This window comes from Salmo trutta, chromosome 7 (assembly GCF_901001165.1).
Source record: "Salmo trutta chromosome 7, fSalTru1.1, whole genome shotgun sequence".
In the NCBI taxonomy this organism is placed as follows: Eukaryota; Metazoa; Chordata; class Actinopteri; order Salmoniformes; family Salmonidae; genus Salmo; species Salmo trutta.
This window is the reverse complement of record NC_042963.1, coordinates 37,757,135-37,822,498: the sequence shown is the minus strand read 5'-3', so window position 1 is coordinate 37,822,498 and position 65,364 is coordinate 37,757,135. Positions and strand designations below refer to the sequence as shown.

The 65,364-nt window shown below is 43.2% G+C and overlaps 1 protein-coding gene across 6 annotated transcripts; it reads right to left on the bottom strand.

Moving 5' to 3' along the window:
* Positions 1-4,785: 4,785 nt before the first annotated feature.
* On the bottom strand, positions 4,786-33,067 carry LOC115197350 (ammonium transporter Rh type C 1). 6 transcript variants are annotated; one of them, XM_029758768.1, is made up of 11 exons: positions 32,776-33,066; positions 25,903-26,095; positions 23,443-23,593; positions 22,039-22,186; positions 21,780-21,946; positions 21,482-21,619; positions 21,149-21,285; positions 20,763-20,887; positions 20,389-20,462; positions 5,998-6,065; positions 4,786-4,932 (listed from the first exon to the last, which is right to left on the bottom strand). In XM_029758768.1, exons 1-11 carry the CDS (start codon positions 32,996-32,998, stop codon positions 4,884-4,886), a joined length of 1,473 nt encoding a protein of 490 aa, XP_029614628.1. In that variant the 5' UTR covers positions 32,999-33,066; the 3' UTR covers positions 4,786-4,883. The 6 variants fall into 6 exon arrangements, 3 of the variants coding, with proteins under 3 accessions (XP_029614628.1, XP_029614631.1, XP_029614630.1); XR_003879001.1 differs by lacking the exons at positions 4,786-4,932; positions 5,998-6,065 and adding exons at positions 18,563-19,199; positions 19,907-19,974 and having other exon boundaries at positions 20,741-20,887; XM_029758770.1 differs by lacking the exons at positions 4,786-4,932; positions 5,998-6,065 and adding exons at positions 18,563-19,199; positions 19,907-19,974 and having other exon boundaries at positions 32,776-33,061.
* Between the last annotated feature and the right edge of the window lie 32,297 nt (positions 33,068-65,364).

The window sequence follows — 65,364 nt, the reverse complement described above, 5'->3', positions numbered from 1 at the left end:
AAAGCTGTTTAGGAGTCTGTTGGTCTGAGCCTTGATGCACCGGTATCGTCTGCCGGTGGGAGCATGGAGAACAGTCCATGTCTCAGGTGGCTGGAGTCTTTGTCTGTTTTTGGGGCCTTTATCTCAGACACCGCCTGGCATGTACACTTGAAGTCTGAAGTTTACATACACTTAGGTTGGAGTCATTAAAACTCATTTTTCAACCACTCCACAAATGTCTTGTTAACAAGCTATAGTTTTGGCAAGTCGGTTAGGACATCTACTTTGTGCATGACACAAGTCATTTTTCCAACAATTTTTTACAGACAGATTATTTGACTTCCAGTGGGTCAGACGTTTACATACACTAAGTTGACTGTGCCTTTGAACAGCTTGGAAAATTCCAGAAAATGTCATAGCTTTAGACGGTTCTGATAGGCTAATTGTCATCATTCGAGTCAATTGGAGGTGTACCTGTGGATGTATTTCAAGGCCTACCTTCAAACTCAGTGCCTCTTTACTTGACATCATGGGAAAATCAAAAGAAATCAGCCAAGACCTCAGAAAAAAAATTGTAGACATCCACAAATCTGGTTCATCCTTGGGAACAATTTCCAAATGCCTGAAGGTACCACGTTCATCGGTACAAACAATAGTACGCAAGTATAAACACCATGGGACCACGCAGCTGTCATACTGCTCAGGAAGGAGACGCGTTCTGTCTCTTAGAGATGAACGTACTTTGGTGCGAAAAGTACAAATCAATCCCAGAACAACAGAAAAGGACCTCGTGAAGATGCTGGGGAATATCCACAGTAAAACGAGTCCTATATCGACATAACCTGAAAGGCCGCTCAGCAAGGAAGAAGCCACTGCTCCAAAATCGCCATAAAAAAGCCAGACTACGGTTTGCAACTGCACATGGGGACAAAGATCGTACTTTTTGGAGAAATGTCCTCTGGTCTGAGGAAACAAAAATAGAAGTGTTTGGCCATAATGACCATCGCTATGTTTGGAGGAAAAAGGGGGAGGCTTGCAAGCCGAAGAACACCATCCCAACAGGGAAGCACGGGGTGGCAGCATCATGTTGTGGGGTGCTTTGCTGCAGGAGGGACTGATGCACTTCACAAAATAGATGGCATCACAAGGGAGGAAAATTATGTGGATATATTGAAGCACCATCTCAAGACATCAGTCAGGAAGTTAAAGCTTGGTCGCAAATGGGTCTTCCAAATGGACAAGCATACTTCCAAAGTTGTGGCAAAATGGCTTAAGGACAACAAAGTCAAGGTATTGGAGTGGCCATCACAACGCCCTGACCTCAAACCTATAGAAAATTTGTGGGCAGAACTGAAAAAGAGTGTGCGAGCAAGGAGGCCTACAAACCTGACTCAGCTACACCAGCTCTGTCAGGAAGAATGGGCCACAATTCAGCCAATTTATTGTGGGAAGCATGTGGAAGGCTACCCAAAATGTTTGACCCAAGTTAAACAATTTAAAGGCAATGCTACCAAATACCAATTGAGTGTATGTAAACTTCTGATCCACTGGGAATGTGATGAAAAAAGTATAAAAGCTGAAAAAGACATAATTCTCTCAACTATTATTCAGACATTTCACATTCTTAAAATAAAGTGGTGATCCTAACTGACCTAAGACATGGAAGTTTTACTTGGATTAAATGTCAGGAATTGTGAAAAACTAAGTTGAAATGTATTTGGCTAAGGTGTATGTAAACGTCCAACTTCAACTATATGTCCTGGGTGGATGGGAGCTTGCCCCCAGTGATGTGCTGGGCCATCCGCACCACCCTCTGTAGGGCCTTCCGGTCGAGGGCGGTGCAGTTGCCATACCAGATGATGATACAACCAGTCAGGGCGCTCTCGATGGTACATCTGAGGGGCCATGCCAAATCGTTTCAGCCTTCTGAGGGAGAAGAGGTGCTGTCGTGCCTTGTTCACGACTGTGCTGGTGTGAGAGGACCATGTTAAAGTCCTCAGTGATGTGGACACAGAGGAACTTGACGCTCTTGACCCTTTCCACTGTGTGCGTGGCCACAGAGTCGTGAGAAAACCGGGAGTACGGGGGGCTAATCACACACCCCTGTGTTGAGGGTCAGCATGACAGAGTTGTTGTTGCCTACAGGTCCGGGACAAGGACCTGTAGGTCCGGGACAAGCAGGTCCGGGACAAGGTAGCACGTCCGGTGAACAGGTCAGCGTTCCATAGCCGCAGGCAGAACATTTGAAACTGGAGCAGCAGCAGGTGGACTGGGGACAGCAAGGAGTCATCAGGCCAGGTAGTCCTGAGGCATGGTCCTAGGGCTCAGATCCTCCGAGAGAAGAGAAGGAAAGAGAGAGAGAGAGTTAGAGGGAGCATACTTAAATTCACACAGGACACCGGATAAGACAGGAGAAGTACTCCAGATATAACAGACTGACCCTATCCCCCCGACACATAAACTATTGCAGCATAAATAATGGAGGCTGAGACAGGAGGGGTCGGGAGACACTGTGGCCCCATCCAATGATACCCCCGGACAGGGACAAACAGGAAGGATATAACCCCACCCACTTTGCCAAAGCACAGCCCCCACACCACTAGAGGGATATCTTCAACCAGCCTTTCAAAGCACTTCATGGTTATATATGTGAGTGCTACAGGTTGGTAGGGGAACCATTTTAGGATCTCTGAAGTACCCTAAATGGGATGTTTTTTTTAAGAACCATACAAAAATCCAAAACCTGAAATAGCTCAGCCCTCCAGGAGTGGAATTGAACAGCCCTGCTGTATGGCTTTAAACCTTATTTGTATATTTCCCAGGGTGCCTTTTGAGTGAATTTTAGAGTTACCAGTACCACCCATGAATGTGTTTGCTATTGACAGTGATGCGTTTGTTTTCGTTTTGTATTCAGTCCTGTGGCTTTTATTTGGTGAGATTTTAAGTGACTATGTTGCCATTGAAATTGTGTTCTTTAAGAAAATAGTTTTTAGTGATGGGGAAACTAATCTTCCTTAATCGTTGAGGCTTTCTAGCCAATTGTGTCGAAAATAGGTTGATTATTCAAGGCTTTGATAAAGAAATTGTAAACTAGTGGCACCTGCTGGTCAAAAGAACGTAGAACAGCCAAAATTATTTTTTGATGAGGTCAGGATTAGATTTTTGTCTTCTTGTGAATCCATTGCCAAACCAATCAGGTGGTTGTTTGACAAAACATAGCTTGGACGTCATTGATCACGTGCTTCTGATAAAATGATACAGGCATCGGTGCACTGCTTTGAAGTAAACTGCTCCGGTATGAAATTTAACATCACTACTAGTTTAACCCAAATACACTTGCCTCAAACGCATAGTTTACAGACCACATCAGGCTTGCAAGTCACATTATGCCTGTTTGCAAAGTAATTCTTCGTGGAATCCAGCCAGAGTAGGGATATTCAACATTTGCTATTTTCATTCACCTGCAACTTGCATTCAGAATGACTGATAGGGTTGTGAAGACAAAGATATGAGATTAATACATGTAATCTGGTAACAACCATTTCAGTAAAGGGTGCAATAAATCCAAGTAACAGATTGGAATAGTTTAGAAAAATGTATGTTATTTAAATTTGAGTAGCATAAGATGAATTAGTCAATCAATGTACATGCAAAAACATAGATACTGAAACAAACAATTCAAAAAATCAACCCTTAATAGAGCATGTTGGGAAATATGATAATGATGGGCGTGGTTTTGGCTCAACTCTGGTTAATAACCCTAACACTAGGGTTATTTTACACCACTGAGTGTTAATTTATCTCGTTACAGTGTTAATTTAACCCCTGGGTCAACACTAGAAATATTACACTGAAAAATCAACACTAGTTAATGCTGGCCAATTTGCTGTGTGCTATGAAACAGCTTCCATACATTTCAATAACATTTTAAGAATTCTCAAGAACCGTAGATTCACATCAAGAACCCCACACTTAAGTCAAAGGTTCCTTATCGGGCAAGAGTTCTCCAAGGAACCTTAAGAGCTAAGAAAAAAATATTTAACAACATTCTTTTTTTTCAGTGTAGGGTCAAAGCCATCTATTTAGAGCTAAATGATGAGGACAAACCAGAACATCCGGGGCATTTGAGTGGTGATTTTCATATGTGAAATAAATGATGACATATTGGGGTGAGGGGGTAGAAGTAACGTATTTTGTGTCTTGGATGAGGTGAAGTCCAAACGCTTGGTAATGAGTTGAGTTTGAGTTGAGGGAGATAGGGAGATACATCTACTGCAAAGTGTTATTATTTGTTCAAATGTCACATATTCTGTTGAATGCAATATATCATCATTAATAGAGCAGCTATTCCATTTTCAACATATTAAAAAGGCACTTGATTACAGCAGTTACAATAAGAGTACCAATACCCACATTTGTGGTATATAACTTAAATTGTGTTCTTTAAACATATGGATCATCATTCATGATTGACATTATATATTGCCTTCACATTCTCAATGTAAAATGTTGAATTGTTTTCAACAAAGCAGCAGACATGCAAAATGAAATCATAGATAGAATAACTTTATTTTTCCTGTGAGGGAACTTCTTGTTTGGAGTGGTAGGCCTACTAGACTACAAAAATAGTCTCATCAAACACTTTAGTGACCAGGTTGCACAAATGGATAGATTTAATAAAATGCTTTATAACGTAGAGATTAGAATGAACCAGAAATAACATATTTAGAACAAACAGGTTACATGTGGTTACAATGTGATTTCATTAAATTAAGTAGTTAAAATGTACTATAAATTCCATGAACAGAACAGTGTACGGTGATGAGGAAGAGAGAACTGGTTTCTGTCCAGCAGATGTCAGTGTAGGATAGGATCATCAGTTGAAAGTGTAGGGGGAGATGACATCAGGCTCTAGCGTCAGCTCTGACTGTTCCACTGAGGAATTTGATTGTTCTGTGAAAGACAAAGGTTACATTAAGGTTACAACTTTTATGTGTGAAACTGATACAGCCCCTAAAAACATATTTAAACGTCATCCATCGAATTCAAGTAAATATATTGGCTACACATCTTCTCCATTTTATTTTTATAATCAATCCTATCTTATGAAATCTTACATTTTACATTTACATTTTAGTCATTTAGCAGACGCTCTTATCCAGAGCGACTAACAGTAGTGAATGCATACATTTCATACATTTTTTTTCTTTTTTTCTTTTTTTTCGTACATGATTTCATCATATCAAGGCCTCAGCCAGACAGTTTATTAATTAATATATTCTGACCAGTACACGCTTTCTATTTTCAAATTGATTCACTTAAATGGAATTGAAAGTTGGTTCCTGTTCTTTTTCTATATTGTTTTACATCAAATAGACAGATTCCTCCTAAATAGACAAAATCCTCCTCTCACACACATCAAATGCATTTTCTATAACTTCAAGGTCACTTTCAGAAAGCACCTGTCCAGAGCTATGGAACACCCCTATCAACACAGAACAGATTAACTTAAAGACAGAAAGACAGAGCACGTAGCCTATCCAACACACACACACATTTGGCGTACCACCCTAAAAGATAGTATATGAGCACGTCGTAAGCCATAGCAACATGTGTAGAATTGCAGGAAATTTGCTAAAAAATGCAACCTTACCTCTCTGTCCCATGGCAAAATGTGTAGAATTGCAGGAAATTTGCTGTTCTCCTAAAATTTGCTCTTTACATACACACTTTTCCAATTCAGCATTTAAAAAACTCAGAAAGAACAAGGTAAGGGTGATGGTGCCATGCTGTCTCCACAATATTCACAGTATTGTGTGGGCCCAAACATGGATTGTTTGAACTAGTGGAGGTACATACACTGTATGTAGCAGTGGTCTGCTGCCATCTTGATGATATTTGACATAACACATCTTATGAGAACCAAAGCCGTTCTCATGCTGTACCACGAGGTGTAAGAAACAAAAACCTTACAATCGAACCTCCATAATCATACAGTTGCATAAATCTGCTACTTACACGGCCTTGTTCCGCATGTGGTTATTGTACTCCACGGTAGGTGGATTGTTCTCTTCATCCTCAGGTAACTGGGGGCAGAAATCATCATCATCATCATCATAGGAACATTTTTATTAGAACTTCCAATATCATGTAAAAGAAGAGGTAAACATAGTTTCCACTGCCATTTCCTTCCTCAGCCTCTTCAAACCAAAGACCATTTAGACATAACAGTAAGCAACCCTTATTGGACTGGAGACAAGCTAATAGCTAAATACTGGTATTGACCATTCCATGTAGGACGTGACAGTATGAGGGAAACACTATTGTTTAGGTGACAGGGGTGACACACTTCCCTTTAACAATGACATAAATCAGTTAAAACAAAAGGTGTACAATTATTTTTATTTAAATTCTCTCAACTAAAAAAAGCTAAGAAATTACCTTCAGAAAGATAGTTCCAAAATGGCTTTGCAGTCTTCATGATATTAATGCATTTAGTCTTTAATGGTTTAGTACAGTATCACATCCCAGTAGATCTCATCATCAAAGCAGATGCCATCAAGACCATTCCCTCAGATAGGAAACAAGTCGGTTCTGTAACAGTTCGTTTTGGTTGTGAATCTTTAGTTTGGGCATGCCTGTTTGTAGTTTCCTTTTTGTATACAGTATACAGTATTTGTTTCCTTCACCATATGAACGTAATAATCCGCTTGTAGGCTAAAATAAGGTTACTGTCTCCCTGGGCACATGAACATTCAACAACTGGTTGCTTACACTTACTTCTCACATTTATTCACAAATTCATTCAGGTTACAGAACCATTAGGCAAGCCTAGAACCCCTAGACTTAGAATGTAAAGTGTTAACAGTAGGCTGTCTAGTCAGTTCCGTAACAGTACAAATATCCATATTTGTGGTATATAACTTACATTGTTTAAAACTAATCTCAGTTTTTTAAACATAAGAATCATTCAAATACACAACTGAGTGACATACAGTTGTCTTTACATTCTCAGTATAAAAGTTCTCATTGTTTTCAACAAAGCAGCAGACATGCAAAATGAAATCATAGATAGAATAACTTTATTTTTCCTGTGAGGGAACTTCTTGTTTGGAGTGGTTTAAAAATAACGTAGTAGGCTACACAGTAGACCTACTAGACTACAAAAATAGTCTCATCAAACACTTTAGTGATGAAGTTGTTGAAATGGGTAGATTTAATGAAATGCTTTATAACGTTCATATTAGAACGAACCAGAAATAAAATGTGATTTCATTAAACAAAGATAACAAGTGTCAGTGTTTCTTAGGAAGTTCTTGTTGTGATTCCATCTAAAGTAGTACAAATTAACTATAAATTCCATGAGCAGAACAGCATAAAGAGTGGTGAAGAGGAGATGACTGGTTTCTGTCCAGCAGATGTCAGTGTAGGATAGGTCAATTAGTTGAAAGTGTTGGGGGAGATGACATCAGGCTCTAGCGTCAGTTCTGACTGTTCCACAGAGAAATTTGATTCCGTTCTGTGAAAGACAAAGGTTACATTAAGGTTACAACTTTTATGTATGAAACTGATACACACTGATACCTGAAACCCCTAAACACATATTTAAACGTCAACCATCGAATTCAAGTAAATATATTGGCTACACATCTTCTCCAACGTGATTTCATCATATCAAGGCCTCAGTCAGACAGTTTATTAATTAATATATTCTGACCAGTACACTCTTTCTATTTTTAAAATTGTTTCACTTAAATGGAATTGAAAGTTGGTTTCTGTTCTTTTTCTATATTGTTAAACATCAATAGACAAATACCTCCTAAATAGACAAAATCCCCCTCTCACAAATGGCAAATGCTTTTTACCTCCCAGACACTGTCATGAAAATCCCCTATTCTAAAAGCAGTATCATAGTCATTTTCAACTTCAAGGTCACTGTCAGAAAGCATCCATCCAGAACTATGGAACACCCCTATCAACACAGGACAGATGAACTTTCCAATTCAACTTTCCAACACACGTGCCTTTCCAATTCAGCATTTCAACAACTCTGAAAGAACAAGGTAAGAGGCGATGGTGCCATGCTATTTCCACTTATTTGAGGCAATATTCACAGTATTGTGTGGACCCAAACATGGATTGTTTGCACAAGCGGTGGGCATGCACTGCAGTGGTTTGCTGCCATCAGAATATTTGACATCTTTTGAGGACAAAGGCATTTCTTACGCTACACCAGGCCCACTAAGGCCTGCCCATAATGCTGGCCCTGCTTAAGCCTCATAAGACGTGTTATGTAAAATATCCTAAGATGGCAGCAGACCACTGTGATATACGCAGTGTATGCCTACCATACCTCCTTACCCTTCCAAAATAAAATATTGAAATATTGATCATTTATTTGACCAAGACAGGCACCAACAGAAAGACGCATTTGAGTGTGCGAAATAGCGCCCCTCTGTCTCAGTATGTGTAGACCATATATCTGATTCTGTCTGGAAAAAAAAGAGTATAGCATGTCATACTATTTCTTTTTAGACATCATTAGATAAATGGGCTACATCTAGTAAGACAGAGGGGCGCTGTTTCGCTCGCTAGTTTCAGCAGAGAGGAAGAGACAAATGAGAGGGTTCACTCTCGCCAAAAATCACATTTTCAGGGCGGAGACATGAGCATCTTGTCATGATATACAGATCTCTGGTTTCAGCCCCTCACGAATTGGAAAAGAACGTTGGCGGGTGCACGGTGCTCTGTTCGGATGCTGGCATCCCCAAAAGTAAATTGATGTTTTGCCAAAATGATATAATTACTAAATAAAATCATGCAAAATACTTCACCAGAGAGCATGACTTAGCCTCAAAGGATCATTAGCTTATTTTTCCATTTTTTTTAATAGCTGTGGATTGTTTAAAACACAAGTGGGTAGGCCTATGCCTATTTGGTAAGTCTGCAATTTGGGCAGCCCGCATGGCAATAGGCCTAGCTGATTATTGAGTTGCGGCTGCTAGTGAAAAGCATCTAAAATAAACTGCTCAAAAAAATAAAGGGAACACTTAAACAACACAATGTAACTCCAAGTCAATCACACTTCTGTGAAATCAAACTGTCCACTTAGGAAACAACACTGATTGACAATAAATTTCACATGCTGTTGTGCAAATGGAATAGACAACAGGTGGAAATTATAGGCAATTAGCAAGACACCCCCAATAAAGGAGTGGTTCTGCAGGTGGTAACCACAGACCACTTCTCAGTTCCTATGCTTCCTGGCTGATGTTTTGGTCACTTTTGAATGCTGGCGGTGCTTTCACTCTAGTGGTAGCATGAGACGGAGTTTACAACCCACACAAGTGGCTCAGGTAGTGCAGCTCATCCAGGATGACACATCAATGCGAGCTGTGGCAAGAAGGTTTGCTGTGTCTGTCAGCGTAGTGTCCAGAGCATGGAGGCGCTACCAGGAGACAGGCCAGTACATCAGGAGACGTGGAGGAGGCCGTAGGAGGGCAACAACCCAGCAGCAGGACCGCTACCTCCGCCTTTGTGCAAGGAGGAGCAGGAGAAGCACTGCCAGAGCCCTGCAAAATGACCTCCAGCAGTGTCTGCTCAAACGGTCAGAAACAGACTCCATGAGGGTGGTATGAGGGCCCGACATCCACAGGTGGGGGTTGTGCTTACAGCCCAACACCGTGCAGGACGTTTGGCATTTGCCAGAGAACACCAAGATTGGCAAATTCGCCAGTGGCACCCTGTGCTCTTCACAGACGAAAGCTTGTTCACACTGAGCACATGTGACAGACGTGACAGTCTGGAGACGCCGTGGAGAACGTTCTGCTGCCTGCAACATCCTCCAGCATGACCGGTTTGGCAGTGGGTCAGTCATGGTGTGGGGTGGCATTTCTTTGGGGGGCCGCACAGCCCTCCATGTGCTCGCCAGAGGTAGCCTGACTGCCATTAGGTACCGAGATGAGATCCTCAGACCCCTTGTGAGACCATATGCTGGTGCAGTTGGCCCTGGGTTCCTCCTAATGCAAGACAATGCTAGACTTCATGTGGCTGGAGTGTGTCAGCAGTTCCTGCAAGAGGAAGGCATTGATGCTATGGACTGGCCCGCCCGTTCCCCAGACCTGAATCCAATTGAGCACATCTGGGACATCATGTCTTGCTCCATCCACCAACGCCACGTTGCACCACAGACTGTCCAGGAGTTGGCGGATGCTTTAGTCCAGGTCTGGGAGGAGATCCCTCAGGAGACCATCCGCCACCTCATCAGGAGCATGCCCAGGCGTTGTAGGGAGGTCATACAGGCACGTGGAGGCCACACACACTACTGAGCCTCATTTTGACTTGTTTTAAGGACATTACATCAAAGTTGGATCAGCCTGTAGTGTGGTTTTCCACTTTAATTTTGAGTGTGACTCCAAATCCAGACCTCCATGGGTTGATAAATTGGATTTCCATTGATTATTTTTGTGTGATTTTGTTGTCAGCACATTCAACTATGTAAAGAAAAAAGTATTTAATAAGATTATTTCATTCATTCAGATCTAGGATGTGTTATTTTAGTGTTCCCTTTATTTTTTGAGCAGTGTATGTGCGATAATTTGTCTTGAATATCATTTAAAATGTTGAGAAGAAGGGGAGGGGTGTATGGCGACGGTATGGGGTGTCTCTCTCCAGTTTCATGTCAGAATTAGACGTTCATCTATGTTTCTCCAACGTCAAATTTCGAAGTTACTCCAAAAGTCAAATTTTGAAGTGTTTAAGGTTAAGTTTAGGTATTAACTCCAAAATCTTAAGGTTAGGTATTAACTCTGAGTGGTTAAAGTAAGGGTTAAGGTTTGAGATAGGCTTAAAACAAAAATCTAAAAAATAATTTTCTATTGCTGGATTCAAACATGAAACTTTTTGTGTCAGAGGCAGATACTTATGTCCATCCACCATCCCCATCAACAATGCCCTAGCAAAACTGAAACCTACTTGATGGAAAAAGTGCCCACTGTTGCCCCTAGTGGCCGGTTTCCACATCATCTCCCAACATCCTCAGACATGGATGGACGTCTAATACTGACTTGTATCACGGGTGACCTGGCTGGGCACTCAGCTGTCCAGAAAGCACTCAGATGTCTCCCTCCAATTCTTGCACATTCAATGTTTCATTGTGTGAATTGGTTGCCCAGGCTATTATTTTTTTATTGGATAAATTCCCTGTTATATGGCCTATGTCACCATCATGCCTAATGAATATACCGTTGATCCTCGTCACTTGGCTACATTAATTTCTGTTAATTCATGTATTAATTAGTCATTTAACATTCTCATTCTCGGAGTGGAAACGTTGTTTGCAGAGTTCACAACCTGCTACACTTGTGAGAAACAAGCTTGGGTTCATTTCATAACCATCATTCAAATCAAATTAAATCAAATTGTATTTGTCACATGCGCCGAATACAACAGGTGTAGACATTACAGTGAAATGCTTACTTACAAGCGCTTAACCAACAGTGCAGTTTTAAGAAAAATACAATTAAAAAATAAATAAAAGTAACAAATAATTAAGGAGCAGCAGTAAAATAACAATAGCGAGGCTATATACAGGGGGGTACCGGTACAGAGTCAATGTGTGGGGGCACCGGTTAGTCGAGGTAATTGAGGTAATAGGTGCATGTAGGTAGAGTTATTAAGGTGACAATGCATAGATAATAACAGAGAGTAGCAGCAGCGTAAAAGGGGGGTGGAATGCAAATAGTCCAGGTAGCCATTTGATTAGATGTTCAGGAGTCTTATAGCTTGGGGGTCAAAGCTGTTTAGAAGCCTCTTGGACCTAGACTTGGAGCTCTGGTACCGCATGCTGTGCGGTAGCAGAGAGAACAGTCTATGACTACGGTGACTGGACTGGTCCTCAATTTTTAGGGCCTTCCTCTGACACCGCCTGGTATAGAGGTCCTGGATGGCAGGAAGCTTGGCCCCAGTGATGTACAGGGCCGCACGCACTACCCTCTAGTGCCTTTCGGTAGGAGGCCGAGCAGTTGCCATACCAGGCAGTGATGCAACCAGTCAGGATGCTCTCAATAGTGCAGCTGTAGAACATTTTGAGGATCTGAGGACACATGCCAAATCTTTTCAGTCTCCTGAGGTGGAATAGGCATTGTCATGCCCTCTTCACAACTGTCTTGGTATGTTTGGACCATGATAGTTTGTTGGTGATGTGGATACCAAGGAACTTGAAGCTCTCAGTCTGCTCCACTACAGCCCTGTCCATGAGAATGGGGGCATGCTCAGTCCTCCTTTTCCTGTAGTCCACAGTCATCTCTTTCTCTTGATCACATTGAGGGAGAGGTTGTTGTCCTGGCACCACACGGTCAGGTCTCTGACCTCCTCCCTATAGGCTGTCTCGTCATTGATGTCGGTGATTGTCGGCAAACATTTTACGTCATTTAGCAGACACTCTTATCCAGAGCGACTTACAGTAGTGAATGCATACATTTCATACATTTTTTTTCTTCTGTGCTGCCCCCCGTAGGAATCGAACCCACAACTCTGGTGTTGCAAACACCATGCTCTACCAACTGAGCTACAGGGAAGGCTATGAGATGATACTGAAAAATGGCGCCGATAGAGATGGCAGTTTCGCTTTTAGTCCTTAGGAAACCGTGCAGTATTTTGATTTTTATATATTATTTCTTACATTGTTAGCCCAGGAAACCTTAAGTGTTATTACATACAGCCAGGAAGAACTATTCGATATCAGAGCGACGTCAACTTACCAGCACAACCAGCACTACGGCCAGGAATATGACTTTCCCAAAGCGTATCCTTTGTTTGCACAATCCAGGGCATTTAACTGATTCCAGAGGCCGACCGAAAAACAACGACGCCGGAGGAGAGGGTGCCGGAGTGGTCTTCTAGTGAGGCTTTGGATGCGCGCACACCACCCACCGCTTCCGAGGATATTACTCGCTAATGTCCAGTCCCTTGTTAACAAAGTTGACGAAATCAGGGCAAGAGATGCTTTCGAAAGAGATATCCGGGATTGTAACATACTCGGTAACATACTTGGAAACATGGTTAGCTTGGGATATGCTGTCGAAGTCAGTACAGCCAATGGGATTTTCAGTGCATCGCGACGACAGGAAAAAACATCTCTCCGTTAAGAAGAAGGACAGAGGTGTATGTTTCATGATTAACGACTCATGGTGTAATTATAACAACATACAGGAACTTAAGTTCTTTTGTTCACCTGACCTAGAATTCCACAGAATCCAATGCCGATCTTATTATCTCCCAAGAGAACTCTCCTCCGTTATCGTCACAGCTGTGTATATACCCCCGCAAGTGGATACCAAGACGGCCATCAAGGAACTTCACTGGACTTTATGCAAACTGGAAACCATATATCCTGAGGCTGCATTTATTGTAGCTGGGGATTTTAACAAAGCTAATTTGAGAACAAGGCTACCTAAATTCTATCAGCATATCGATTGCAGTACACGAGCGAGTAACACGCTCAACCATTGCTACTCTAACTTCCGCGATGCATACAAGGCCCTCCCCTGCCCTCCTTTTGGCAAATCTGACCATGACTCCATCTTGTTGCTCCCCTCCTATAGGCAGAAACTAAAACAGGAAGCGCCCGTGCTTAGGTCTATCCAACACTGGTCTGACCAATCGGATTCCAGGCTTCAAGATTGCTTCGATCACGTGGACTGGGATATGTTCCGGGTAGCCTCAAAGAACATTGACATATACGCTGACTCGGTGAGTGAGTATACAAGGAAGTATATAGGAGATATTGTACCCACTGTGACTGTTAAAACCTTCCCTAACCAGAAACAGTGGATTGATGGCAGCATTCACACAAAACTGAAAGCATGTACCACCGCATTTAATCATTGCAAGGCAACTGGGAATATGCCCGAATACAAACAGTGTAGTTATTCCCTCCGTAAGGCAATCAAACAAGCAAAGTGTCAGCATAGAGACAAAGTGGAGTCACAATTCAACGGCTCAAACAAGAGACATATGTGGAAGGGTCTACCCCGCCCTGTGCAACTGGGTCCTGGACTTCCTAACGGGCCGCCCTCAGCTGGTGGAGGTAGGAAACAACATCTCCACTCCGCTGATCCTCAACACTGGGGCCCCACAAGGGTGTGTTCTCAGCCCCCTCCTGTGCTCCCTGTTCACCCACGACTGCGTGGCCATGCACGCCTCCAACTCAATCATCAAGTTTACAGATGACACAACAGTAGTGGGCTTGATTATCAACAATGACGAGACAGCCTACAGGGAGGAGGTGAGGGCCCTCAGAGTGTGGTGTCTGGAAAATAACCTCTTACTCAACGTCAACAAAACAAAGGAGATGATGGTGGACTTCAGGAAACAGCAGATCCACAACGACGGGACAGTAGCGGAGAAGGTGGAAAGTTTTAAGTTCCTCGGTGTACACATTACGGACAAACTGAAATGGTCCACCCACACAGAGACAGTGTGGTGAAGAAGGTGCAATAGCGCCTCTTCAGGGAGGAGAGGGCTTGTCACCGAAAACACTCACTAACTTTTACGGGTGCACAATCGAGAGCATCCTGTCGGGCTGTATCAACCCCTGGTACGGCAACTGCACCGCCCACAACCGTAGGGCTCTCCAGAGGGTGGTGCGGTCTGCACAACGCATCACGGGGGCAAACTACCTGCCCTCCAGGACATCTACAACACCTGATGTCACAGGAAGGCAAAACAGATCATCAAGGACAATAATCACCCGAGCCACTGTCTATTCACCCCGCTATCATCCAGAAGGCGAGGTCAGCACAGGTGCATCAAAGCTGGTACAGAGAGATTGAAAAACAGCTTCTATCTCAAGGCCATCAGATTGTTTAACAGCCATCACAAGCACAAAGAGGCGGGTGCCTATCTACAGACTTGATATCATTGGCAACTTTAATAAATGGAACACTAGTCACTTTAATAATGCCACTGTAATAATGTTAACATATCTCGCATGACTTATTTCATTTGTATATACTGTGTACTGTATCCTACACTATCTATTCTATACTATCTATTGCATCTTAGCCGCTCTGTCACAGCTCATCCATATATTTTATATTTATATATTCTTATCCCATTCCTTTACTAGATTGTGTGTATTAGGTTTTGGTGTGGAATTTGTTAGATATTACCTGTTAGATACTGCAGCACTGTCGGATCTAGAAGCATAAGCATTTCGCTACACTCACAATAACATCTGCTAACCATGTGTATGTGACCAATAAAATTTGATTTGATTTAATTTGGTGTTGGAGTTGTGCCTGGTCATGCAGTCATGAGTGAACAGGGAGTACAGGAGGGGAATAAGCACGCACCCCTGAGGGGCCCCCGTGTTGAGAATCAGCATGGCGGATGTGTTGTTACCTACCCTTACCACCTGGGGGCGGCCCATCGGGAAGTCCATGATCCAGTTGCAGAGGGAGGTGTTTATTCCCAGGGTCCTTAGCTTAGTGATGAGCTTTGACGGAACTATGATGTTGAACGCTGAGCTGTAGTCAATGAATTGCATTTTCACATAGGTGTACCTTTTGTCCATGTGTAAAAGGGCAGTGTGGAGTGCACAAGAGATTGCATCATCTGTGGATCTGTTGGGGCGGTATGCAAATTGGAGTGGGTCTGGGGTTTCTGGGATAATGGTGATGATGTGAACCATGACCAGCCTTTCAAAGCACTTCCTGGCTACAGATATGAGTGCACGGGTTGGTAGTCATTTAGGCAAGTTATTTTAGTGTTCTTGGGCACAGGGACTATGGTGGTATGCTTGAAACATGTTGGTATTACAGACTCAGACAGGGAGAGGTTGAAAATGTCAGTGAAGACACTTGCCAGTTGGTCAGCGCATGCTCGGAGTACATGTCCTGGTAATCCGTCTGGCCCTACGGCCTTGTGAATGTTGACCTGTTTAAAGGTCTTACTCACATCGGCTGCGGTGAGCGTGATCATACAGTCGTTCAAAGCGAACATAGAAATAATTTAGCTCGTCTGGTAGGCTCGTGTCACTGGGCAGCTCTCGGCTGTACTTTCCTTTGTAGTCTGTAATAGTTAGCAAGCCCTGCCACATCTGACGAGCGTCTGAGCTGGTGTAGTAGTCGATCTAAGTCCTGTATTGACGCTTTGCCTGTTTGTCGGAGGGCATAGCGGGATTTCTTATAAGCTTCCGGGTCAGAGTCCCACTCCTTGAAAACGGCAGCTCTACCCTTTAGCTCAGTGTGAATGTTGCCTGTAATCCATGGCTTCTGGTTGGGGTATGTACGTACAGACACTGTGTTGACGACGTCATCGATGCACTTATTGATGAAGCCAATGACTGATGTGGTGTACTCCTCAATGCCTTCGGAAGAATCCCAGAACATATTCCAGTCTGTGCAAGAAAACCAGTCCTGTAGCTTAGCATCTGCTTCATCTGACCACTTTTTTTATTGACTTAGTCACTGGTGCGTCCTGCTTTAATTTGTGCTTGTAAGCAGGAATCAGGAGGATAGAATTATGGTCAGATGTGCCAAATGGATGGCGACGGAGAGTTTTGTATGAGTCTCTGTGTGTGGAGTAAAAGATGGTTTAGAGTTTTTTTCCATCTGGTTGCGCATTTAACATGCTGGTAGAAATGAGGTAAAACGGATTTAAGTTTCCCTGCATTAAAGTCCCTGGCCAATAGGAGCGCCACCTCTGGATGAGCATTTTCCTGTTTGCTTATGGCCGTATACAGCTCATTGAGTGCGGTCTTAGTGCCAGCATCGGTTTGTGGTGGTAAATAGACAGCTATGAAGAATAAAGATGAAAACTCTCTAGGTAGATAGTGTGGTATGCAGCTTATTATGAGCTACTCTACCTCAGGCAAGCAAAACCTCAAGACGTCCCTAGATATGATGCACCAGCTGTTGTTTACAAATATACAAAGACCAACACCCCTTGTCTTACCAGAGGCTGCTGTTCTATCCTGCCGATATAGTGAATAACCTGCCAGCTGTATGTTATTCATGTCGTTGTTCAGCCAAGACTCGGTGAAACATAAGATTTGACAGTTTTTATTTTCCCGTTGGTATGATATACGTGCTTGTAGTTCATTGTCTTTTGTTTGGATTGCTCCATGTGAGCAATTAGCATGTGTATGTTCCATAAGCACAAAAAGCTTATTTCTTTCAAATGTAGTGCACAAATTTGTTTACATCCCTGTTAGTGAGCATTTCTCCTCTGCCAAGATAATCCATCCACCTAACAGGTGTGACATATCAAGAAGCTGATTAAACAGCATGATCATTACACAGGTGCACCTTTTGGTGGGGACAAAAAACGGCCACTCTAAAATGTGCAGTTTTGTCAAACAACACATTGCCACAGATTTGAGAAAGCATGCAATTGGCATGCTGACTGCAGGAATGTCCACTAGAGCTGTTGCCAGACTATTGAATGTTAATTTCTCTACCATAAGTCGTTTTAGAGAATTTGGCTGAATGTCCAACTGGCCTCAAAAACCGCAGACCACTTGTATGGCGTTGTGTGAGCAAGCGGTTTGCTGATGTCAACGTTGTGAACAGAGTGCCCCATGGGGCCGGTGGGGTTATGGTATGGGCAGACATAAGCTACGGACAACTAACACAATTGCATCGGCGTGTACAACAGCATGTTCCAATTCCCAGCAATATCCAGCAACTTCACACAGCCATTGAAGAGGAGTGGGACAAGATTCCACAGGCCACAGTCAACAGCCTGATCAACTCTATGCAAAGGAAATGTGTCGCACTGCATGAGACAAATGGTGGTCACACCAGATACTGACTGGTTTTCTGATCCATGTCCCTACCTTTTTTTAAGGTATCTGTGCTGCATATCCGTATTCCCAGTCATGTGAAATCCATATATACGGGCCTAATGCATTTTTTTTTTATTGACTGATTTCCTTATATATACTGTAAATCAGTAAAATATTTGAAATTGTAGCATGTTGCATTTATATTTTTGTTTAGTATAGTGTAATACTGTCATTCGCGGGAGGGCTTAGGACCATGTGGATGCCTTAGAGCGGGTTTGAAGGCTGTTTGCTTGACTGGCTGGCTTTAGGATTATGGAGAGCGGATCGAACAGCTGCAGTGAACAGTGCGACTTCTCTCTCATGGCCGTGATCCACAATACAATGATAATTCAAATAGCCACGCTAGCTTCGCCCTCATTTGTGTGCTAGCAAACATGCTAGGTAGTGCTAAAATCAACAGCCAATCCAGTAGTGGCTGGAAACTATACTGAGCTTTCATTGGTCTCGATATCGCTAAGTATTTGCATAAAGTTAAACTTTCCCCGACTTAGATCCCATCCTGTTCACCCTTGCCCATGCATGCTCGTATCGCCCAGCGGTCCATCTGCCCACTTTCTTTTCCTCCGTTGAAAATGAATGGGACTTTCGTTGTTTCATCACACCCATCGTGGATAGTGGATCCCAGCTGTCAGTGGAATGAAGTGCAGAGTTGGAAGGTTTAAGTTTTAAAAAATATATAATTATAAAGTAATTATCAGCAAAGTCAGTGATAGTAGAAAAAGACAAGTCAAGTTTTTTTGTGAATTATTGTTTTATTTAAATAGATTAGGGCAGACAAAAATTACCATTTGAAACAGTTATTCAATACATCATAGTTTAAGCCAATTTGCGGATTTCCCATTGCCACCCATGAACGGTTCTTGGCCCCCCTATGAAACACCCCAGCAACGGGACCTAAAAAAAACATAAACAAACAAACAAAACATGGCATACGGTATACCTGTCAAAAAAGACAGAATCTCCACAAATTCTGATAACTGCAATAATTATTTGAGCACCAGCATCACCGGAGGTGTGGGCTGTGTAAAGACATTGTGTACAGTCACATACAGTAGCCTATTTTACAGTTAATATGAATGATTAAGGGTCTGCTTGTGATTCGACATATGTCTGACTGGTGATAAAACATGACACCATCATTTTTATCTGGCCATTTTATTATTTTCCAATGTGATTTCATTAAAGATAATAAGTATCAGTGTTTCTATAAATTCCATGAACAGAACAGTATAAAGAGTGGTGAAGAGGAGATGACTGGTTTCTGTCCAGCAAGAGTCTGTAGGAAAGGACCATTAGTTGAAAGTGTAGGGGGGACATCAGGCTCTAGCATCAGTTCTGTCTCCGTTCCAAAGATAAATTTGATTCTGTTCTGTAAATGACAAGGTTACATTAAGGTTACAACCTTTGTGTGAAACTGATACAGCCCCTAAACACATATTTAAACATCAACCATCAAATTAAAGTAAATATATAGGCTGCACAGCTTCTCCAACGTGGCATCATCATGTCAAGGCCTCAGCCAGACAGTTCATTCATAAATTATGACCAGTACCCTTTCTATTTTCAAATTGCTTCACTTAAATGGAATCAAAAGTTGTTTCCTGTTCTTTTTCTATATTGTTTTACATGAAATAGACAAATACCTCCTAAAGAGAAAAAAAATCCCTTATTTTAAAAGCAGTATCATTGTCATTTTCAGGCCAAGCACAACAGCTACTGTATAACTTCAAGGTCACTTTCAGAGAGATCACTTTCAGAAAGCACCCGTGCAGAGCTATGGAACACCCCTATCTGGGTAGGCCACTGGACACACACCCACAGCATTTCAAAGGAGGTGATGGTGCCATGCTGTCTCCACAATATTCACAGTATTGTGTGGGCCCAAACATGGATTGTTTGAACTAGTGGAGGTACATACACTGTATGTAGCAGGGGTCTGCTGCCATCTTGATGATATTTGACATAACACATCTTATGAGAACCAAAGCAGTTCTCATGCTGTACCACGAGGTGTAAGAAACAAAAACCTTATAATCCAACCTCCATAATCATACTGTTGCACAAAATTCTACTTACACGGCCTTGTTCCGCATGTGGTTATTGTACTCCATGGTAGGTGGATTGTTCTCTTCATCCTCAGGTAACTGGGGGCAGAAATCATCATCATCATCATAGGAACATTTTTATTAGAACTTCCAATATCATGTAAAAGAAGAGGTAAACATAGTTTCCACTGCCATTTCCTTCCTCAGCCTCTTCAAACCAAAGACCATTTAGACATAACAGTAAGCAACCCTTATTGGACTGGAGACAAGCTAATAGCTAAATACTGGTATTGACCATTCCATGTAGGACGTGACAGTATGAGGGAAACACTGTTTTTTAGGTGACAGGGGTGACAGAAACATACAGTTCCCTTTAACAATGACATAAATCAGTTCAAATAAAACAGGTACAATATTACTGAAAAACTAAGAAATCACCTTCAGAAAAATAGCTCCAAAATGGCTTCACGGTCTTCGTGCTATTCAGACTAATGGTTTAGTTCAGTATCTCACCTCCCAATAGATCTCATCATCAAAGCAGCTGTTATCAGGAGCATCCCCCCAGATCGGTAACCTCAGGATACAGCCTGGGGACAAACACAACATCCTCATCTCACCAACATTGAGTACACGACTGAGTACTCAATGTAGAAATTATTCAAATACACCACCCCAGCCAAACAATACTACAATACCACAGTAACTTGGCAGCTATCTTGTAACCTGTTCTCATGAAAACACGCACACACGCACACACACACACACACACACACACACACACACACACACACACACACACACACACACACACACACACACACACACACACACACACAGACACACACAGACACACACACACACCAACCTAATCGGGACACCACTCTCACCAACAATGATTCCTCCCCCGATTCCAAAGCAGAGTGCAACACAGAGCCCTGCTGCCTGGTGTCCTCCCTGCCGGGTCGGCACCATCTCTTTCCATTCCCCCGTAAAGTCAAACGTGTTCATCAACCTATTTAAAAAACAACATTGTTACTCTATATCAGTAAGTCTAAGGAAAATATCAAATTTAGAAGCGGTAACAACTGAGCAGACATTCTTTTCATTGCCGCAGTATTCTTGTTGCCCATCTTCTGTGCCACTACTGCATGTGCATAATAATGACATCAGATGAGTTCATCACCTTAAAGCTGCCAATTAGGCCTAAAACTGGTGCAGACTGAAATAATAACAGGCTATTGGTTGGGCATACAGTTGTAACCTGGGAACTCACCCCTCCTTTCCATAGACGTCTTCACTGGCGGCTGCAGCAGTGATGGCGCCCACGATGCCCCCTATGACCCCAGGCATGGCGTGGAGGTTGTGGATGCCACACGTGTCATGGATCTTCAGATATTTCTCCATGAATGGCTGAGGGGATAAAGATAGCTAGCTACATGACCACTAATCAAATAGGAGTAGCCTAGTCATAAGCCACTAACTAGTCCCAATTATACTAGCGAATAGCCACTATACTCCTTCACTGCATTCAGTAAGCACATTTAGTGAAATGTTTCAGGCAGAAAACTCATGAATAAAACCGATATAACTCCATATTCTACGTTACCGTGATATAAATGTAGCCCAGGGTGGAGATGATGCCACAGCAGAACCCTACAATCAGAGACCCATAAGGCATTAGCATGAACTCCGCTGCCGTTCCCACGGCAACACCCCCGGCCAGTGTGGCGTTCTGGATGTGAACCTGGAACACAGGAACAAAGAGTTGGCCAATAGCTTGAGTGGAGATGCAGTACATGATAAAAAGTTAGTAGGTATGATCATAGGAGTTGGCAGGACAGCACAAACAGATCTGGGACCGGGCTAATGTATGTAATGCACACCATGTGGGTCCATTACATTACCATGTCCAGCTTGCCAGTCTTCTGGGAGAGACTGGAGATGGCTAAGGCGGTGAGGACAGTGGCGGCCAGGGACAGGTAGGTGTTGATGGCTGCTCGATGCTGCCCATCCCCGTGGTCCGAGATGGCCGAGTTAAAACTAGGCCAGAACATCCACAGGAACAGGGTTCCTATGGGGCAGGAATGGATACATTTTGATACAGTTTCACCAATACGAGTATGGCAAATGTGAAAATTGTCAACCATTATGGCTCAGCCTCACCGATCATGGCAAAGACGTCTGAATGATAGACAGAGCCAATCCGATGCTTGCTCTGGTCCAGGTTGGGCCGGTACAGCATCCACGAGATGGACAGACCATAATAAGCCCCGAATGTGTGGATCACCATGGAGCCACCAGCATCCCTGGCCTATAACGTAGAATGATATCCAGTAAACCAGCCACCTTATTCGTATGTACTCTGAACAAAAATATAAATGCAACATGTAAAGTGTTGGTCCTAGAAAATTGTAATGCGCACAAAAAGCTTATTTCTTTCAAATTTTGCATCCCTGTAAGTGAGCATTTGTCCTTTGCCAAGAAAATCCATCTACCTGACAGGTGTGGCATATCTAAAAGTTGATTCTACAGCATGATCATTACACAGGTGCAGCATTTCTTTAGTCAGCATGACTGCAGGAATGTCCACCAGTGCTGTTGCCAGACAATTGAATATTAACTTCTCTACCATAAACCGCCTCAGCATTGTTTTAGAGAATTTTGCAGTACATCCAACCGACCTCACAACCGCAGACCACGTGTATGGCACCGTGTTGGCGAGCGGTTTGCTGATGTCAGGGTTGTGAACAGAGTTCCCCATGATGACGGTGGGGTTATGGGCAGGCATAAGCTATGGACAGCAAACACAATTGCGTTTTATCGATAGCAATTTGAATGCACAGAGATACCGTGACGAGATCCTGAGGCCCATTGTCATGCCATTCATCCGCCGCCATCACCTCATGTTTCAGCATGATAATGCACAGATCTGTACACAATTCCTGGAAGCTTTAAAGGTCCCAGTTCTTCCATGGCCTGCATACTCACCAGACATGTCACCCATTGAGAACGTTTGGGATGCTCTGGATCGACGTGTATGACAGTGTGTTCCAGTTCCCGCCAATATCCAGCAACTTCGCACAGCCATTAAAAGAGGAGTGGGACAACATTCCACAGGCCGCAATCAACAGCCTGATCAACTCTATGCAAAGGAGATACATCACGCTGCATGATGCAAATGGTAGTCACACCAGATACTGACTGGTTTTCTGATCCACGCCCCTACTTTAATAAAAAAGTTATCACCAACAAATGCATATCTGTATTCACAGTCATGTGAAATCCATAGATTAGGGCCTAAATAATATATTTAATTTAACTGATTTCCTTATATGAACTGTAACTCAGTAAAATCTTTGAAATTGTTGCATGTTGCATTTATAGTTTTGTTCAGTATAGATATCTGCATCTATTCCATTAAGTTTTATTGTAAAGGTAAATGCATTCAATCAATCAAACAAGCACGTACCATGACACAGCATCACTGTGTGCCATTCTTGAGAACCATGTATGCAGGTTTTATGCAGGACTTAATATTAAAGCCTTTATTATTTACTAAAGACTTACATGTATGAGGCTGAGGATGATATACTCTTCCACAGCATACAGAGTGACTCCAAACAGCGTCATCACCATCAATTGGACTGGGCTCACCTTGCCTAGCACCGCCCCGTACGCTATCAGGCAGCTGGCTACACAGAAGTCTGCATTGATCATGCTGAGAAGGACAGAACCAGGGTAGGATTAGAATGTATAGTTGGGTCACTGTCAGCCTGGTACCAGATATGTTTATGCTGTCTTTTGTAATTTTGTCATTGACTACATTTACACGTGCACAGTGTTCAGGATAGTAGCTCATATCCCGCTTAACGGCTTATTTGGGATAAACTGTTTACATGCACCTTTGATATCCTGCTCACGAGTATCCCTGTCCCCAGAAATAAACAGAATATTCCTAATTGAAGTTCATATGGGTTAAATGGAATAGTAACTGAAATGTGGACACTGACTGTGGGCCTATGACCTCTCACATGTAAAATAATATAATATTAACTCCTGCAGAATTTCACCTGCAGTGAAATTATACAACAAATATACATTTTGTCTTGGGAACAGGAGTGGTGAGATATGATTTCGTTCTTTCAAGCATCTCTTGAGAAAATACGAATGCGCATGTAACGCGTTATCTTTGACACTGTTATGCAAGCAGACAGTATTTCAACCACATAAAATATGCACCCAGTCTTATCAGAAACGTGTTTATCATTTTCCCATCTTTTCATTTCCTTTAAACCGGTCAAACTGATGACATTTGGACATTCTGCATTGGAACAATCTTTCAAATCTTTCTCCCCAGTCCCTAAATGAAACATTCAACTTTAGCAGTGTTAATTAACTTGATTAATAATGCATTCATTCTATCGATGTATGAAATTATTCTCGTGAACACTATTTTATTTAGTCTTCTGGGGCAACAAGTTATGACAGAAGAGAAGCTGCATGTATCTAACTATAGTTAACAAACAAATGGCCTACCAAATGCCAGAAATTATAATATGGCCTACCAAATGTCAAAAATTTCAATATGGCCTACCAAATGTCAGAAATTATAAGCAGAAACATATATAAATTTGCGGTGAAAGTAGCCTTAACCAGTAGGCTATATGGTCCAGTAAGGAGTATCAGCAAAATATATTATTATGGGATTATTATGGTGGATGGAACGGTGCAGGTATAGCATATTTTTTATGTGATTGGTTTGACAATCAGATGAAAACATCATAACACAACACCCATGACATGCTAAACTGAGCCTCGCAGACCACGAAAAACAACAGTAAAGGGAATAAAGTGTTGACATGCCACAGTATCCCGTCTAAGATCAGCATATCCCAGGCATCTTATCCGGGTTTCTCATAACTGGGATACATACTTTTCATGGTTATTGTAAACGGGATATGATGTTTATGCATTAACTCAAAAACAGAATACTAAAGTATCCCAAATAATAACGGGATATTGGTGTCTATGTTTTAAAAGTGCAGCATGACCATATCATTGTCCCTTGAAAATGGTCACAGAAAAAAATGACAATGACTTCATCCTCAAAAGCCAATAGTTTAATAACAATTTAAGAACCTTGTTATTAAATTGCCAGTCCAACATTATGATACAGTATATTGACTTGGTCGATTTGTATCCTTCAGTAGTTTGTTACAAATTAAACCACACACAGAGCTGTACCCCCTCTACGCACAGTATTTCTATGATCTCAAATAACCCCCCTCCACACACACACACACACACACACACACACACACACACACACACACACACACACACACACACACGTTTGCTTACACGCACACACGTCACACAGACATGCACCCACACATAGAGTATTATCTGTTAATACAATACTTCAACAGTATCATAAATGCGTGATTACATGTAGTCTGTGTTTTTGTTTGCCCTCACATTATTGTGTCCACAGACAGAATATCTCATAAGCCAGGAGGATCAACAGTAACAGGTGATACATGAGGGATTTTCAAATGCAGACCGGTTCCTCCACCTCTCTGGCATCAGGGTAGGTTCTCTCTGGCACTCCCACCATGCACGCATACAGGATTCGTTTCCATCCACACATGTTGTTCTATAGATTGATTTCAATGATGTAGGCATATGTCCTGCATGACTGATTCATTCACATTGGACTCATTCCTAAGGTTATACATAATATGTAAAGTATCTGTCCAATTATATTCAGTGAATGGTCAGCCAGAAGGGCTCTATACATTGTTGGATGGGTTGAGTTTGTTTATGTTAGTTACAATACAATGTAAAGTGCTTTTTTATATAACTCCATACAATATTCACTTTCGTCTTTCCAGGTGACCACTGTGGTGACATCACTTCCACCTATCAAATACGACACCAGCATTCACTGATCTCATTAGTCACAAAAGACAGAAGATCCAAAGAAACAAGTTTAATGCTGTTATACCAAAACCGATGGACTCTAACCTCTCCACGCCGATCTTGATCTTGCCATCCATTGGGTCCAGAGAGTGGAACCATCCCTGCATCAGAAGTGCCCACTGAAGGCCGAAGCCGGCGATGAGGAAGTTGAAGCCAACGGCACCGAAGCTGTAGCGCTTCAGGAAGGTCATGAGGAAACCGAAGCCCACAAAGATCATCACATGGACATCCTGGAAACCTGGGGGAAAAAGAGGGCGAGGTGTGGTGGGTGGGGGAGAGGTAGGGAAGAGTAAAAGGTGCAGATCAACACTTAGGGAAAAGAGAGGGTCAGTTGTAGTCAGTTACATATTAATCCTAGTTCTACCAAGGCAAAGAATTAGACATGGAAACTAAACTCAGCAAAAGAAGAAACGTCCCTTTTCAGGACCCTGTCTTTCAAAGATAATTCGTAAAAATCCAAATAACTTCACAGATCTTCATTGTAAAGAGTTTATTAAACACTGTTTCCCATGCTTGTTCAATGAACCATAAACAATTAATTAACATGCACCTGTGGAACGGTTTACAGACGGTGGGCAATTAAGGTCACAGTTATGAAAACTTAGGACACTAAAGAGGCCTTTCTACTGACTCTGAAAAACACAAAACAAATTATCAGGGTCCCTGCTCATCTGCGTAAACGTGCCTTAGACATGCTGCAAGGAGGCATGAGGACTGCAGACAGCTGATCGTCCTCGCAGTGGCAGACCACATGTAACAGCATCTGCACAGGATGGCTACATCTGAACATCACACCTGTGGGACAGGTACAGGATGGCAACAACAACTGCCCGAGTTCCACAAGGAATGCACAATCCCTCCATCAGTGCTTAGACTGTCTGCAATAGGCTGAGAGAGGCTGGACTGAGGGCTTGTAGGCCTGTTGTAAGGCAGGTCCACATCAGACATCACCGGCAACAACGTTGCCTATGGGCACAAACCCGCCGTCAATGGACCAGACAGGACTGGCAAAAAGTGCTCTTCACTGACGAGTCACGGTTTTGTCTCACCAGGGGTGATGGTCGGATTTGCATTTATCGTCGAAGGAATAAGCGTTACACCGAGGCCTGTACTCTGGAGCGGGATTGATCAGAGGTGGAGGGTCCGTCATGGTCTGGGGCGGGGCTGTCACAGCATCATCGGACTGAGCTTGTTGTCATTGCAGGCAATCTCAATGCTGTGCGTTACAGGGAAGACATCCTCCTCCCTCATGTGGTACCCTTCCTGCAGGCTCATCCTGACATGACCCTCCAGCATGACAATGCCACCAGCCATACTGCTCGTTCTGTGCGTGATTTCCTGCAAGACAGGAACGTCAGTGTTCTGCCATGGCCAGTGAAGAGCCCGAGATCGCAATCCCATTGAGCACATCTGGGACCTGTTGAATCAGAGGGTGAGGGCTAGGGCCATTCCCCCCAGAAATGTCTGGGAACTTGCAGGTGCCTTGGTAGAAGAGTGGGGTAACATCTCACAGCAAGAACTGGCAAATCTGGTGCAGTCCATGAGGAGGAGATGCACTGCAGTACTTAATGCAGCTGGTGGCTTCACCAGATATTGACTGTTACTTTTGATTTTGACCCCCTCTTTGTTCAGGGACACATTATTCCAATTATGTTAGTCACATGTCTGTGGAACTTGTTCACTTTATGTCTCAGTTGTTGAATCTTGTTATGTTCATACAAATATTTACACATGTTAAGTTTGCTGAAAATCAACGCAGTTGACAGTGAGAGGGTTTCTTTTGTTGCGTTTTTTTGAGTTTATATATAGGCTATCCATCCTCTGTGGAAACTATGTAGTAAAATGTCTGATGAGTAAATTTACACTCTCATATGATTTCCCTTCATCTGCTGATTAAATATAGTGCAACAAGACCACTCATGGTCTGAAAAGTTCTCTATTTCTGAGAGATTTAAACATACATTATTGCAATCACCATGGTCACAACCGTAACCTGTCAAGTCCATCTCCCTTATATAGTAAGATAGAATAAGATTTTTGGTTCAAACATGTTCATTTTAAAAAGGTTTTACAGACATAAAGGATCATATTTCCTTAATAAATCTTGTTTTATGTTCTGAATCTAGAAAAACATGCCAAAGTACAACAAAACAAGAAGATGTTTGGAGATTTGTATTTCATATTTGAATAATCTAATGTTAGAATGAAACAATCAAGGCCTTTAAACACTTGTTGGACAATAAATGTAAAAACTAAATTCCTCTGATGGAGTTCACATAAATCCAGTTACAGTGGGAGTATTTTATGAAAAAATGTTTTAATTAGGAGGTTGTTCCTTTACATGGTGTGATAGCTGATACTTTGGTCTATATACCTTACCAGTCAAAAGTTTGGACACACCTACTACATTGTAGAATAATGAAATACTATGAAATAACACATATGGAATCATGTAGTAACCAAACATTAACTCTGCGGTCCAACTCATCCTAAACCATCTCAATTCGGTTGAGGTTGGGTGATTGTGGAGGCCAGGTCATCTGATGCAGCACTCCATCACTCTCCTTCTTGGTCAAATAGCCCTTACACAGGCTGGAGGTGTGTTGAGTCATTGTCCTGTTGAAAAACAATGGATAGTACCACTAAGCGCAAACCGGAGGTGATGGCGTTCCGCTACAGAATGCTGTGATAGCCATGCTGGTTAAGTGTGCCTTGAATTCTAAATAAATCACAGACAGTGTCACCAGCAAAGCACCCCCACACCATCACACCTCCTCCTCCATGCTTCATGGTGGGAACCACACATGCAGAGATAATTCATTAACCTACTCTGCGTCTCACAAAGACACAGCGGTTTGGACTCATCAGACGAAAGGACAATTTCCACCGGTCTAATGTCCATTGCTCATGTTTCTTGGCCCAAGCACGTTTCTTCTTATTGGTGTCCTTTAATAGTGGTTTCTTTGCAGCAATGCAACCATGAAGGCCTGATTCACGCAGTCTCATCTGAATAGTTGATGTTGACATGTGTCTGTAACTTGAAATCTGTGAAGCATTTATTTGGGCTGCAATCTGAGGTGGAGTTAACTCTAATGAGCTTATTCTCTGCAGCAGAGGTAACTCTGGGTCTTCCTTTCTTGTGGCGGTCCTCATGAGAGACAGTTTCATCATAGTGCTTGATGGATTTTTGCAACTGCACTTGAAGTTCTTGAAATTTTCAGCCTGACCTTTGTGTCTTAAAGTAATGATGGACTGTCATTTCTCTTTGCTCATTTGAGCTATTCTTGCCATAATATGGACTTGGTCTTTTACCAAATAAGGCTATCTTCTGTATACCACCCCTACCTTGTCACAACATAACTGATTGGCTCAAACGCATTAAGAAGGAAAGAAATTCCACAAATGTACTTTTAACTAAGCACTCCTGTTAATTGAAAGGCATTCCAGGTGACTACCTCATGAATCCGGTTGAGAGAATGCCAAGAGAGTGCAAAGCTGTCATCAAGGCAAAGGGTGGCTACTCAAATATAAAATATATTTTGATTTGTTTAACACTTTTTTGGTTACTACATGATTCCATATGTGTTATTTCATAGTTTTGATGTCTTCACTATTATTCTACAATGTAGAAAATAGTAAAAATAAAGAAAAACTCTTGAATGAGTTGATGTGTCCAAGCTTTTGACTGACACTGTATATATTTCTAATGCTGTTATTATTAAGAAAAATTAATTGTGATTGTCCCGTCTTTCAAAAAACCCTGTTTCACAACATGGCGTGTGAGAGAGTGAGGGTGACATGGGGGATATTTGAAAGGTCAAGAGTGAAAATGATGCAAACATGGTTCAAGGACATCTCTGTGTTACTAACTGTGTAGATACAGTATACACAAATAACCTCATAGATACCCATAGTACGAGTAGAAAGCTGTTGACATGGAAGTTTTGGTTTCTGTCCATACTGGAAGCCCCATATTTACAATGTGTACATCCCCCATGCAAAATCATTGAGGGCTCAACTAGAACGTACCATACCGAAACTCAAGATTAAGCTTCTTGGGATACTCACATTGCTGTTCTACAATGTTCAAAAGGAAAACATAAGCATTCTCAAGGGCATAGACACAATATACAAACGAAAACATAGAAGGTGATGTACGGAGGCCATACATAAACATATACAGTATGTATAAATAATGTACAGGTAAAAAGGGATGCAAAACATTACTGTAAACTTGGTAGACGCAAATACTTAATTTGACATTTTTTACAAGAAAACAAATTCAAATCAAATTATATTAGTCACATGCAACGAATACAACCTTACAGTGAAATGCCTACTTACGAGCCCCTAACCAACAATGCAGTTTCAAAAAATACAGATAAGAATAAGAGATAAAGGTAACAAGCAATTAAGAGCAGCAGTGAAATAACAATAGCGAGACTATACAGGGTGTACCGATATAGAGTCAATGTGCGGGGGCTCCGGTTATTTGAGGAAGTATGTACATGTAGGTAGAGTTATTAAAGTGACTTTGCATAGATGACAACAGAGAGTAGCAGTGGTATAAAGAGGGCGTGAGGGGGCAGTGCAAGTAGAGCAAAGAGAACAGTCTATGACTTGGGTGCCCTCTTCACGAGTTGGACCATGATAGTTTGTTGGTGATGTGGACACCAAGGAACTTGAAGCTCTCAACCTGCTCCACTGCAGCCCCGTCGATGAGAATGGGAAGGTGCTCTGTCCTCTTTTTCCTGTTGTCCAAAATCATCTCCTTTGTCTTGATCACGTTGAGGGAGAGGTTGTTGTCCTGGCACCACACTGCCAGGTCTTTGACCTCCTCCCTATAGGCTGTCTCATCGTTGTCGGTGATCACTGTTGTGTCATCGGCAAATTTAATGATGGTGTTGGAGTCGTGCCTGGCCATGCAGTCATGACTGAACAGAGAGTACAGGAGGGGACTGAGCACGCACACCCTGTCACTGACTTCGAAATTCATCATCCTTTGAAAGTCATCATCAAAGTGAATTTATTTATTTAACCTTTATTTAACTAGGCAAGTCAGTTAAGAACAAATTCTTATTTTCAATGACGGCCTAGGAACAGTGGGTTAACTGCCTTGTTCAGGAGCAGAACGACAGATTTTTACCATGTCAGCTCAGGGATTCAATCTGGCAACCTTTCGGTTACTGGCCCAACGCTCTAACCACTAGGATACATGCCGCCCAGAAATAATCATATGGCCACAAGAAATGACTATTGGCTACATCCACAGGACACACCAGTCTGAATAAATACTAGCATTAACAAGCCAGTATCATTTTCCAGATGAGCAGCCATAACTGTCTGGTGCATTCCAGAGGAGGTCGCAACAGGTCGCAACAGGTCGCATTCGCACTGTGAAACATTAGTTACTCAAAAAAAATGTACACAACAGCCTAATATACTACCACAGATGTAGGATCTTGATTTGAGGTAGTTTGCTACAGCAGGAAAATAATCCTGCAGCAACAGAAAATTTGAATTATGTGGATTATAATTAAATTGACCTTTTTGTAGGGTTTGATACATTTTTCACAAGGGAAAATGAAGTCAAAATTACAAGTGGAAATGTAGCCTAGCAGTTAGTGCAGTAACCAAAAGGTTGCTGGCTCAAATACACGAGACGACAGGTGAAAAATTGATGAGCAAGGCATTTAACCCTAATTTGCTCCAGGGGCGCTGTACTACTATGGCTAACTTTGTCAACAACCATTTCACTGCACCTATCTGGTGTATTTGACAATAAAACATATTTTTCTTAAATACACTGCAAGTTTTAAATGTCCTGCATTGCAGGAAGGTTCCCCTGCAACAGGGTGATCAAATTAAGATCCTACATGTTACCCAGTCTTATGTAATATCAGGTTAACAAATACTGCATCTATTTGTACCAGACAAACAATATGGCCCTTGAAGAAAACTCCCTACCTAGTTCAGATTGTCCCCATACTGACTTCAGAGATCAAATGACCTACTCCTCGATCTCATGCTTGATTGGTCTCTATACAACAGACTGACAGCAAAATAATTTATCACCTGACATCCAACACTCTATAAGAGATGGTCCTGCGGTAGGACTGACACCCACACCTGTACTGAGTTAAATTCAACCACACCTTCATAATTCTATAACAGGTGAAATAAGATTCTATACAATGAATTGAACTGAAGCTAAACAACACACACAGCCATGCACAGGCAACACACACATGTAACACACACACACACCGCCTTGATGTTTATTATTAACCTTGTAATTCTAGCCATTTCATATGATATAAGCATCAGGGAGCCTGCAGATGCACCTGTTGTGAGAGGGTGTGGGGGATAAAACACTTTAGGAAGGAGGGACAAAGCCCACTGGAAATATATTGTACACCTGTGTGTATATGTGGCAAATCATTGAAAGTTAGTATGACATTCCTGGAAAATACAAAAATCCTACCTCTTGGGTAATAGGCCTATTATAATCTATATTTTTCACAACTATTACATGACATGTTATTGCTGAACAAAAGTTTAATTTAATCATTTTATTCAATGTTCAACTATAATGTTCAAGTTCTGGTCATTGCCATGCAAGTACAAATAAGCATATGGAATTGCAAAGCATCAGCTCTCATAGGCTTATGTGTTCAATCATTTTCTTAATATGACAATAAAAAGTGATAATTTGTGGAAAAGTACTACCCTAATAGCCTACGTTTCTAAATAAAACAACCAAATTGGCAAAGATTTGTTTCGAATATATAGAATTATTTTATTTCCTAAATGTTTGGTTGGTGAAATAATATCAAAATAATAAACCAATATAAAAAGAAAACATAAATCAAAATTGAAAAGCAAAAGCAAAAGAGCAGGTAATTTTGGGTCACTTACTTGGATATCTGAAATAGTAGTCATTCTCAATGTTACTGGATATGTTCTTAGATGTTTTATGCTCTATCCAATGTGCGTCGGATTCCTCGTTATAACGGATAAAAATGCCGAATAAGATGATCATGGCAATTTGCCATACGAAACACACTGCTGGAAGACTAATTCGGACATTGGTATTTTTCGGCCGGTCACAGCATTGCCTGAAGCTTTGTATACAACCCATTGTGTTATCGTGACAATGGTCCAGTTGCCTTTTGTGCCTTATGGAGAAAGACGGCAAATATTATATACAGTAGAGTGTAAGCGATGACAGAAGTTCTAGGTGGCCCCGTAGGGTGTTTGCAGGGGTGTGTCTGCTTCGCTTGGAATCTTCTGAGTCACCTCCTGCCCTCCCGAAGTAGCATTGAATTAACTTTTTCTCACGTGATCTTGTAGATTAGTCATCACAATAGACTGCATAACATGTATACATACGAAGAGTCCTGTCCTAGTCTCCTCTCCTACATAATCACGAAGGAAAAGATTGGACAGATTTTAATAATGTTGCTATGACAATACTCTCACCATAGACCCTAATATATCCATGACTCTCAACTACACAGTTCTTTCACATCAGTGATTCTACACAGTTTTGTCAGTTTGTCATACAGTATAAGGAAAAGCAATTGAAGATTATGTAGAATAGAATAAAATAGAATTACATTAAATAACATAGGGCCCCTGCACACATCATAATTCCCCCTTGCCCCTGGGTGACCAGGTAATATTTGTTTGCCGTCATTAGAATTTGTTTGCTGTCATTAGAACAAAGTGGGGGCAATGACACCGGGGCAGTCAGTCAGGAGCCTAGCCTGCACTTCTGCAGGTCTTCACACCATACACATATGTCCTACATACACATAAAATAATCCTGTAAGTGTTTACAATAGCATAAAACATGTTTATGTATTTGATACCATTCCAATTATTCCGCTCCAACCATTACCACGAGCGTGTCCTTCCCAATTAAGGGGTCACCAACCTCCTGTGCCTTACACACTGATGAAGTGTTGGAAGAAACTGAAATGGGAGAAACTTGAGCAAGCTGTAAGATTCCACTACACATAAAAGCCTGTCAAATTCTCGAGTCTCACATTGTATACAGTCAGGTGCAAAATTATTGGCAACGTTGATAAAGATGAGCAAAAAAGACTATATAAAATATATAATACAAATGCTGAGCTATATAGTATGCAAAATATGCTGTAGCGACCAGCGAGGCAAAAGGCAAACACCCTACGCATCGTGCAAATAGGGATAACCCACTTGGTGGGAATTGTGATATGGCTCATACAGCGAGGATTGCTACACTGCCTCTTCCGAATGGGAAGGCACGTCCCCATAACTCGACTACTCAGTCCGGTGGCCTCACACCAGCCATCCCACTTCTGACACCAATGTAGCAAATAGTTAACCAGCTTGGTGGGAATTGTAATGTGGCTCATATGGCGAGGATCGCTACCATACTAATACATTTGCTCAGAGAAAGAGATTTTGTTTAACAAGTAATACAAAAAAATTGTAGTCAAAATTATTGGCACCCCTGTTTTAAATACTCCAGCACCCTCCCCTTGAGAGGATAATGACACTGAGCCTTATTCAAAAATGTTTTATGAGATTGAAGAACACATTGGGAGGGATCTTAAAACCATTCTTCCATAAAGAATCTTTCCAGATCCTTGTTATCTTTCATCTGCGTTTATGGACTGCTCTCTTCAATTCAAATCACGTTTTCAATGGGGTTGATATCCGGAGACTGAGATGTCCTTTGCAAAATGCTGATTTTGTGGTCCAATTTTTTGTTGTTGTTGTGGATTTTGATTTGTGCTTGGGGTTATTGTCTTGCTGGAAGAGACACTTGCAGCCAAGTGTCAGTCTCCTGGCAGAGGCAACCAAGTTTTGGGCTAAAATGTCCTGGTACTTGAATGGTTTGATGAGCATGAAAACGATGTAAACCATATGCCATGGTCATCTCAGTCACCAGATCTCAACACAGTTGAACAGTTATTGGAGATTCAGGAGCGGTGCCTGAGACAGCGTTTTCCACCACCATCAACAAAACACCATATGATGGAATTTCTTGCGGAAAAATGGTGTTACATCCCTCCAATATAGTTCCAGACACATGTAGAATCTAAGACACTTTATGTTGGTGGTTCCGTTATTTTTGAAGTTACCTGTATATTTCAGCATATGTACCATAAGCACTGGGTACATAGAAAGATATACTCTTCTATTTGTGATGGAGATGATGCATCTCTCTCTCCCAGGCCTTGGTCCTGTAATGCATTAAGTGTAAATAATGTGCTTTCGGTCCCCCTGAGGTATTAGAACGATGCAAGATAGGATTTACTTAGTTAACCATTCTGGAGGCAGGTCACATCCTGTAACAACCTGAGTTGAACTCCTCTCAGTCAGTCGAACCGGTAGGACAAGACAAGAAAAATACAAAAATGATTCAACATGTTTTTAATGTGTTTGATACATGTTGATACATGTTGAACCCTAACTAAGTAGTTATACTACTATCACTAAAGGGGATGTGTGTGCATGTAGGGTGAGTCTGTTGTTCTTGCTTAACAAAGCCCCATAAGTTCCTTCCATGACTAATGTACAGCCTAACCAGGCTTAGATAGTATTTTATGTATGGATAACAAAACTGAACACACCTGTCACAATGCACAATGAGTTCAGTGAGGGGAGGAGGGTACCTTTTGAAGTGGCCCTCCAGTTTCGTCCAACCCTGGCCCCAGGTAAGGGAGGGTCTGTTCTGTGCTGGGGGTGGAGCTGACAGGCATTGGGCCCACCCCCACCCTGCCTTGTAGGCCCCCCGGACAGGACAGACAGTGGGTCAGAGAACAGTGCCCCTGCATCTCCAAGCCGTAATCCCCGTGCATCATGCCTCACAGCCCCAGGCAGTGCAGTCCGGTTGCACCAGCTTCCAGCACAACTAGCTGGGGGAGTGAGAAGACAGTAAATGTGACCAAATGTAGTTCCATTCCAACTGTAGTCAATACATAGTCATTCACTTTATGTTTGATTTCTATTAAATTATTTGTGCAAAAATGACAGAGTAAAATTCACCACCCAATCCACTCCCACCAAACAATGTGTCACTGGTAGATGTCAACTGTAGGTCTCTTTGGGTAAGACAGATTGCTAAATTACTATATATTCTAATAATTATTATTATTATGTGAGTAATCTTACACAGCAGTTCACGGCTGCGGCAACTTCTCTCTATGTGTGCGGGCAGGCCAAGTTTGATCACCCGTATAGACAGTAATCTGGCCTTGGGGATTTTGGTCCAGCGTGGGCGTCTGTGGTAGGGTTTAGCATAGCCACACAGCACTGCCTCCTGCCTGGCTGAGTAGGGGAAGGAGAGCCCCCTGAACAGGGGCTGGAGGTGGCCTGATTTACCAGCTAGGCCCAGAAGAGGAGAGGCCAGTACTGCCTTTCTAATGGGATGGGACAGTTTACTGACCAGAGATTCCTTGAGGAAAAGCACAATACGGTAATTTTGTTGATATATTATCCAATGCAACATACGGTTCACACATATATTCAATTGTATGTAGATTTGATAAAAAATTCTACTAGCATTCCATGTATTGACTTCCTAAGTAGTGCAAAGATGACTTCTGATCAGGAGTCAAACCAAAACACTCAGTTCACAGTCTGCACCAACTACAGTATCTCTGGCACTTGGACTTGTCCGTACATATCCCTCCATGGCAGTGGGGGAAGGGGAACCTCTTGAACACGCTGTGGCTGCTGGTGACCCCGGACTGCAGGAAGCTGTAGACCATGTCCACCACTCCCAGGGCTATGAGCAGGCTCTCCCTCTGCTCCAGGCCCCGCTGATGCTCCAGCTCCTCATCCTCCATGATCAGCCCCAGCCGCCTCGAGTCCCATACCACAACCTGGCCCCGTGGGACCAAGGAAAAGGTAATTACACAACATTCATTAACTGCTAACACTAACTAATGCTAACTAATGCTATTACTGATGATAACTCAAAGGGAGTTGCTTCATTCTGCTCCAGGACCTCATGTTTGGCAACTGTTCTGTGGCGGCTGCCTTTCTCACCCAGCAACTCCCACTGCCGGCCTCGACCCTCGCCACGGCTCCACCGTTTCCCCGGGAAACGCATGCGCCCGCCCAGCTCCTCCTTCATCTGCGTCTCCCTCAACATCTTCCTGACAGACAGACAGACAGACTACAAATAGTCCAGGTGTCTTCTTTCTGCTTAATAAAGAATTTGGGTACAGTAGATGCATATGGAACAAATCAGGCTAAAGAACAAAACATCACACAAAGGGAATACACAGAGTAGAGAGAATAGAGGGACACACAAAGAATAGAGGGATGGTGCACATTCATCTTCTGCACATCTATCACTCCAGTGTTTAATTGGTATATTGTAATTACTTCGCGGCCATGGCCTATTTATTGCCCTACCTCCCTTATCTTACCTCATTTGCACACACTGTATATAGACTTTTCTACTGTATTATTGACTATGTTTGTTTATTTCATGTGTAACTTCATGTGTTGTTGTATGTGTCAAACTGCTTTGCTTTATCTTGGCCAGGTCGCAGTTGTAAATGACAACTTGTTCTCAACTAGCCTTCCTGGTTAAATGAAGGTGAAATAAAAAATAAATACAAAATCGGGAGAGAGTCCCTATGCTAATATATATGTCTTTATTGTCTACGTCCACTACAAGGATACCAGTACAATGCCTACATTGTCTCATTCCTCTCTCTACATTGGTGTGTCCCTTCACTCAGAGGCCTACCTGGCACACTCCACCCTGGCTTTGGAGCCCAAGGTCTCCTGGCAGAGTGGCCCAGACTGCTGGAGGAACTTGTCATACTTGTTGGAGTTGTCTCTGGGGTAGATTCTGAGGAAGCCACCACAGTGCTTCTGCTCATGCCTCTCCAGCTCAGCCATCCACGATGCCTGGCTGTTAAGCAACTGCTTCCTCCTGTGAGATTAATGATACTTACAACAGTTCAACAAGTCTTTGGTTAGGACAGTATAACGGTTTGGTCCCAGTTAAATACGTGATACAAGGCTGCCCCCTTTTGGTGAAAACACATACCAAAGATCAAATCAATTATATTATGCAGAATTCTAATCTGAGATTCAAAACCTCAACTTGTTCCACAAATCTTGCATTTTAAATAATTTACACACAAGTCTGAGTCACACTTACACATTAGGATTCAGAATGTTATTCAAAAACATCACTTCAGTCATACTGGTTGAATGAGGCGGTGAACTAACCGTGCCTTGGGGCAGGACTGGTGCTTCTGCAGGAGACATTCCTTGGTCATGCGTTTGTCCTCCTCCAGAATCCTCCTGGGATCGATGGCCCCCAGGTTTAGCAAGGTCAGAGCATCGGTCAGCTAGGCCTCTCACCTCCCAGTCCAGCTGAGAGTCTGTGGCGAAGCTGGGGGAGTGGTTTACCTGCAGGGGGTGGAGTGTGTTGGGGCAGCATAGAGTAGTGATTTGAACAAGTTTAGAAGAAGCAGGGTTGGCTCAATTATTAGCTGAGTCAATTAATTGATTAGAAATAGAGATTGATCTTGAAAATAGTGCACAGTAATTCTCCTTAGCACAAGCACAATTTATTCTCATGAGGACCGGCAGATGATAGTACGACATGGCTTAACCGTACTCATGACTCTTGTGTCTTCACTAACAAACCCACAATTGGTGTCAGAAGTGGGATCCATGCATAACACCACCCACCTCCAGGAGCCAGGGCTTGAGCTTGGCATCCAGCAGGACGTCAAAGCCCAGGATCTCAAAGCAGGATCTGGGCCCCAGCTGGCTGGGAAAGCCTGTGAGGGAGTTCTGCCTCAGGGTCAGGTGGGCAGCAATCAGAGCCTTAATGACCATGTCCTCCATGTCGCTCCACACCATACTGGATTGGATCAGTGTTCTGTCACTCATGGGGACACTACATCAATGCCAAATCTAAGGGTAGAGTTTGAAAATTCACGTCCTTTGGGTGCTGCCATAGAGTTACATTAGAAGTGAACATCCAAGAAAGCTCAAGGTCATGGCCACCTATAAAATTACGTCAAATCACATTATATCTACAGTAGCTTTGATTGGACTGATCATGTCAACATCATACTTTCAAAATCGTAGCTATCATCATGAATCAAGTTGACAGTCTACTGTGAAATCCTTTTTAATCATTGTCATATGAAGAGAAATAATGAAGAGGAATTATAGATAAAACGTATCGGTGCTCTTCGGCCATTGGACATAAACATTACACAAATCGCAAATTCAACAATGAGTGGTTTGGAAAGTATCAGTGGCTAACTGCAAGCATTGCAAAGCAATCACTAGCCTGCTATTCAGTGGAGTGGGTGTGTGGTCCCAAGTCTGGGTTCAAAGGTCTCTTTTCCAAGCTTAAAATGATAAACATTCAACATTGGCCATGCTTTCAATCCAGCTTGACTTCTGACGCGCTCAAAACAACTGGAAACTCGGTACTGGGAAATCTGACACCAGCGAGTTCAAGACAAATGGGAACTCTGAAAAAAACAAGCCCCAACTTGGAAAATACATTTTGAACGGTCATCCAACTCGGAATTGCAAGTCAGGAACTTAGGCCTATTTCTAGAGCTACGAACTGAAGATCATTGACGTCATCATGATTCAACCTTGTTTTTTTCTGAGTTCCCAATTGTCTTGAAAGGACCATAAATGCAGAGAATGCCAAACTTTGATGACAAAGTTTGATGACAAAATTTGCCCACTAAGGAAATTTGTGCCACAACAAGGTTTTAGGTTCCTGATATAATGTAAACCTTATACATTACCCTCTCTCCCGCATTGACATGAATAAGTATATTTCATATTCTCAAAACCCAACTTAGGTGAGTCCAAAAATGTCTTGTAAGTTCTCGCACGTCACCCCGCTACTCCGCACACTCCACTGGCTTCCAGTTGAAGCTCGCATCTGCTACAAGACCATGGTGCTTGCCTACGGAGCTGTGAGGGGAACGGCACCTCCGTACCTTCAGGCTCTGATCAGTCCCTACACCCAAAGAAGGGCACTGCGTTCATCCACCTCTGGCCTGCTCGCCTCCCTACCTCTGCGGAAGCACAGTTCCCGCTCAGCCCAGTCAAAACTGTTCGCTGCTCTGGCACCCCAATGGTGGAACAAGCTCCCTCACGACGCCAGGACAGCGGAGTCAATCACCACCTTCCGGAGACACCTGAAACCCCACCTGAAACCCCACTTCTTTAAGGAATACCTGGGATAGGATAAAGTAATCATCAAAGCAAAACATTTCTGAACATTACACGCCAATGTAAAATGGGCTTTTTGGATATAAATATGAACTTTATCGAGCAAAACATACATGTATTGTGTAACATGAAGTCCTATGAGTGCCATCTGATGAAGAGGTTAGTGATTCATTTTAGCTGTATTTCTGTTTTTTGTGACGCCTATCCATGCTTGGAAAATGGCTGTGTGGTTTCTCTTGTCTCGGCGCTCTCCAAACATAATCTAATGTTATGCTTTCGCCGTAAAGCCTTTTTGAAATCGGACACGGTGGTTGGATTAACGAGAGGTGTATCTTTAAAATGGGATATAATAGTTGTATGTTTGAGAAATTTGAATTATGAGATTTTTGTTGTTTTGAATTTGCTGCCCTGCAATTTCACTGGCTGTTGAATAGTGTTTCCCACATAAAAATTGTATTCTCTTTTGTTTCACCGAGTCGTGACTAAACGACAACACGTATAACATAGAGCAAGCGGGATTTTCCATGCCCCGGCAGGACAGAGTAGCTACGTCTGGTAAGATGAGGGGTGGGGGTGTGTGTCTATTTGTCAATAACAGTGTGATGTGTGATGTCAAATATTAAAGAAGTCTCGACGTATTGCTCGCCTGAGGTGGAGTACATTATGATAAGCTGTAGACCACACTATCTACCAAGAGAGTTCTCATCTATATTATTCTTAGCCATTTATTTACCACCACAAACCAATGCTGGCACTAAGACCGCACTCAACCAACTCTATAAGGCCATAAGCAAACAAGAAAATTCTCATCCAGAAGTGGCGCTCCTAGTGGCCGGGGACTTTAATGCAGGCAAACTTAAATCCGTTTGACCTAATTTCTACCAGCATGTCACATGTAAAACCAGAGAAAAAAAAACTCTAGACCACCTTTACTCCACACACAGAAATGCATACAGATCTCTCCCCTGCCCTCCATTTGGCAAATCTGACCATAATTCTATCCTCCTGATTCCTGCTTACAAGCAAAAACTAAAGCAGGAAGTACCAGTGACTCGCTCAGTATGGAAGTGGTCAGATGACGCGGATGCTACGCTACAGGACTGTTTGCTAGCACAGACTGGAATATGTTACGGGATTCATCCAATGGCATTGAGGAGTATACCACCTCAGTCATCGGCTTTATCAATAAGTGCATCGATGACGTCATCCCCACAGATACGTACATGTCCCAACCAGAAGCTATGGATTACAGGCAACATCCGCATCAAGCTAAAGGCTAGAGCTGCAGCTTTCAAGGAGCGTGACACTAATCCGGATGCTTATAAGAAATCCTGCTGTGCCTTCAGACGAACCATCAAACAAGCAAAGCGTCAATACAGGATTAAGATTGAATTCTACTACACCGGCTCTGACGCTCGTCGGATGTGGCAAGGCTTGAAAACTATTACGGAGTACAAAGGGAAACACAGACGCGAGCTGCCCAGTGACACGAGCCTACCAGATGAACTAAATGCCTTTTATTCTCACTTTGAAGCAAGCAACACAGAAGCATGCACGAGAGCACCAGCTGTTCTGGACGACTGTGTGATAATGCTCTCGGGAGCCGATGTGAGCAAGACCTTTAAAATCTGTTGAGGACAGACGTTCCGCTAGCGGAACACCTCGCCAAATATCCCATGGTAGTGCGCGGCGCGAAATACAAAAACCTTTAAAATGCTATAACTTCAATTTCTCAAACATATGACTATTTTACACCATTTGAAAGACAAGACTCTCGTTAATCCAACCACATTGTCCGATTTCAAAAAGGCTTTACAGCGAAAGCAAAACATTAGATTATGTCAGGAGAGTGCCCAGCCAAAAATAGTCACACAGTCATTTTCAAAGCAAGCATATATGTCACAAAAACCAAAACCACAGCTAAATGCAGCACTAACCTTTGATGATCTTCATCAGATGACACTCCTAGGACATTATGTTATACAATACATGCATGTTTGTTCAATCAAGTTCATATTTATAAAAAAAACAGCTTTTTACATTAGCATGTGATGTTCAGAACTAGCATACCCACCGAAAACCTCCGGTGAATTTACTAAATTACTCATCATAAACGTTGAGAAAATACATAACAATTATTTTAAGAATTATAGATACAGAACTCCTTTATGGAATCGCTATGTTAGATTTTAAAATAGGTTTTCGGCGAAAGCACATTTTGCAATTGTCTGAGTGCATATCTCAGCCATCACAGGCTAGCTATTCAGACACCCGCCAATGTCGGGGCAACCTAAACTCAGAATTACTATTACCTTTGCTGTTCTTCGTCAGAATGCACTCCCAGGACTTCTACTTCAACAACAAATGTTGTTTTGGTTCCAAATAATACGTAGTTATATCCAAATACCTCCGTTTTGTTCGTGCGTTCAGGTCACTATCAAAAGTGTAACGCGCAAGCGCATTTCGTGACAAAAACATTCAAAATATTCCATTACCGTACTAAGAAGCATGTCAAACGCTGTTTAAAATACATTTTTATGCTTTTTGACTCGTAAAATAGCGATAATATTCCAACCAGACAACGTTGTATTCATTCAAAGAGAGAAAGAACAAAATGGCGAGGTCTCGTGAACGCGCTCTCCAGTCTCACTGTCCCCAGGCAGACCACTTACAAACCCTGCTCCTGTTATCTGCCCAGAGACAGGAGACGCGTCAGTCCGCTTTCTGAAGGCTTTAGAGAGCCAATGGAAGCCTTAGAAAGTGTCACATAATAGCACAGATACTGTAATTTCGATAGAGATGCAACAGAAGGACAACAAATTGTCAGACAGGCCACTTCCTGCATGGAATCTTCTCAGGTTTTTGCCTGCCATATGAGTTCTGTTATACTCACAGACACCATTCAAATAGTTTTAGAAACTTTAGAGTGTTTTCTATCCAAATCTCAAATCTACTAATTATATGCATATTCTAGTTTCTGGGCAAGAGTAGTAACCAGATTAAATCGGGTACGTTTTTTATCCGGCCGTGAAAATACTACCCCCTATCCACAACAGGTTTTAAACAGGTCAACATTCACAAAGCTGCGGGGCCAGACGCATTACCTGGACGTGTACTCAAAGCATGCGCGGACCAACTGGCAAGTGTCTTCCCTGACATTTTCAACCTCTCCCTGTCCGAGTCTGTAATACCTACATGTTTCAAGCAGACCACCATAGTACCTGTGCCCAAGGAAGCAAAGGTAACCTGCCTAAATGATTACCCCCCCGTAGCACTCACGTCGGTAGCCATGAAGTGCTTTGAAAAAATGGTCATGGCTCACATTAACAGCATCCTCCCGGATACCCTAGACCCACTCCAATTCGCATACCGCCACAACAGATCCACAGATGACGCAATCTCAATCGCACTCCACACTGCCCTTTCCCACCTGGACAAAAGGAACACCTATGTGAGAATGCTGTTCATTGACTACAGCTCAGCGTTCAACGCCATAGTTCCCACGAAGCTCATCACTTAGCTAAGGACCCTGGGACTAAACACCACCCTCTGCAACTGGATCCTGGACTTCATGACCAGCCTCCTCCAGGTGATAAGGGTTGGCAACAACACGTCTGCAACACTGGGGCCCCTCAGGGGTGTGTACTTAGTCCCCTACTGTACTCCCTGTTCACCCATGACTGCGTGGCCAAACACGACTCCAACACCATCATTAAGTTTGCTGACGATACAACGGTGGTAGGCCTGAACACTGACAACGATGAGACAGTCTATAGGGAGGAGGTCAGAGAACTGGTAGTGTGGTGCCAGGATAACCACCTCTCCCTCAATGTGAGCAAGACAAAGGAGCTAATCGTGGACTACAGGAAAAGGCGGGCCGAATAGGCACCTATTAATATCAACGGGGCTGTAGTGGAGCGTGTCAAGAGTTTCAAGTTCCTTGGTGTCCACATCACCAACGATCTATCATGTTACAAACACACCAAGACAGTCGTGAAGAGGGCACGACAACACCTTTTCCCCCTCAGGAGACTGAAAAGATTTGGCATAGGTCCCCAGATCCTCAAAAAGTTATACAGCTGAAGCATTGAGAGCATCCTGACCAGTTGCATCACCGCCTGGTATGGTAACTGCTCGGCATCTGACTGTAAGGCGCTACAGAGGGTACGGCCCAGTACATCATTGGGGCTAAGCTTCCTACCATCCAGGACTTATATTCTAGGCGGTGTCAGAGGAAAGCCCATAAAATTGTCAGAGACTCCAGTCACCCAAGTCATACGGCAAGCGGTACCGGAGCGCCAAGTCTAGGACCAAAAGGCTCCTCAACAGCTTCTACCCCCAAGCCATAAGACTGCTGAATAATTAATAAAATGGCCACCGGACTATTTACATTGACACCCCCTCCATTTGTTTTGTACACTCCTGCTACTCACTGTTTATTATCTATGCATAGTCACTTCACCCCTACCTACATGTACAAATTACCTCGACTAACCTGTACCCCCGCACATTGACTCGGTACCGGTACCCCCTGTATACAGACTCGTTATTGTTATTTTATTGTGTTACTTTTTATTATTTTTGACTTTAGTTTTTTTGGTAAATCTTTTCTTAACTCTTTCTTGAACTGCACTGTTGGTTAAGGGCTTGTAAGTAGGCATTTCATGGTAAGGTCTACACGTGTATTCGGTGCATGTGACAAATAAAGTTTGATTTGATTTGATTTGGTGTACAGGGAAAATACTTAAGAATGGCCCATGTTCTGAATTCTGTTGCTGTACATTTCAAAAGTGCTGAACAAATAGTTATATTGACTTCGTCCATTCTAGCTCGCTCATTAATGTCTTAATCTAAATTACAGATTGCCTCTTATCCGCTCGTCGTCCCTTTATGCCGTAGTTTTTACATCTCAATTGTCAGTAGAAGCCACATTTGTTTAAGCAAGTCAGCCATGTCAGCTATGTATTTTAAAAATTAGGCCGAATGAACTGTTTCGCTGCCAGACAAGGCTCCGCTGATAGCCAGGTGTAGCAGTGGTAAGGTGTTGGGACTGCTGTTGGGACTCTGCTGTTGGGACAGCTTTATGTAGGCCCCAACACTTTGTGGGGACCGTTTGTCACCGTTATAGTGCAATTAATGTATTGTTTAGTGTTGTATTGTGTTGTGTAGTGCTGGCATGCATTTAAAAAATGTTTTGTTTTCTTTGCCCCACATGCTAAAATCGCCACTGAGTGGTGTAAAGCTCACCACCATTGGACTCTGGAGCAGTGAAAATGCTTTCTCTGGAGTGATGAATCACGCTTCACCATCTGGCAGTCCGACAGATGGATCTGGGTTTGGCAGATACCAGGAGAACGCTACCTGCCCCAATGCACAGTGCTAACTGTAAAGTTTGGTGGAAGAGGAATAATGGTCTGTGGCTGTTTTTCCTGGTTCAGGCTAGGTCCCTTATTTCCAGTTAAGGGAAATCTTAACGCTACAGCATACAATTACATTCTAGATTATTCTGTGCTTCCAACTTCGTGGCAACAGTTTGGGGAAGGCCCTTTCCTGTTTCAGCATTACAATGCCCCCTGTGCACAAAGCGAGGTCCATATACAGGAATGGTTTGTCGAGATCGGTGTGGAAGAACTTGACTGGCCTGCACAAAGCCCTGACCTCAAGTCCATCAAACACCTTTGGGATGAATTGGAATGCCGACTGTGTTCCAGGCCTAGCCACCTAAAATCAGTGCACAACCTTACTAATGCTCTTGTGGCTGAATGGAAGACAGTCCGAGCAGCAATGTTCCAACATCTAGTGGAAAGCCTTCCCAGAACAGTGGAGACTGTTATAGCAGCAACGGTGGGACCAACTCCATATTAATGCCAATGATTTTGGAATGAGATGTTTGACGAGCAGGTGTCCACATTCTTTTGGTCATGTAGTGTATCTCTTTGATATAGTACACACACTTCAGAACAAACTTCCTTTCAGATTTTTTTGGGGCGACTATCTATTGTTCCATGTAGTGAATCTGTTATTCAATGTGATTGTATGGGCTAATAGCAGTAAGGTCTAAAATATAATTTACATTTTCAAAATGGATACTTCAAGGGGTCCTAAAATTCCAAATCAAAAAGCTAAATGATCCTTGGTATGACCTTCTTAAAACAATTCCACATAGCTTAGTAGAACCCCCCTCCCCCCTTCCCTGGCTTGGACAGGGCTTAGACTGTTATTAGTAAATTAATCAGCTTCTTGATATGCCACACCTGTCAGGTGGATGGATTATCTTGGCAAATGAGAAATGCTCACTTACAGGGATTTAAACAAATTTGTGCACAAAATTTGAGAGAAAAAAGCTTTTTGTGCGTATGGAACATTTCTGGAATCTTTTATTTCAGCTTATGAAACATGGGATAAACACTTTACATGTTGCATTTATATTTTTGTTCCGTGTAGTGACCAGGTCGTTGAAGCATGGGGGGGTGACAGCTTTCTCTCAAAACAGAGGAGGATGCAAAGGCTGTGTTGTCCAGAGGAAAGAAGAGAATGTAGCGGAGCAGCAAGCAGAGCCAGTGTGGGGATGCATCAGGGGGCAGAGCCAGTGTGGGTATGCATCAGGGGGCAGAGCCAGTGTCGGGATGCATCAGGGGGCAGAGCCAGTGTGGGTATGCATCAGGGGGCAGAGCCAGTGTGGGTATGCATCAGGGGGCAGAGCCAGTGTGGGGATGCATCAGGGGGCAGAGCCAGTGTGGGGATGCATCAGGGGGCAGAGCCAGTGTGGGTATGCATCAGGGGGCAGAGCCAGTGTGGGGATGCATCAGGGGGCAGAGCCAGTGTGGGGATGCATCAGGGGGCAGAGCCAGTGTGGGGATGCATCAGGGGGCAGAGCCAGTGTGGGGATGCATCAGGGGCCACTGGCGTCGGGGCAGACAGGATGCAGGCAGGGTGGGATGGACAACCTGTGGACCAAGAAACGACCGTACAGCTGTCGAGAGCGCTCCAGTATGTGCTGACATTTCACTGTAGGAGCCTTGAGACAGTGACAGACAAAAGCAGGCAATGGCATTCGTAGACTGTTGCGCCACCAAAATGAACGGCTAGATCCATAACGATGGGGTGGGAGTCATCCAAATTTTTGAGGCTTCTTTGTTTTCATTTGTTTTGGCACCTCTCAACACCCCTCATTATCATCGTCTATGAATGCATCCACTCAGTTACACTACTGACTACTGACTACACACACCATTATTAATTGTATATACACTGCTCAAAAAAATAAAGGGAACACTAAAATAACACATCCTAGATCTGAATGAATGAAATAATCTTATTAAATACTTTTTTCTTTACATAGTTGAATGTGCTGACAACAAAATCACACAAAAAAAATCAATGGAAATCCAATTTATCAACCCATGGAGATCTGGATTTGGAGTCACACTCAAAATTAAAGTGGAAAACCACACTACAGGCTGATCCAACTTTGATGTAATGTCCTTAAAACAAGTCAAAATTAGGCTCAGTAGTGTGTGTGGCCTCCACGTGCCTGTATGACCTCCCTACAACGCCTGGGCATGCTCCTGATGAGGTGACGGATGGTCTCCTGAGGGATCTCCTCCCAGACCCGGACTAAAGCATCCGCCAACTCCTGGACAGTCTGTGGTGCAACGTGGCGTTGGTGGATGGAGTGAGACATGATGTCCCAGATGTGCTCAATTGGATTCAGGTCTGGGGAACGGGCGGGCCAGTCCATAGCATCAATGCCTTCCTCTTGCAGGAACTGCTGACACACTCCAGCCACATGAAGTCTAGCATTGTCTTGCATTAGGAGGAACCCAGGGCCAACCGCACCAGCATATGGTCTCACAAGGGGTCTGAGGATCTCATCTCGGTACCTAATGGCAGTCAGGCTACCTCTGGCGAGCACATGGAGGGCTGTGCGGCCCCCCAAAGAAATGCCACCCCACACCATGACTGACCCACCGCCAAACCGGTCCTGCTGGAAGATGTTGCAGGCAGCAGAACGTTCTCCACGGCGTCTCCAGACTCTGTCACGTCTGTCACATGTGCTCAGTGTGAACCTGCTTTCATCTGTGAAGAGCACAGGGCGCCAGTGGCGAATTTGCCAATGTTGGTGTTCTCTGGCAAATGCCAAACGTCCTGCACGGTGTTGGGCTGTAAGCACAACCCCCACCTGTGGATGTCGGGCCCTCATACCACCCTCATGGAGTCTGTTTCTGACCGTTTGAGCAGACACATGCACATTTGTGGCCTGCTGGAGGTCATTTTGCAGGGCTCTGGCAGTGCTCCTCCTGTTCCTCCTTGCACAAAGGTGGAGGTAGCGGTCCTGCTGCTGGGTTGTTGCCCTCCTACGGCCTCCTCCACGTCTCCTGATGTACTGGCCTGTCTCCTGGTAGCGCCTCCATGCTCTGGACACTACGCTGACAGACACAGCAAACCTTCTTGCCAAAGCTCGCATTGATGTGCCATCCTGGATGAGCTGCACTACCTGAGCCACTTGTGTGGGTTGTAGACTCCGTCTCATGCTACCACTAGAGTGAAAGCACCGCCAGCATTCAAAAGTGACCAAAACATCAGCCAGGAAGCATAGGAACTGAGAAGTGGTCTGTGGTCACCACCTGCAGAACCACTCCTTTATTGGGGGTGTCTTGCTAATTGCCTATAATTTCCACCTGTTGTCTATTCCATTTGCACAACAGCATGTGAAATGTATTGTCAATCAGTGTTGCTTCCTAAGTGGACAGTTTGATTTCACAGAAGTGTGATTGACTTGGAGTTACATTGTGTTGTTTAAGTGTTCCCTTTATTTTTTTGAGCAGTGTAGTTTACTTTATTTAATAAATGTATTTTTGTTATTCCATTATCTCCACGTTGTTTCCCTCTTTGTTACGGGCTGCGAGCTGGTTCGTGACACCAGTGAGACCTGAGGCGAGAAGAGGAGCCAAAGGCTGTGAAGATGGAGCAGGCAAGATAGCTGGGAGGCCAGAGCAGCCAACCGGAAAACCAGTTGCACTGCCAGCGGAGGCAGAACGTGAGAGGTATATGGTAGAAGATGCGGAATGCTGAAACGAAGGCCATCACTGGCAGAGAAAGAGGGGGAGCCGCGGCCAGAGCAGCATAAAAAAAAAAAATGAAATAATGATTTGATAAAATATTTAATTTGGCCTTTACTACTACAGCCCATAGAAATCCATTGAATAACACATTCATAAATGGCAAAAAAATGTATCATAAGGAATGAGGTTTTCTACTGTCTGCCCTATATCTAGGAGATATAAGAAAGCTCAGGAAATATTTTGGGTGTTTTGGACACATATTTAACACCTTATTTTTGTTAGCACAAAACTACAGTACCTCCAAACTTCTATTCATTTGTATGGGTTACTTTCAAACAAGTCCTGTGATACATGTGGGAGTCATAGAGCAAAACGGAGAACACTACGTTTCCCTGAGAGTCTACCCTTTCCATAGAGCGGTCATAATAGTTTGTAGGCCAAACCGTTAAGACGCTACAGACATTTTTGTGAGAAGACCAATTTTCAGAATGTCTCATGGTCTGACATACACAAGTAATTACATTATTGCTGCCAGCCACATGATGAAGTCTGACATCACCTACTAAGGAAATGACCACTATAACATCATTTTCGGCAGTTAAATGAAACAACAAAATATTTATGAAAAACAATCTATTAATAATTTGTTTGCTGCAATGATAGCTGTACTGTTAGTTCATGCTTGATGGCAGCTTGTTTCCCATTAGCCAATCGGCGTTCTCAGCGAGTTCAAAGCCCCTGAACACACAACACGTTGCTCCCAGTTTACAAGCAGTTTTTCCCCCCAATTGTTATGAATGCAGCGTTAGTGACTATTTTTGTAGCAGGTTAGGAGAACGTACGCAGCATGTTAGAAGAATTAACATAGTAAGTTAGGAGACGGCAGTTAAGGTTAGGAAAAGGGTTAGGGTTAGCGAAGTCGAAGTGGCGTGAAAAAACTGTGTCCTGACACCATATAGTGCCACCTACTTCCTGTTTGTTTACATCAGAAATGTCCCTTAAGACAGTATGTTCTCTAGTTGTAATGCTTTCTTTAGGAGAAGTATCGGAGTCAGGCGCAGGACACAGGAATGAGTGCAAACAAAATGTGTTTACTCAAAACTATAATCAAACTTCTCCCACAGTAATAAAACATAGTTGGGAGAAACACCTCCAACAACTACAAACCAGGAAACAATCACGGACAAGACAAACAGGAAAGCCAGAGGGTTAAATAATGACCATAATCAGGGAATATGAAACAGGTGTGTATAATTAAGACAAAACCAAACGAACAGGGAAACATAGATCGGTGGTAACTAGTAAGCCGGTGACGTCGACCGCCGAACGCCGCCCGAACAAGGAGAGGGGCCGACTTCGGCGGAAGTCGTGACACTAGTCTAAAGTTGGAGGATAGGAAAGCCTGAGTCAAACCTGGGTTTACCAAGCAAATTAAAGTGATGCTCCAGAACTTTTGGATAATTTCAGCCAGTAGTTTTGAAAGTGGTGCACATGAGCCAAAACACTACTATGTCATCCAATTGTGTACTACGTCATCCATTTCGTATGATATGTTACGACCTGCAACTTTTTTTTATTTGCTATTCATATGATATGTTACTTATTCTATTCATACAATATGTTACACATTTATTGTGCTTAAAGATCCCAGACTGCATCTTTAATAAATGTCTCATGTCAACCACTAGGCTGTAAACCTGATATTAATGATTATGGACAGAATAGGCTACATTCACAACATGATAAGGCTCCCCCCTAGCTCGCACAGGGCAATGTTGAAGTCACATTTGTTTTTGGCAGCAAAGCAATATATCCCAGCCCATACCACAATGCTCACACTATGTATTGTGTACATCTATTACTAATAACAATGTATTTATTTTATATAGTGCTTTTCATTACATACAAAATGTCAAAGTGGCTGTAGAAACTGCAGCCAACTGGCATGCAAGTATCACTAAGTTGTTGTGTCCCATCGATTTTACATCTAGAGAGCACTAACACCTTAATAATCCATGCAAGGGGAGCTGGTAGGAGTTCAGACATCGGAATCCAAGTACAGTGAATAACAGACATGAGCCACTGGAGCTCCCACAACCTGCTACTCATCCTGACACCCACAGTATCATAGTACCATACAGTACATAAACAAAAACACAGCACACATAGTGTGTGTGTGTGTGTGTGTGTGTGTGTGTGTGTGTGTGTGTGTGTGTGTGTGTGTGTGTGTTTGGAGAGCTGTGTTACACTTGATGTCCCCCATACAATTTGACAGTCCATTAATAGGTAATGTGGAACAAAGGGAGTTATATCACAATAGGCTACATTGTACATTTACGGGGATGACAGATGTGGTATTATTGGTATATAGTATACCCCTATCCCCCCATAACCACAGAAAGACATGTGCAGAGTACGCACAGATATATGTATACTGAACAAAAATATAAACTCAAAATGCAGCAATTTCAAAGATTTACAGTTCATCCGGCTGTGATTGGGAGTCCCATAGGGCGGCGCACAATTGGCCCAGCGTCGCATGGGTTTGGCCGTCATTGTAAATAAGAATTTGTTCTTAACTGACTTGCCTAGTAAAATAAAGGTTCAATTTAAAATATATATATTAAAATATATATATATTAAAATATATATATATTAGGTAATCAGTCAATTGAAATAAATGTATTAGGCCCTAATCTATGGATTTCATATGACTGGGCAGGGGTGCAGCCAAGGGTGGGCCTTGGAGGGTATAGGCCCACCTACTTTGCAGGCAGGCCCACCCACTGGTGAACCAGGCCCAGCCAATCAGAATGTGTTTTTCAAAAGGGCTTTAGTACAGACAGAAATACTCCTCCCCCTCAGACAATCCCACAGGTGAAGGAGCCAGATATGGAGGTCCTGGGCTGGTGTGGTTATACATGGTCAGCGGTTGTGAGGCCGGTTGGTAGTACTGCCAAATTCTCTAAAACGACGTCGGAGGTGGCTTATGGTAAAGAAAAGAACATTCAATTTTCTGGAAACAGCTCTGGTGGACAATCCTGCAGTCAGCATGCCAATTGCACGCTCCTTCAAAACTTGAGGCATCTGTGGCATTGTGCTGTGTGACAAAACTGCACATTTTAAAGTGGTCTTTTATTGTCCCCATTACACATCTGTGTAATGATCATGCTGTTTAATCAGCTTATTGGTATGCCACACGTGTCAGTTGGATGGATTATCTTGGCAAAGAAGCAATGCTCACTAACAGGGATGTAAACAAATTTGTGCACAACATTTTAGAGAAATAAGCTTTTTGTGCTTATGGAACATTTCTGGGATTTTTGATTTCCACTCATTAAACATGGGACCAACACTTTACATGTTCCGTTTCTATTTTTGTTCAGTGTGTATTTACAGGTGTATTTGTACAGCAGGGGAGGCTGCTGAGGGATGAACGGATCATGATAATGTCTGGAATGGAGCGAAATGAATGGCATCAAACACATAGAAAGCATGTTTTTGGTGTTCTTTCTCAGAAACCTCATTTATACTTACAAATGGGAAGATCTATAACCATGTGTCATAGTACTGTATCAACACATTAACAACAAATCTTCAGTATCTGAAAAGTGCAGAAACAGCTCTGAACAAACGTCTGCCACTGCACCTGTGTAACAAACAGCAAACAAGCGCTGGACAATAACCAATCACAAGACGTAAGACAGAATCACCCAGACACACCCGAGACATCCCTATACATACCTTAGAGTAGACATACCCAATACATACTATAGATAGCAATTATGTAAACAGAGTTTGGCCACAATGTTGGAACCAAACATTTCATGATCATAGCATTCTAATTTGGAACCAAATCATAGAAAACCCCCACCACCAACTCCACCATAGTCACCAAGAAAACAATTGGTAACACACTACGCCGTGAAGGACTGAAATCCTGCAGCGCTCGCAAGGTCCCCCTGCTCAAGAAAGCACATATACATGCCCGTCTGAAGTTTGCCAATGAACATCTGAATGATTCAGAGGACAACTGGGTGAAAGTGTTGTGGTCAAATGAGACCAAAATGGAGCTCTTTGGCATCAACTCAACTCGCCGTGTTTGGAGGAGGAGGAATGCTGCCTACACAATCCCCACCGTCAAACATGGAGGTGGAAACATTATGCTTTGGGGGTGTTTTTCTGCTAAGGGGACAGGACAACTTCACCACATCAAAGGGACGATGGCCGGGCCATGTATCGCCAAATCTTGGGTGAGAACCTCCTTCCCTCAGCCAGGGCATTGAAAATGTGTCGTGGATGGGTATTCCAGCATTACAATGACCCAAAACACACGGCCAAGGCAACAAAGGAGTGGCTCAAGAAGAAGCACATTAAGGTCTGGAGTGGCCTAGCCAGTCTCCAGACCTTAATCCCATAGAAAATCTGTGGAGGGAGCTGAAGGTTCGAGTTGCCAAACGTCAGCCTTGAAACCTTAATGACTTGGAGAACATCTGCAAAGTGGAGTGGGACAAAATCACTCCTGAGATGTGTGCAAACCTGGTGGCCAACTACAAGAAACGTCTGACCTCTGTGATTGCCAACAAGGGTTTTGCCACCAAGTATTAAGTCATGTTTTGCAGAGGGGTCAAACACTTATTTCCCTCATTAAAATGCAAATCAATTTATAACATTTTTGACATGTGTATTTCTGGATTTTTTGTTGTTGTTATTCTGTCTCTCACTGTTCAAATAAACCTACCATTAAAATCATAGACTGATCATTTCTTTGTCAGTGGGCAAATGTACAAAATCAGCAGGGGATCAAATACTTTTTTCCCTCACTGTAAGTTTCTGTCTATTTTGCTGTAGGCCTACATTTTATATATCAGTCATCTTTAACAGTGTCCGTGTCACCAGGCTATGTTTCTCTGCGGCAGGGGTGGTCTGTGTAGCTGTGAGTGATTGTGTATGTCTCTCCCTCAGGCTGGGTGTTACTTCTGATACAGGAGAGTTTGGGGCCACAGCCTGTGACCTGATTTTGAGAGCAACACTACGTCTGTCTGGGTTTGGCCTCACTGTTTGGCACCTTCTGTGATAGGCCAGGCTCTTCTCTTTGACTGGATGATGATGCAAGGTTACTGACTGTTGTGGTAGAGCTTTCTCTGTCTGGCCCTTCCCCTCTGCAGAGCCTCCTGCCATTGTGCTGCTGGACCCTCTGCTCAAATTTCTCTTCATCCCCACCCTCCTCCTCCTACTCCCCAGTCACAGTGCAGTCATTGGGCTCAGCCCTGCACCCATCCTCATGGCTCTGCGATGGACCTTCTCCCAGGCTGGTCCCTGAGGGTTTTCTGCTGTTCCTCCATACCCACCTGCAGATGCGCCAGTAGAGGCCGATCCTGACGGCCATGGGCAGGTAGAAAGCAGCGATGGCCGTGCCGAACATCACTCTCACTTTGGAGAAGGACATCACCCAGGTCACTACGATCATCATCCCTGCCATAAAGGTGCCACACCGGATAGATGAGAGGCTTGGTGATGCAGAAGTAGAGGTCGAAGCTCATGTTGAGGAGGTTCTTAACACTGCCGTTGCTGAACACGTAATCAATGGCCAACGACAGGTCACACATAACCGGGCCTAAGGGCCATTGTCCAATCCCGATGTAGACGGTGTAGAGGTTCATGGAGCACAGGCCAATGATGAGGTCAGCACAGGCCAGGCTGCACAGGAAATAGTTGTTGACAGTCTGGAGGTTCCCACTGACTTTCATGAAAGAGCATACTGTACATGAGAATATTAGAACATACAGTACACTGTCAAAAAATACAATAATATGTATAGACCCAGGAGTTTTTCCTGACCGTACGATCTGACCAAGGCTATGACTAAAGCTCAGATTTTCCTGGTCAGGTCACATGGTCAGGAATAACTCCTGACCCTAACAATGTGGCATGTGTTTTGCCAATATATTTTCATCACAACACTAAAGAATAACAGGTTTCCATTTTTTTTGTTGTAATGTATATTGGCTATTTGTCTCCTGTTTTTGTAATAACAAAAGGTGACATTTTCAACTATTGGAGAGACAACCTGTATCATACGCATATGAATAATTAAAACAATTAAGTGATGGATCTTTATTCCAAACCTTTATGGAGAGCATAACCAGGATGTTGCCAATGACGGTGACGAGACTGAATGACCCAGCCACCAGGATGATGAGGACAATCTCTAATGTCTTATAGGGACTTCCAGAGAAGAGACTACTGCTTCCATTGTCTGAGCTGAGGTTGGAGTAATTGGTGAAGTTGAGCATCTCCATATTGTCTGGTCTTGGTTTTTATTTTCATGTATGCTTCTGCCAGTCTCAGAACATTATGATACACCTGGAAATGACAAAGATGAAATATGTTTTTCATAAGAGATTCTCCATTAAGCATTCTTTTTAGTCCGGGACAAGGCGTAATCTTGGACCAGGAAACCAAAATGTATCCCTAAATGTATTAAGTCAAAGCATGAGTGCATCTCTTTCAATGTGTGTGTGCACATTTTCTCTGTATTCCTCACAATCCTTATGATACTGTACTCGGTTCCTTTGTAGTTTACGACACCAGCTTCCTGACTGGTAGTGGAGAGAGCAGGTGTGTGTTTGTGTGAGTCTGTGTTCCTTAACTCAGGTGTGAAATAATAGTTAGGTGAGCAAATGCAGGTCCTTTCCCATAGATGCAGGGTTTAGAAATACACACAGTAGTGTCCTATTTACCAAAATCAATATGCAGTATCACCCTGGACATTTTAAGACAGGTATGAAGGATTATGGTTTTCTAATATCCCAAACAGAATTGGCAGTTTCACCAAATAAGGATTCAAGCCTTAAGTAACTTCATCGAGCTACACAATCAATTTCAGTCATGTTGGGATGATTTGGAAACATATTGAAATACATTTTGTAATTTAGGTGAACTATCACTTTAATGCTCTTCCGCAATCCCATGGCTTACTTGTACTGTATTTGGCTCATCTTTGCTATGAATATAAGGGCACAAGGCAAGACCCAGATGCAGACACAGGAGGTCCAAGATGTTTATTAACAATCCAAAAGGGGTAGGTAAGAGAACGGTCGTGGACAGGCAAAAGGTCAAAACCAGTTCAGAGTTGGTACAGAATGGCACGCAGGCTCGAGGTCAGGGCAGGCAGAATGGTCAGGCAGGCAGGAATGGAGTCGAGAAAAACAGGCAAAGGTCAAAACCAGGGGGACAAGTAAAGAGAATAGAAAAAGCAGGAGCACTGGAAAAAACTTGAACATACAAGGCGAACTGGCAAAAGAGACAGGAAACACAGGGATAAATACACAAGGGAAAATAAGCGACACCTGGAAGGAGTGGAGACAATCACAAGGACAGGTGAAACAGATCAGGGTGTGACAATGAATGCATTTTTACCTGTATGGTTTCCCTCCTGGCTCTTTGGTGACATGGATGTACTCACTGGGATAGGATGTGACCTGACAGGTCAAGTGTTAGCACATAATTAGGTCATCCTCAACTCTAAGAGAGATCGTTTCCATTTCCTGGTTTGCCTGGAAACATACAAGGTGACATTTAAGCAGAAAGCTAATCTAGGTATAAAAGCCAAGTTAAGAATTTCAAGTTGTTTCCCTTAATCCTATAGGCCTGTAGAAGTAATTTCCTCAACACTTTCCTGGCCCTCAACACAGAATTGTTTCTGAGGTAAAATTGGAATTTGACTCAGGCAAATCTTGGAATCCAGAACCAAATCTTGTGTCTGCAGAGGTTGGAACTGGTTCAGGGAACAGAACTGAAAGCCAGAAAATAAATACATTTTTCGAAAGAACCGAATAAAAACTAAGAATAAAAGTGATCTATACTGTCCAGGAACAGAACTGCTATTTCAAAAGCATGGGAACCGGATAACCTCTTAAAACCTGTTGGGGCTAGGAGGCAGTATTTTCACGGCCGGATAAAAAACGTACCCGATTTAAACTGGTTACTACTCTTGCCCAGAAACTAGAATATGCATATAATTAGTAGATTTGGATAGAAAACACTCTAAAGTTTCTAAAACTGTTTGAATGGTGTCTGTGAGTATAACAGAACTCATATGGCAGGCCAAAACCTGTGAAGATTCCATGCAGGAAGTGCCCTGTCTGACAATTTGTTGTCTTCTGTTGCATCTCTATGGAAAATACAGCATCTGTGCTGTAACATGACACTTTCTAAGGCTTCCATTGGCTCTCTAAAGCCGCCAGAAAGTGAAATGGGGTGTCTGCTGTCTCTGGGCAAAGTATAGGAGCAGAGTTTGTAAGTGGTCAGCCTGTGGACAGTGAGACTGAGATGCGCGTTCACGAGACTTCTCAATTTTTTTCTTTCACTCTTTGAATGAATACAACGTTGCCCGGTTGGAATATTATTGCTATTTTACAAGAAAAATAGCATAAAAATTGATTTTAAACAGCGTTTGACATGCTTCTAAGTACGGTAAAGGAATATTTTGAATTTTTTTGTCACGAAATGCGCTCGCGCGCTACCCTTCGGACAGTGACCTGAACGCACGAACAAAACGGAGGTATTTGGATATAACTATGGATTATTTGGAACCAAAACAACATTTGTTGTTGAAGTAGAAGTCCTGGGAGTGCATTCTGACGAAGAATAGCAAAGGTAATCCAATTTTTCTAATAGTAATTCTGAGTTTAGTGAGCCCCAAACTTGGTGGGTGTCAAATTAGCTAGCCTGTGATGGCCGAGCTATGTACTCAGAATATTGCAAAATGTGCTTTCGCCGAAAACCTATTTTAAAATCTGACATAGTGATTGCATAAAGGAGTTCTGTATCTATAATTCTTAAAATAATTGTTATGTATTTTGTCAACGTTTATCATGTGTAATTTAGTAAATTCACCGGAAGTGTTCGGTGGGTATGCTAGTTCTAAACATCACATGCTAATGTAAAGAGCTGGTTTTTGATATAAATATGAACTTGATTGAACAAAACATGCATGTATTGTTTAACATAATGTCCTAGGAGTGTCATCTGATGAAGATCATCAAAGGTGGTGCTGCGTTTAGCTGTGGTTTTGGTTTTTGTGACATATATGCTTGCTTTGAAAATGGCTGTGTGATTATTTTTGGCAGGGTACTCTCCTGACATAATCTAATGTTTTTATTTTGCTGTAAAGCCTTTTTGAAATCGGAATGTGGTTAGATTAACGAGAGTCTTGTCTTTAAAATGGTGTAAAATAATCATATGTTTGAAAAGTTGAAGTTATAGCATTTTTGAGGTATTTGTATTTCGCGCCACGCGATTCCACTGGCTGTTGAATAGAGTGGGACGCTAACGTCCCACTGGTCCAGAGAGGTTGGATCAGACCCTTTTTTTAAATTTTCGCCTAAAATGACATACCCAAATCTAACTGCCTGTAGCTCAGGATCTGGTAAAAAAAACAATACAAACAAAATCATCTTTAAAATGCAAGAGAACGGCCATAATATAATAATGCAGTTTAGGCGCAGTTTAGATTTTGTGTGTGTGCAAAGCTTCAGATTGATCCAGTGAAGCATTGCAACACTGGACAATATTTTTTATCAAGTCTGCCCAAATGTGCCGAATTGGTCAATTGTTATATTTTCAAGTACATAACTATAGAGAACATACAAAAATTACATGGCAATACAAAATTTAAGTTTACACACTCTCAGGAATGTCATACATGATGGGTCATTGGCTTGTACACTAACTTTCACACATCTAGATGGCTGGGCGTGATGGGTGTGGAGCCAGAGACAGCAGGGCTTCAAACTGTAGAACCCAGTTCCTACATTTAAATATAAAAATGGATTTTATCAAACAGAACTATGCTACATTTTATCTCTGGGAACCTCAGGATGACAAATCAGAGCAAGATTATTGAATATAAGTACATTATTTACCTTCAGAGGTGAATGTATCAAATCAGTTGTCACAAAGTGTTATACAGATACCCAGCCTAAAACACCAAAGAGTAAGCAATGCAGAAGCACAGGGGCTAGGAAAAATTCCTTACAAAGACAGGAACCTAGGAAGAAACCTAGAGAGGAACCAGGCTCCGAGGGGTGGCCAGTCCTCTTCAAATGTTCATACTGTAGATGACCAGCAGTGTCAAATAATAACCACGGTGGTTATAGACGGCGCAGCAGTTCAACACCTCAGGAGTAAATGTCAGTTGGCTTTTCATAGCTGAACATTCAGGGGTTGAGAGAGAAAAAGAGAGAGGGAGACCCTAAGCTTTCTCTGATCCAGTCTTGGCTAATCTCTAGCTGACTGAGCGCACCAACCCCAACCCTCTCCTTCTTTTGTCTGACAGTAAAAAAGCACATACCTTGGTTTCCAGGTATAGCATTTCCCTATGACAACTACATTTAGCAAATGGAAGAAGACCACTGAAATAGCTGTTAAGGGACAACAACTGAAACATTACTCAGACAGAGATGTGATTACCTGATCTGTCCTGATAAAAAAATAATTGGAAAGACAATCAGGAGAGAGTAAGAATCATTGCTTGCTGCTGAAGCAGCCCCATAAGCTAGTCCATTATAATATGTGATAACATCGTAACTGACAGAAGCTTCCTTCCTGCTCAGTCAGAGACCTGACTGTGTGGTGCAAGGACAACGTGATCAAGACAAAGGAGATGATTGTGGACTACAGGAAAAGGAGGACAGAGCACGCCCCCATTATCATTGATGGGGCTGTAGTTGAGCAGGTTGAGAGCTTCAAGTTCCTTACATTTACATTTTAGTCATTTAGCAGACGCTCTTATCCAGAGCGACTTACATTTCATACATTTTTTTTCTGTGCTGGCCCCCCGTGGGAATCGAACCCACAACCCTGGTGTTGCAAACACCATGCTCTACCAACTGAGCTACAGGGAAGTGTTGGTGTCCATATCACCAACAAACTAACATGGTCCAAGCACACCAACACAGTCATGAAGAGGGCACGACAGAACCTATTCCCCCTCAGGAGACTGAAATTATTTGGCATGGGTCATCAGATCCTCAAAAGGTTCTACAGCTGCACCATCGAGAGCATCCTGACTGGTTGCATCACTGTCTGGTATGGCAACTGCTTGGCCTCCGACCGCATGGCCCAGTACATCACCGGGGCCAAGCTGCCTGCCATCCAGGACCTCTATACCTGGCGGTGTCAGAGGAAAGCCCTAAAAATTGTCAAAGACCCCAGCCACCCTAGTCATAGACTGTTCTCTCTGCTACCGCACTGCAAGCGGTACCGGAGCTCCAAGTCTAGGTCCAAGAGGCTTCTAAACAGCTTCTACCACCAAGCCATAAGAATCCTGAACATCTAGTCAAATGGCTACCCAGACTATTTGCAGTGCCCCCCCCCTTCGCCCACCCCCTCTTTACACCCCTGCTACTCTCTGTTGTCATCTATGCATAGTCACTTCAATAACTCTACCTACAAGTACATACTACCTCAACTAACCGATGCTCCCACACATTGACTCTGTATCGGTACCCCCCAGATATAATCTTGCTATTGTTATTTTACTGCTGCTCTTTAATTACTTCTTACTTTTATCTCTTATTCTTATCCATATTTTTTTGAAACTGCATTGCTGGTTAGGGGCTCGTAAGTAAGCATTTCACTGTAAGGTCTGTTGTATTCGGCGCATGTGACAAATAGAATTTGATTTGATTTGATTTTTAATTAGCTGTTTAAACAGTACTTTTTTGGAAGAAAAGTCTCCATTTTTGCCATAGCCCTCATTGGCGTCCATGCGATTTAAACATGAGCTTGTCCGAGGTGTCGGACTCGACGACATTCGCTATCCAATTGGAGCACTGCAATTGGTTGCCCAAAATTATGGGGCAGGGCTTAGCAAAAGGTCAATTAGCTGCCTGAGTGGCAAACACCTTCAACTATGAAGGGTGGGGGTAGGGGTCAGACCAACGTCAGACAAATTGTTAACATTATGCAATAATAATGTACATGTACAGTGCATTTGGAAAGTATTCAGAGCCCTTGACTTTTTCCACATTTTGATACATTACAACCTTATTCTAAAATGGATTAAAACATATTTGTGTTCCCTCGTCAATCTACACACAATACCCCATAATGACAAAGTGAAAGCAGATTTTTGAATTCTTTTGCAAATGTATTAAAAATTAAAAACAGAAATACCTTATTTACATAAGTATTCAGACCCTTTGCTATGAGACTTGAAATTGAGCTCAGGTGCATCCTGTTTCCATTGATCATCCTTGAGATGTTTCTACAACTTGGTTGGAGTCCAGCTGTGGTAAATTCAATTGATTGGACATGATTTGGAAAGGCACACACCTGTCTATATAAGTTCCAACAGTTGACAGTGGATGTCAGAGCATAAACCAAGCCATGAAGTCGAAGGAATTGTCTGTACAGCTCGGAGACAAGATTATGTTGAGGCACAGATCTGTGGAAGAGTACCAAAAATGTCTGCAGCTTTGAAGGTCCCCAGGAACACAGTGGCCTCCATCATTCTTAAATGGAAGAAGTTTGGAACCACCAAGAGTCTTCCTAGAGCTGGCCGCCCGGCCAAACTGAGCAGTTGGGGGATAAGGGCCTTGGTCAGGGAGGTGACCAAGAACCTGATGGTCACTCTGACAGAGCTCCAGAGTTTCTCTGTGGAGATGGGAGAACCTCTGATGAAACCAAGATTGAACTCTTTGGCCTGAATGCCAAGTGTCACATCTGGAGGAAACCTGGAACCATGCCTACGGTGAAGCATGGTGGTGGCAGCATCATGCTGTGGGGGTGTTCTTCAGCGGCAGGGACTGGGAGACTAGTCAGGATGGAGGGAAAGATGAACAGAGCAAAGTACAGAAAGATCCTTGATGAAAACCTGCTCCAGAGCACTCAATACCTCAGACTGGGGCAACGGTTCACCTTCCAACAGGACAACGACCCTGAGCACACAGCCAAGACAACGCAGGACTGGCTTCAGGACAAGTCTCTGAATGGCCTTGAGTGGCCCAGCCAGAGCCCGGACTTGAACCCAATCAAACGTCTCTGGAGAGATCTGAAAATAGACAGAGCTTGAGAGGATCTGCAGAGAAGAATGGGAGAAACTCCCCGAATACATGTGTGCCAAGCTTGTAGCGTCATACCCAAGAAGACTTGATGCTGTGATCACTGCCAAAGGGGCTTCAACAAAGTACTGAGTAAAGGGTCTGAATAATTATGTAAATTTGATATTTCAGTTTTCAATTTTTATAAATGTGTTAATATTTATAAAAACCTGTTTTTGCTTTGTCATTCTGGGGTATTGTGTATTGATTGATGAAGAAAACAACCGATTTAATACATTTTAGAATAAGGCTGTGTCACGTCCTGACCAGTATCGGGGTTATTTGTATTTGTAGGTTGGTCAGGACGTGGCAGAGGGTATTTGTTTTATGTGGTTCGGGGGTTATGTGTATTGTAGAGGGGTGTTTTATTTATGTATTACGGGTTTTGGTGTATGTTCTGGGTTTTGTATTCTAGGTTGGTTTTCTAGTTTGTTTATTTCTGTGTGGTCTGTGTGGCTCCCGATCAGGAACAGCTGTACGTCGTTGTTCCAATATATGATTGGGAGTCATATATTAGTTGCGTGTTTTCACCTGGGGATTTGTGGGTAGTTGTATTTCGCACTGCTAGTGATTATTGTAGCCTGTGAAACTGTCACCTGTCGTTCTTTGTTTATTGTTTTGTTTCGTGTTATCTTTATTCATTAAATATAATGATGAACATGCAACCCGCTGTGCCTTAGTCCTCTCTACAATACGACAGCCGTTACAGAACTACCCACCAAAAATGGACCAAGCAGCGGAGGAGGGAGCAACGGATGGACTATCGTGAGACATGGGCAGAACTGAGGATAAGCATTTCCAGGGCTATGGAGGAGTTAAGGGAGCCCGAGAGGCAGCCCCAATCATTTTTTTTGGGGGGGGGGGGACACACGGGTAGTTTGGCTGGCCGAGGATTGAGCCCCAGGCCAAATCCCCGTACCTTTTTTGGGCAACATATGACTGGACAGGTCCCGTGCTTTGGGGTGATGGGTGCTGTGGCGAGGCCGGGTATTTTCAGGCCGGTATGCGCAGTACCAGCACCCCGCATGTGCCAGGGGAAAGTGGGCATCCAGCCAGTAGGGGTGATGCCAGTCCTGCGCTCGAGACCACCAGTGCGCCTCTACAGTCCAGTTTCCCGCTACACGCACTAACCTTGAGGTGCGTGTCTACAGGCTGGTACCTCCACTACCAGCCCCACGCATCAGGCTTCCAGTGCGTCAGACCAGGCCCGAGACTCCGATGACAGTGCCTCGTCCAGAGTGTCCGGCAACGGTGCCTCGTCCAGAGTGTCCGGCAACAGTGCCTCGTCGAGTGTCTGGCAACAGTGCCTCGTCCAGAGTGTCCGGCAACAGTTCCTCGTCCAGAGTGTCCGGCAACAGTGCCTCGTCCAGAGTGTCCGGCACCAGGTGAGACGGCCCACTGCCCGGGACCAGGTGAGACGGCCCACTGCCCGGGACCAGGTGAGACGGCCCACTGCCCGGAACCAGGTGAGACGGCCCACTGCCCGGAACCAGGTGAGACGGCCCACTGCCCGGGACCAGGTGAGACGGCCCACTGCCCGGAACCAGGTGAGACGGCCCACTGCCCGGAACCAGGTGAGACGGCCCACTGCCCGGGACCAGGTGAGACGGCCCACTGCCCGGAACCAGGTGAGACGGCCCACTGCCCGGAACCAGGTGAGACGGCCCACTGCCCGGAACCAGGTGAGACGGCCCACTGTCCGGAACCGAGTGAGTCTGTCTACAGTCCGGAACCGAGTGAGTCTGTCTACAGTCCGGAGCTAAGAAAGCCTGCCTACAATCTGGAGGACAGTAGGCCAGAACCTGAGCCACCTCCAGTATAGGTGGGTTGGGGAGGGGGGGGGGTGTAGCACAGGTGCCGTCGTTGACGGCAGCCACCCTCACTTCCCTCCCTTTAGTTAGGGGTTTATTTTTTTTAGTTTTTTTAGGTGCATCCGGGGTCTGCACCTTTAGGGGGGGGGGTACTGTCACGTCCTGACCAGTATAGGGGTTATTTGTATTTGTAGGTTGGTCAGGACGTGGCAGACGGTATTTGTTTTATGTGGTTCGGGGGTTATGTCTATTGTAGAGGGGTGTTTTATTTATGTATTACGGGGTTTTGGTGTATGTTCTGGGTTTTGTATTCTAGGTTGGTTTTCTAATTTGTTTATGTCTGTGTGGCTCCCGATCAGGAACAGCTGTACGTCGTTGTTCCTGATTGGGAGTCATATATTAGTTGCGTGTTTTCACCTGGGGATTTGTGGGTAGTTGTATTTCGCACTGCTAGTGATTATTGTAGCCTGTGAAACTGTCACCTGTCGTTCTTTGTTTATTGTTTTGTTTCGTGTTATCTTTATTCATTAAATATAATGATGAACATGCAACCCGATGCGCCTTGGTCCTCTCTACAATACGACAGCCGTTACAGGCTGTAACATAATAAAATGGGGAACAAGGGGGTCTGGATGCTTTTCAAATGCACTATATTTCTATGGGTCAGACAAAGCTCCTCCTCCCTCCCTTATACCTTATACACCTGTAGCCCCTCACACGAAGACCCTCTGATTCAAACATAACAGCATTCTAGCAGATACCCATAGACTTCCAGTCATTGTGCTAACGTTAGCTAGCATTGGCTCCCAAAACTACCTCTATAGTCCTTCATACTGGACACAGAGACATAAAAATGGTATCCACAAGTTCATCTGACTGCAGAAATAGATAAAGGGCATCAGTGCCAAAATCCCGAAGTATCTCTTGAAAGCTCCTACTAATTGTCATGGAGGGCATCTGAAGAGTAGAAACAAAACATTTCATTGACAGGCCCACTACCTTAGCTAGTATGATCTGATTCAACAGCTGCTTTCTCCAACAGCTGGTTCCGGTAATGTGCTAGTTTGACTGGCAGTCCTGCTGAGTTGGTTTTGAGGGAAGACTTCTCTCCTCACTGAGACTCTGAGAAGGACTCTGTGTGCTGCTACATTCTGTCCCACCATGTTACAGAGAACGACAAGGGGGCACTGGAACACAGTTAGTATGTCAAATGACATGACTGGGAACGTGTGAGTGTGTGTGCATGTTTGTGTTCAGTCTACCTAATCCTAATGCAAGTTACTC

Bases quoted from the DNA above. Each gene is read 5' to 3' on its own strand.
- LOC115197350 (XM_029758768.1), bottom strand. From the start codon at position 32,998: ATGGGTTGTATACAAAGCTTCAGGCAATGCTGTGACCGGCCGAAAAAT. The intron at 26,096-32,775 runs GTAAGTGACCCA...TTTTTCCCCCAG, and splicing joins CTACTATTTCAGATATCCAA to GTTTCCAGGATGTCCATGTG. The intron at 21,620-21,779 runs GTAATGTAATGG...CCTGTGTTCCAG, and splicing joins AGACTGGCAAGCTGGACATG to GTTCACATCCAGAACGCCAC.